A 72,089-nucleotide genomic window follows, 5' to 3' on the forward strand; every position below is an offset into this window, starting at 1 on the left:
AAATATCATGTGTGTCAGAGAGTAAGTAAAACATGAGAGCAGGAAAGCACATAGAAACAGATACATGGGTTCATGAAGGTATTTTTCAATGCAGAAACTCCTATAAGCAAAGCATTGGCAATAATTATGACAATATAATACAGTTACTGCAGCAAAGTAGAAATACTTCTATTGTCTGATGTCACCGTATGCAGCAAGCCTAAAGACCTTAAAGTGAGTAGAGTTCTACATGGACCTGGGAAACGGTAGAGATGAGCTGTCAATGTATGAAGAGTAAACAATCCTCTATAGTAATGTAGCTTACATATAATTTATACATATAATTTAAAACAATAATAATAATAATTTAAAACAATGAATTCACAAACAGACAAACTAAATGGATAATTCCTTGACCTGTTCTTATTACAGTGATAGATTTTCCGACATCTATACTAACCAATATAGATCTATTTTCATTCTCCTGATAACATCAAACAATACTATACTTTGTATCCTGCACTCATATTAGTTATTACATGAAAACGCTAAATCAATTGATTACATGTAAAGTATGCTGAATCCAAAATTTAGACCAACCATTTCTAATCCATGATGAACTGCTTAAACTAAGCTCCTCAATTGATTCTTATACTTTATTCTTTAAAAAAAAGTCTGCCATTTTTAAATTTAACTAGGCAAGTCAGTTAAGAACAAATTCTTATTTAAAATGACGGCAATGATTTTTGGGTAGACCACCAAAGAAAAATCCTGATTGGATATTTCTCTTCATTATTAACACTTCTCTTTAAATAATTGGGAAGCAGAGAAACTATTCCAAAATGACACTTATTTGTGCAGTCAATAATGGCAACTAAAAATGCTAAAAATAATAATAATCCATATTTCAAAAATAAACATTCAGGTTATGTTTTAGGGTTAAGGCCTAGCTCCTTCTTACAAGGCTGCCTAATTTTAATCATCCTAATGCCATACATAATAGGATTAAAAAGTGGTGGACGTATTTGAAAATAAAAAAGTGTGAAGTATAGGTGGAAGATGTGCAGTATTGTATCTACCTTGTAAAATCACAAATAACAGCCAAAGGAGAAGTTCAGCAAAGAGGCTATATGTTCAGAGCCTGGGGAACAGTGGGTTAACTGCCTTGCTCAGGGGCAGAACGACAGATTTTTACCTTGTCAGCTCTGGGATTCAAATCCAGCAACCTTCCGGTTACTGGCCCAATGCTCTAAACGCTACCTGCTGCCCCTGACATGACTGACATGACAAGAGGAAAACTACTGATTCACTACCCAATTTCTAAATTGCACCTTGTGCATTCTATTGTTACAACTTTCAAGAGCAAGTTAAAAGCCCGACAGAGTTCCTTAAAACGCCTCTGGAAAAAGCCCAGGTTGGGGCAAGGTGAGAACATGGTCAGAGTGACATTCCTAAATAAAAATTATAGTTTTGTAGGATAGTACAGCACATCAGAAGAATACACATCCTTAATGTTATGTTATTGAACAGGCTGTGTTAGTGGCCTATGATCCTTTAAAACAATGTACAGTATATGTAGGGCCCCTATAATCTGGTACTCTACAATATAGAAGAAGCATGTAACATCATCAATGGGCTGGGCAGGCAACAACATCTCTCATTAACCTTCCAGGAGTTTGGGTGCTATGTACAGTGCATTTGGAGTACTGAACTTTCCCCTTAACTTTCTCCACATTTTGTTACGTTGCAGCCTTATTTGAAAATGTATTAAATCATTTTTTCCCCACATCAATCTACATAGAATGCCCCATAACGTCAACGCAAAAACAGGTTTAGACATTTTTACAAATGTATAAAAAAACAAAACTGAAATATTACATTTGCATAAGTGTTTACATAAATATTCAGACAGTTGCATTATTTCCACAGTATTACTCTTCAAAGTGTTTAATACCATAGGCATCACCATGGAAAAACATTGTTACCTTGTGGCTGCGATGGACATTGAGTAGAACATTCAGCAAACATTATTCATCCCTACTGTAGTCCAATAATATTTATATTTTGAATAACAAATACAATTGACACACTGTCTCTGCTTACCAGTTTTTTTCTCTAATGTTACAGTTACATACACTCCAATCGTAGTGTGAGAATTAAACAGGATGCTTGTTATGCAGAGCTGTAGTGTGGTAACCCTCATCATCATAAGTCACATACAACTCCCTGCCAGAGACCAAGGTTCAATCCCTTTCTCCTCCTCTGATTTTCTTACTTACTTATTTCCTTAAAAAGTCACATAATAAGTTGCATGGACTGACTCTCTGTTCAATAATAGCATTTTTGATTGACTACCTTACCACTCTACCCCACACATACAATTACCTGTAAGTTCCTTTCGTCGAGCAGTGAATTTCAAACACAGATTCAAGTTTTCCAATGACTTGCACAAAGAAGGGAACCTATTAGTAAAAAAAAGCATTGAATATCCCTTTGAGCATGGGGAAGTTGGATGGTGTATCAATAAACACAGTCACTACAAAGATAAAGGCGTCAATCCTAACTCAGTTGCTGGAGAGGAAGGAAACCACTCAGGGATTTCACAATGAGGCCAATGGTGACTTTATACAAGGTTACAGAGTTTAATGGCTGTGATAGGAGATAACTGAAGATAGATCAACAAAATTGTAGTTACTCCACAATACTAACATAAATAGTGATAAACAGGAAGCCGGTACAGAATATAAATATACAAAACCATGCATCCTTTTTACAATAAATAAAAATGCAAAAATGCACAAAGAAAGAAACTTTATGTCCAGAATACAAAACATTATGTTTGGGCCAGATCCAACAGCACACATCACTGAATACCACTCTTCATATTTTCAAACATGGTGGTGGCTGCATCATGTTATGGGTATGCTTGTCAACGGCATGGACTAGGGAGTTTTTTTTAGAATAAAAATAAACAAAATAGATCTAAGCACAGGCAAAAACCTAGTTCAGTCTGCTTTCCAACAGACACTGGGTGTCACGTTCTGACCTTTATTTCTGTTGTTTTTGTCATTATTTAGTATGGTCAGGGTGTGAGTTGGGGTGGGCAGTCTGTTTGTTTTTCTATGATTTTGGGATTTCTATGTTTCGGCCTAGTATGGTTCTCAATCAGAGGCAGGTGTCATTAGTTGTCTCTGATTGAAAATCATACTTAGGTAGCCTGGGTTTCACTGTTTGTTTGTGGGTGATTGTCTATGTTGATTGCTTGTGTCAGCACAGTTCTCATTAGCTTCATGGTCGTTATTTCGTTTATTGTTTTTGTATAGTGTGTTTCAGTGTTCAGTGTTTTCTTTATTAAATTTCATCATGAACACATACCACGCCGCATTTTGGTCCTCCGATCCTTCTCGCCTCTCCTCTTCAGATGAAGAGGAGGACGCCCGTGACACTGGGAGACAAAATCACCTTCCAACAGGACAATAACCTAAAACACAAGACAAAATATACTCTGGAGTTGCTTAACAAGACGACATTGAATGTTCCTGAGAGGAATAGTTCGAGTTTTGACTTAAATCGCCTTAAAATTATATAGCAAGTCTTGAAAATGGCTGTTTAGCAATGATCAACAACCAACTTGACAGAGCTTGAAGAAGTAAAAAAAAAATGAAAATAATTGTACAATCCGGGTGTGCAAAGATCTTAGAGACTTACATAGAAAGACTCACAGCTGTAATCGCTGCCAAATGTGATTCTAACTAAGTGATAATGCCACAGAAGCTGGTGTTTGGAGGATATGTTGGCACGGGTGTTTGTCGAGGGCCGACAAACCATGCCAATATATCCTTCAAACACCGGCTTCAAGGGCATTATCATTTTTATACAACGGGTTACCAACATATTCAAATAATGATTGACATATTTTCATTAAACATTATTTTTAGGAATTTTTTCATACTATTTCATTCTTCCACAAGATATAGTAGAAATAGAAACAAATCTAGGTCCGCTACCCAAGCCGGCTGGTCGTTCATTCTATTGGTTCGGTTGCCAGAGACGTGACCCAGTTGTTCAGTCTTTTTGTTCTGTATCTTTCTAAATGTTCCATTGCCATACTGGCTGTTCTTATCCCTTGCTTGCTAGCTAGCCAAATACGGCTAATTTACAGTCACGTCAGAGAGTGCAGACAGAATAACAACGGTAGCTGCATTTATTTAAGCTGTTTTCTGTTGACATTTATTTGGATACAATGAGCTAATGAGGCAAGGTTTCGCATGGCATAGAAAATTTGCTCTCTTGTTAGGACACTGTTCTGTTGTTCAGAGTAGGCTGGACACATGGCATCTTTAACAACATTTTCTTTTGATAAAAACTAGTTAATTGCATCCGCCGTGGAGCCCAGTTTCATAATATGACCATATTTCCTAGCTGCTTGCCATCATTTTGAAGTAAACCCCCTCCAGGTGTCGCCCTTCTTCCCCACTTATCCTCTGAGTATTTATTCCTGTGTTTTCTGTCTGTCTGTGCCAGTTCGTCTTGTTTGTCAAGCTTACCAGTGTTTGTCCTGTCAGCTCCTGTCTTTTCCAATTCTCCTTTTTCTCATCCTCCTGGTTTTGGCCCTTGCCAGTCCTGACCCTGCACCTACCCGCCTGACCACTCTGCCGGTCCCTGACCCTGAGCCAGCCTGCCGTCCTGTACCTTTGCTCCTAGTCTGGATTGTCAACCCCTGCCTGCCTAGACCTGTCGTTTGCCTGCCCCTGTTGTTACAATAAACATTGTTACTTCACACAGTCTGCACATGGGTCTTACCTTGATACATGATAATTTTAGGGCATTTTTCACCCTGCCAGCTCCTATTAGTTCTATTGAGCACCGTGGCACCAACTCGCCTTCCAAACGTTCTATACCCAGCTTATTGTTATATGTCACAATGCCTGCTTTGCTATTGTTGGCAATGAGATCTGCTCACGTTGTTGGTAGTTAAAACGTAAACAACAACAACAAAAAATACTCATGGAACTCAGAGGTCATCCCATTGTTTCTTATATGGGAAATATAGTCATGTCTGTCTATTTCGCCAAATTTCTCGTTATGTGTATATTTTGATTTGTTCAAGTCGGACACCATTTTAATAATGTGAATCCCCTCTTTCTAATTTTGTACATCTGGGCAGAGAGTTCGGTTATCGTCAAATGCTAGCCCCGAAAAACCTTTTGCACTTGGAACGCTGAGCTCCCCTCATTGTTTTCCTATCGAGAGGCATGCCGGTTTATTTCACCAAATAATTCACAATGTGTATAGAATCTCCTCTTTGTAATTATGTAAGTCTGGGCAGCAAGCTCAGGTGTGATCGATCACTAGACCAGAAATAGTCAGAAGTTTTCATTTTTTCCTACTTTCTCATTATACACATGCACAGTTGACACCATCGAGGTGCGTAATGTTTACTTTTTACACAAGTTTTTTTTTTCCAGTTTCGTCCGACGAACAGATTGTACTGGTAATATAAAAAGGGATACATTTTTGTGCCATTTATGTGAAATGGAATTCTAAGCATCCCTCCAGTCAAAACAGGCTCTGCGAACATTCAATTCCATTCCAATTTGCTATGGGCTCACGCTAGTGTTCCAGTTTAGCCAACGTTCTTTTGCCCTTTTTCAGCCTTGGGTGAATTTTGACTCATTCTATTGTCCAGCCTATTCAGAGGGGTTAGCCAACAACACAGCTAACACCATAGTACCCTCCAAGCTCGTCATCAAGCTCGAGACCCTGGGTCTCGACCCCGCCCTGTGCAACTGGGTACTGGACTTCCTGACGGGCCGCCCCCAGGTGGTGAGGGTAGGCAACAACATCTCCTCCCCGCTGATCCTCAACACTGGGGCCCCACAAGGGTGCGTTCTGAGCCCTCTCCTGTACTCCCTGTTCACCCACGACTGCGTGGCCACGCACGCCTCCAACTCAATCATCAAGTTTGCGGACGACACAACAGTGGTAGGCTTGATTACCAACAACGACGAGACGGCCTACAGGGAGGAGGTGAGGGCCCTCGGAGTGTGGTGTCAGGAAAATAACCTCACACTCAACGTCAACAAAACTAAGGAGATGATTGTGGACTTCAGGAAACAGCAGAACACCCCCATCCACATCGATTTAAGTTCCTCGGCATACACATCACAGACAAACTGAATTGGTCCACTCACACAGACAGCATCGTGAGGAAGGCGCAGCAGCGCCTCTTCAACCTCAGGAGGCTGAAGAAATTCGGCTTGTCACCAAAAGCACTCAAAAACTTCTACAGATGCACAATCGAGAGCATCCTGGCGGGCTGTATCACCGCCTGGTATGGCAACTGCACCGCCCTCAACCATAAGGCTCTCCAGAGGGTAGTGAGGTCTGCACAACGCATCACCGGGGGCAAACTACCTGCCCTCCAGGACACCTACACCACCCGATGCTACAGGAAGGCCATAAAGATCATCAAGGACATCAACCACCCGTGCCACTGCCTGTTCACCCCGCTGTCATCCAGAAGGCGAGGTCAGTACAGGTGCATCAAAGCTGGGACCGAGAGACTGAAAAACAGCTTCTATCTCAAGGCCATCAGACTGTTAAACAGCCACCACTAACATTGAGTGGCTACTGCCAACACACTGTCAATGACACTGACTCTACTCCAGCCACTTTAATCATGGGAATTGATGGGAAATGATGTAAATATATCACTAGCCACTTTAAACAATGCTACCTTATATAATGTTACTTACCCTACATTATTCATCTCATATGCATACGTAGATACTGTACTCTATATCATCGACTGCATCCTTATGTAATACATGTATCACTAGCCACTTTAACTATGCCACTTGGTTTACATACTCATCTCATATGTATATACTGTACTCGATATCATCTACTGTATCTTGCCTATGCTGCTCTGTACCATCACTCATTCATATATCCTTATGTACATATTCTTTATCCCCTTACACTGTGTATAAGACAGTATTTTTTTTTGGAATTGTTAGTTAGATTACTTGGTCGTTATTACTGCATTGTCGGAACTAGAAGCACAAGCATTTCGCTACACTCGCATTAACATCTGCTAACCATGTGTATGTGACAAATAAAATTTGATTTGATTTGATTTGATTTGACAATCATTTAAACTGAAGCTGGAAAGACGGCAAACTAGATGCAATTCGTTACATTTCTTTGTATATTTCCATAAAATGATGCCAGCTGATTCATGATTTTGACTGGCTGAGAAACGCTGCCTGCTCTCTCTCTCTCGTCCCGACCCCTAAACGTTCATTACTATGGGACAGTTGGAAATCGAATTTGAATATTGAAACAATGCTGCAAATGTCGGAGGGACAGACAGCAAGGTTTAAACAAATCTCCACTGTTGAAAACTAAATGTTAGTCTAAAAGAAATGTGAGAATGTGTTGATGAGACAGTGAATTGCGCAGTCAGATGGAACAGAGTAAATAGGCATTTTAACATCATAGATTTAGCTGGTGGTAACTTGTGGAAGTAACACCTCCTGGAATATGCTTTTAACCAATCAGCATATTCCAGGATTAGACCCACCCGTTGTATAACATGTATTGACTAAGGGGTGTGAATACTTATGTACATTTGATATTTCTGTATTTCACTTTCAGTAAGTTAGCAATTATTTCTAAAAACATGTTTTTGCTTTGTCATTATGGGTTATTGTGTGAACATGTGTGAAAAATGTTGAATTCAGGCTGTAACACTGTTACATTACAGCCTTATTCTATAATTGATTAAATTATTTATTTTCCTCATCAATCTACACACAATAACCCATAACGACAAAGCGAAAACAGGTTTTAATTATTTTTGCAAATGTATTAAAAATAAAAACAGATACCTTATTTACATAAGTACTCAGACCCTTGCTGAGACTCGAAATTGAGATCAGGTGCATCCTGTTTCCATTGATCGTCCTTGAGATGTTTCTACAACTTGATTGGAGTCCACCTGTGGTAAATTCAATTGATTGGACATGATTTGGAAAGGCACACACCTGTCTATATAAGGTCCCACAGATGACAGTGCATGTCAGAGCAAAAACCAAGCCATGAGGTCAAAGTGGCAAGTGTCTTCACTGCCTGTCTGAGTCTGTAATACTAGATAAAAATACTTAAACCAGGTTATGTAGACACACAGTGCAATTAGTGTAACCAATGACAGTGGTGAGGGGGGTGTCATAATGATTAAGTTAATTAATATAAATTAGTGAAAAGGTTAAAAAAATAGTATATGGTATATTAAATATATTATGCTATTGTTATCATATAGAAACATAATGGAATATTTTACATCAAATTAGCGTCAACATACATTATTGTTTCAATCAATTTCACATAATTTCGTATTTCATTTTTGTTACATGTAATATTGGTTCAACCTTAATATATAATGAACATCATCAACAAGGGGAACATACGCTAATAAGCTATAAAAAATAATAACTAAAAATAATTTTTCAATTAATAAAACTTGTTCATAAAGGAAAAAGTGTTCATAAGAAGGGCCTGAGATCAAAGTCAATATTCAGACCACTAGGGGTCAATGCTTTTAGGTAGGATATCCAGTAAGCCTCTCTTTGTAGTAGTAGAATCTCAATGTTACCTCCTCTCATTGGTAGAGCAACATGCTCAATGCCTGTGTATTTGAGGGAGGAGATTGGATGGTTAGCTTCAACAAAGTGAGCTGCTACTGGATAGTCAATGTTCTTACACCTGATTGAGCTCCGGTGTTCAGCTATGCGTTGTTTTAATTGTCTTTTCTTTTATCCTACATAGGCTTTTCCACATGAACAGGTGATGAGATAGATTACTCCCTTGGTCTTGCATGAGATGATACCCCTCACAGGGATCTTTCGACCTGTATGTAAAAATGTTTTATGGTGCTATTCCACTGTGCGCATGAGCTACATTTGTAGTTCCCATTTGGGATAGGTGTCAAGAGTGTCTGAGTGGACTCAGGGGGCAGGTCAGATCTCACCAAACTATCTCCAATATTGCGACCACGCTTACAGGACCACCAGTGGGGGTTCCTTGAAGAGGTGTGCATTTCTTTTGTCTGATTGCAGAATATGCCAGTGCTTTTTCAGGATTGCTTTCATTTTCTCGGAACCCTTGGTGTACTTAGTACAAAAGATGGTTGCGTTGTTTTTCTTCTTTTGTTGAGTTTTTAGTAATTCCGCTCTTGGTTTTTGAGATATTTTCATCATTGCCACATCAAGAGTTTTGTCCTTGTAGCCTCTCATTTTCAATTTATCTGTCATTTTTGTAGCATTGCTGTCAAAATCAGACCGGTGGCTACAGATTAGTTTAATCCTGCATAACTGGCTATATGGTAGACCATTCTTGATGAGAAGGGGATGCATACTATCCTCACATAGCAAGGTATTGCGATCTGTGGGCTTTGTGTGTAATGTCTGTGTGTAATGCATCACTCTTTGATAATCCGTAAGTCCAGGTAGTTTATTTCTCTCATCGGTCTGCATGGTGAATTTGAGGTATTCAGAGCTCTCATTAAGTAGAGTTTGTAATTCATTTAGTTCGTGCTGACTTCCTTAACAGAGCACAAAGACATCATCTATGTATCTCTTCCATAGAAGTATTTTAGAAAGTAAGGGGTGTGTCTCTGTTTTAAAAAGGAATGCTTCTTCAAATTGTCCCAAATACAGGTTTGCATAGTTGGGGGAAAAAGGGCTACACCCTGAATTTGAAGAAAAACTCAAAGAGAAAGTAGTTATGGGATAATACCAGTTCAGTAAGTTGTAAGATGCAATCATTGGATGGAGCAAGGGTCGAATCTCTCTACTGAAGGAAGTGTTGTAGCGCCTGTAAGCCTCCAGTGTAGGATGTTAGTATACAAGCTCTCCACATCAAAAGTGGCCAGCAGGGTGCCCTCTGGTATCCTTCCTAAGCCCTCTATCAATGAGATCATGTGACTAGTGTCTTTGACGTAAGATTGGAGATTCTCAACCATCGGTTTAATGTGGTAATCCACAAATGTAGAAATGTTGGATGTCACAGAGTCGATTGCTGCTAAAATGGGTCTACCTGGAGGAGGAGACACTTGTTTGTGTAATTTAGCGACTGTATAGAAAGTTTATCTTGGGAAATTTCACACATAGAAATTAAACTTCTTGTTTTGTGATTTGTCCTGTGTAATGCGTCAGTGTGTAGCTGGTGTAGATGAGTCAGGCGCAGGACAGCAGATATGAGTAATGAACGCCATTTACTCAACAATAATAACAATACATGTCAAATAAATACAAGGCCACAAATAACGGACCACAATACAATAATCAATCACTCACAGACAAACATGGGGGAACAGAGGGTTAAATAATGAACAAGTAATTGGGGGATTGAAACCAGGTGTGTAAGACAAAGACAAAACAAATGGAAAATGAAAAGTGGATTGGCGATGGCTAGAAGGACGGTGACGCCGAACGTCGCCCGAACAAGGAGAGGGATCCACTTCGGCGGAAGTCGTGACATCCTGATTCCAAACAGCTTCCACTGTGGATGAGATATTATGCTGGAATTCCAGAGTAGGGTCACAATTCAGATTGCGATAGAAGTCACCTTTAGATAGTTGTTGGCAACATTCAGTCACATTTGTTTTGTATACAAATTCCTCCTGCTTTGTCGCATTTTTTTAATGATAACCGAAGGATCTGACTTTAAGTCCTTAATTAAGAGCCATTCTCTCATCTCTACTCAGGTTATCATAGGATTTGTGTTACATAATTTTCCACAATCCTACAGAAGGTTTCTATGGAGGCATTGCGTTTACAAATAAACTTTTTGCTCCAAATGTAGTTCTCTCAGAGTTCTCAGGTACCTCAACTGGGTTAATGGATCCATCTCCTCCTTGACTCTCGGTAGGACAGGCAAGTCTATTGATTAGCGTGGTAGACCTACTGTATGTATACATCTCACTGAGGATGTCATTTCAAGTGGAGTCATGTAAGTATCACTCTTATTAAAGAACTCACGCGATCTCAGATTACGGAAAAACTTGAATAGATCTATCTGGACATCAAAGTCATTAATGTATGCAGTGGGTACCTGGTTCAAGCATTTATGACATTACCCTGATGAAGGCACAGTGATGCAGAAACGTTGGTAAATACCCATTCAATTGCTGGGAGATTATACATGGAGTGTGCGACTTTCTTTATATTGATAGTTTTGAGTCTGTAATACAAACGTGTTTCAAGCAGACCACCATAGTCCCTGTGCCCAAGAACACTAAGGTTACATGCCTAAATGACTACCAACACGTAGGACTCACGTCTGTAGCCATAAAGTGCTTTGAAAGCCTGGGCATGGCCTACATCAACACCATTATCCCAGAAACACTAGACCCACTCCAATTTGCATACCGCCCCAACAGATCCACAGATGATACAATCTCTATTGCACTCCACACTGCCGTTTCCCACCTGGACTAAAGGAACACCTATGTGAGAATGCTATTCATTGACTACAGCTCAGTGTTCAACACTATAGTGCTCTCAAAGTTCATCACTAAACTAAGGACCCAGGGACTAAACACCTCCCTCTGCAACTGGATCCTGGACATCCTGACGGGATGCCACCAGGTGGTAAGGGTAGGTAACAACACATCCGCCACGCTGATCCTAAACACGGGGGCCCCTCAGGGGTGCGTGCTCAGTCCCCTCGTGTACTCTCTGTTCACTCATGACTGCATGGCCAAGCACGACTCACCATCATAAGGTTTGCTGATGACACAACAGTGATAGGCCTAATCCCGACAATGATGAGACAACCTATAGCGAGGAGGTCAGAGACATGGCCGTGTGGTACCAGGACAACAACCTCTCCCTCAACATGATCAAGACAAAGGAGATGATTGTGGACTACAGCAAAAGGAAGACCCGAGCACACCCCCATTCTATCAACTATCATGGTCCAAGCACAACAAGACAGTCGTGAAGAGGGCACAACAAAACCTGTTCCCCCTCAGGAGACTGAAAGATTTGACATGGGTCCTCAGATCCTCAAAAAGTTCTACAGCTGCACCATCGAGAGCATGACTGGTTGCATCACTGCCTGGTATGACAACTGCTCGGCCTCCGACCGCAAGGCACTACAGACTGTAGTGCGTACGGCCCAGTACATCACTGGGGCCAAGCTTCCTGCCATCCTGGACCTCTATGTTAGAGGAAGGCCCTAAAATTGTCAAAGACTCCAGCCACCCTAGTCATAGACTGTTCTCTCTGCTACCGCATGGTAAGCCTTACCGGAGCGCCAAGTCTAGGTCCAAAAAGCTTCTTAACAACTTCTTTCCCCAAGCCATAAGCTAATCACTTTACTATTCATATTTTTGACAACTTTTACTTTTACTTCACTACATTCCTAATGAAAATATTGTACTTTTTCCGTGACAACCAAAAGTACTCGTTACATTTTGAATGCTTAGCAGGACAGGAAAATGTTGAAATTCACGCACTTATCAAGAGAACACGTGGTAATCCCTATTGCCTCTCGTCTGGCAGACTCACTAAACACAAATTAATCTTTTGTCAATAATGTCTGAGTGTTGGAGTGTGCCCCTGGCTATCTGTACATTTTAATAACAAGAAAATGGAGCTGTCTGCTTTGCTTAATATAAGGAATGTAAGGGGTGCATAACTGGTGGCAGGGAAGTCAGACGCAGGAGAGCAGAACTAGGTAATAGCCAGAGAAGTTTAATTCCAAAACCAACGGCATCAAGAAAATATCAACATGGGAACAAAACCCGACGCATACCAGTCAACATGTGCACAAGCACTTGTGCACAAGCATGTGCACAAACAATACCACACAAAGACATGGGGGGAACAGATGGTTAATTACACAACACGTAATGAGGGAATGAAAGCCAGGTGTGTGGGAAAACAAGACAAAACAAATGGAAAATGAAAAATGGACATAAAATGACGTCAACTGCCGAACTCAGTCGGAACAAGGAGAGGAAACGACTTCGGTAGAAGTCGTGACAAGGAATTTGAAATGATTTATACTTTTACTTCTACTTTTGATACTTAAGTATATTTTAGTAATCACATTTACTTTTGATACTTAAGTATATTTAGACTTTTACTCAATTACTATTTTACTGGGTGACTTTCACTTTTTACTTGAGTAACTTTCTATTAAGGTATCTATACTTTTACTCAAGTTTGACAATTGGGTACTTTTTCCACCACTGCCTACATGCAACCATACTTTCTAGATACATGCGTATTCTTGTTATTGCACCAATAAAATAATTAATTGTCTTTCAAAGTTGTTGTGAATACCCATTTATTTTGAGAGATACACTGAAGAAGAGTCCTGGCTATAAGCACATAGATGCATTATTACAACTCAATAACCTAAAAAAATAATGATTTTTACTGTACTGTAACCTGAAGCATTATTTATTTTCTGAGAGTATTAAGAATAAAGCACCCAGCTGGGAAAATATATATTTAAACAACAGCTTTGCATATTGTTATTCTTCTTTAGAAATGTCTTAACTGCATAAGGAGCCACCGATTTGTTCTATCAATTGCTCTCCATTCACTTTCTAGTGCACTACTTTGGCTCTAGTTAAAAGTAGTGCACAACATAGGGAATAGAACGCCATTTGGGACACATTCAACCTTTTTCCTGGTTAGGAAGTGTGCTACAATTACTATTTATAAATCACTTGCCCAGAAGAGGGCGATGGGTATCAGGAAATGAGACATGCCATTTAACCGTGCAAAGGTTTTGGCAGATTTGACCTTTATTTTGTTGACTTCTGATATTAGGTAGTCTCCCTGTTGTGTAAAATCATGTAACTAACATCTTATATCAATGATTTTATGTGCATTACACTTTATAAGAACTGCCCGTCGAATCTGCTTGAGGTTAAGTCCATATATGACAGGGTTAAAGACAGGTGGTATAATAAGGAATTGTACGGCCATTGCATTACGCATATTTAGTGTAATATTTACATTATTCCACCCTTGCAAATTGTCAAACAGGGTCACTGTGATGAAAATAACAATTGTTAATAAATGTGGCACACATGTCTGTGTGAACTTAATCCTTCCCTTTGTTGACTTTACACAAGTCCTTACAATCTGACAGTAAGAAAATACAATGTAAAGTAACTGTAAAACATGAACCAATACGAGGCATTTGCTCCAAATCTGATTAACGGTAATGGAAAAACATGCATGTTTCAGTACAGACGGAATGTCACAGAAGATCTTATCAATGCGAGATCCACACAAAGGAATTCTGACAGCTAAACTAATTGCTATGAGTCCTGTAAATAAAGAATAACACCAAGACAATAAGAGTAACTTTCTAACAGTTAAAGATGTCACAATGGTATGATATAGTAGTGGTCTGCATATTGCCACATACCTGTCGTAAGACATCACTGTTAGAGTAGACATTTCACACAGGACAGATGTGTATATTACATAGGTTTGAGTGAAACATCCACCATAAGATATCACCTGAACATCTGACTGAAGGTCCAGTAAGAACTTGGGGTAGAAACCAGCAGTTCCATACAATCCATTGACACATAAACTACACAGAAAGATATACATGGGCTCATGGAGACCTTTCTGCTGAATGATTGTTATGATCAGAGTCAGATTCACAGTGATGATGAGAAGGTATGTGATAAGAGACAAGATGAAATAGACCGATTTGTTGTTAATTGTCTCTTGTAAGCCAAAAAGATAAAATAACTTGACTTGGGTTGTGTTCTCCATAGATTTTGTTACTTTTCTTCCATAGTTCAATGCAGCAATTCTTAGTCCTTAAATGGCATGAGAATGATGTGAATGAATTCAAGTGTGAATCATATGATTCTGTGTAGGCTTGGACTAAACTAATTCACATCCTCCCTCAAACTCTTATTCTTGAAAATAAAAATAAATACCCCGATAATATCTGTACATTATCAGACTTCTGAGGTGTGAAAGAAATAAAAATGTTGTGTCCATAAAATGTCTTCTTGCTTGACAGAGGAATACTGCTCCAATAACTTGTTCTACTAGGCTCTAAATATATCATAGTGTATGATCACATGGTATTGTAGTTTCAGGGTCAACAAGTAACCACTCCATAGAGATGGAACTATAGTTTATGACAAGCAACTCATTAGATTCTATTTACTCTTGGGCTCCCGAGTGGCACAGCGGTCTAAGGCACTGCATCTTAGTGCAAGAGGTGTCACTATAGTCCCTGGTTTGATTCCAGGCTGTATCACATCTGGCCGTGATTGGGAGTCCCATAGGGCGGAGCACAATTGGCCCAGCATCGTCCTGGTTTGGCCAGGCTGTCATTGTAAATAAGAATTTGTTCTTATTAACTGACTTACCTAGTTAAATAAAGGTTAAATAAAGGTTAAATAAAAAATTAACCCAGCAAACAGGGAACGTCCTAAGGACATTTGGCGACGTTCCCATTAGGTCCCTTTAAGGTAGCGTTTCCCAAACTCGATCCTGGGGACCCCAAGGGGTGCACATTAACTTTTTTTCTCCTAGTACTAGATAGCTTATTAAAATAATCAAAACTTGATGATTAGTTAATTATTTGAATCAGCTGTGTAATGCTAGGGCAAAAACCAAAACGTGCACCCCTTGGGTCCAAGTTTGGTAAATGCTGCTTTAAGGGTTTCAGCGAGATGTTATCCCACTGATGTTCTGAGAACATTGTAGGAACATTAAAACATGACATTAACCTCGGAACCATAAGAGGGAGTTCAGTACAGATACCGGTTTGGTTGCAGTATAATGTCAAAATTAGGAATTTTGATGTCTATTAGGGAACATTATGAAAAGATTACTATTTGTGTCGGACGTTATCCATGAGACATTCAATGACAACAAGGAGACGTTTCATGATGGTCAAGGGGATGTCACATACCAAAGCTAGCCCCTCAGAAAACTTGACATGAATCCAGATCTCAGACAGGATATAGTTTGTTTTCATGCTACAGTATTTCCGTAGATTTCTCTCTCACAATGTCAATCAATCCCCAAGCTTGTATTTACTGTATAGGGCCTATTTTTCAATTAGGGTGAATGCTATGGTGCCAGATGGGCTTACCTTTTACACATTTACATTAGGTTATTCACTGTTGTCAATCGATCCAGGCAGTTTTGCATTTCTTGATTTGTTAGATACTTAGATATAACAGCCTCTGGCAAAACTGTAAAATTCCAATCAAATGTATTTATATAGCCCTTCTTACCTCAGCTAATTTATCAGTGCTATAAAGAAACCCAGCCTAAAACTCCAAACAGCAAGCAATGCAGGTGTAGAAGCACGGTGGCTAGGAAAAACTCCCTAGAACGGCCAAAACTAAGGAAGAAACCTAGAGAGGAACCAGGCTACGAGGGGTGGCCAGTCCTCTTCTGGCTGTGCCGGGTGGAGATTGTAACAGAACATGGCTAAGATGTTCAAATGTTCATAAATGACCAGCATGGTCAAATAATAATAATCACAGTAGTTGTCGAGGGTGCAGCAAGTCAGTACCTCAGGAGTAAATGTCAGTTGGCTTTTCATAGCCGATCAATAAGAGTATCTCTACCGCTCCTGCTGTCTCTAGAGAGTTGAAAACAGCAGGTCTGGGACAGGTAGCACGTCCGGTGAACAGGTCAGGGTTCCATAGCCGCAAGCAGAACAGTTGAAACTGGAGCAGCAGCACGGCCAGGTGGACTGGGGACAGCAAGGAGTCATCATGCCAGGTAGTCCTGAGGCATGGTCCTAGGGCTCAGGTCCTCCGAGAGAGAGAAAGAAAGAAAGAGAGAATTAGAGAGAGCATACTTAATTTCACACAGGACACCGGATAAGACAGGAGAAATACTCCAGATATAACAGACTGACCATAGCCCCCCGACACATAAACTACTGCAACATAAATACTGGAGACAGGAGGGGTCAGGAGACACTGTGGCCCCATCCGATGATACCCCCCGGACAGGGCCAAACAGGCAGGATATAACCCCACCCACTTTGCCAAAGCACAGCCCCCACAAGAGGGATATCTTCAACCACCAACTTACCATCCTGAGACAAGGCCGAGTATCGCCCACAAAGATCTCCGCCACGGCACAACCCAAGGGTGGGCGCCAACCCAGACAGGAGGACCACGTCAGCGACTTAATCCACTCAAGTGACGCACCCCTCCTAGGGACGGCATGGAAGAGCACCAGTACGCCAGTGACTCACTGGCTTACGTAAGGAATTAAAAGTAACAAACTTCTGTTTTTTAAATTTAAATAATAATTTATTACATTGGTAAAGTGCTTTTCATTATAAAATAATAATCTCAAAGTGCATAAAATGAAAGATAATCTAAAAAAGGACTACAAAAATATATAACCAAATTACGAAAGCAACAATCAAAGTCTAGAAGGAAAGAAAGGCTTATAGAGATGAGTCTTAATGTCACACCCTGACCATAGAGAGCTTTTTATTCTCTATGTTGGGGTGTGACTAGAGGTGGGTCATCTAGGGGATTATGTTTCTATGTTGGCCAGGTATGGTTCCCAATCAGAGGCAGCTATTTGTCGTTGTCTCTGATTGGGGATCATATTTAGGCAGCCATTTGTGCTTGGTGGGATCTTGACTATGGATAGTTGCATGTTAGCACTATTGTTAGCTTCATGTTTCTTTTTGAGATGTATTGTTTTTGGTTTTGCTGTGAGTTTCACTTAGAAATAAAAAGATGTGGAACCCAGATCACGCTGCGCTTTGGTCCAGTAATGTGTGGTGTGTGGGAGCAAAAGAAACAGCCCTCCATTGTGTGTAGCCAGGTCATAGTGTCATGGAGTAGTTTGGCGCGGAATTAATTTAGGATGTGTGGAGGTTCATGGGGGATAGTAGGTCTGATGGATAGGCAGGTCCGATGCCATTTAAGGTTTGTAGACGAGGAGGAGAATTTTAAAGTCAATTTTGAGGGACAAGGAGCCAATGGATATCAGCCAGTGAATAAAAGTTAAATGACAACATTTCACAAATTAGCTAATTATTTACATGTCAGATTTTTCACCATCTTGTCCCCCATTTAAAACTGGACTTTTTCCACATTTTGTTGTGTTGCTGCCTGAATTTAAAAAGGATTCAATTGATATTTTGTGTCACTGGCCTATACATAATAACCAATAATGTCAAAGTAGAATTAGGTTTTTAGAAATGAAAATCTGAAATGTCTTGAGGCAATACATATTCAACCCCTTTGTTATCGTGTTATGGCTGCATCAACAACCGCTGAATAGCATAGCGCTACATACAATAAATATTACTATAAATATTTATATTCATGAAATCACAAGTGCAATATAGGAAAACACAGTTTAGCCTTTTGTTAATCAACCTGTCGTGTCAGATTTTGAAATTATGCTTTACAGCAAAAGCAATTCAAGCGTTTGTGTAAGTTTATCGATCGCATGAAAAAACATTAAGTACACTTAGCATCAGGTAGCTCGGTCACGAAAATCAGAAAAGCAATCAAATGAATCGTTTACCTTTGATGATCTTTGGATGTTTTCACTCACGAGACTCCCAGTTACACAACAAATGTTCCTTTTGTTCCATAAAGATGATTTTTATATCCAAAATACCGACGTTTGTTTGTCGTGTTATGTTCAGAAATCCACATGAAAGAGCAGTCACGACAACACAGACGAAAATTCCAAATAGTTTCCATAATGTCCACAGAAACATGTCAAACGTTTTTTTATAATCAATCCTCAGGTTGTTTTTAAAATATATAATCGATAATATTTCAACCGCAAATGTCTTTCACAGTAGTAGAGGGAAAATCAATACCTATCCAAATTCTGTTGCACGAGCAAAACTCATGTAACCACTTGACGCGATGTTATCGTTCTGGCTCATTTTTCTAAGTAATAGCCTGAAACTATGTTTGAAGACTGTTGACACCTTGAGGAAGCGATAGGAAAAGGAATCTGGTTCATATCCCTTTAAATGGAGCAAAGGGAGGCTATGGAACATGGAGTTTTCAAAATAGAAGCCACTTCCTGTTTTGATTTTCGCCTGCAATATCAGTTCTGTTATACTCACAGACAATATTTGGACAGTTTTGGAAACGTTAGAGTGTTTTCTATCCAATAATAATAATAATAATATGCAACTGAGACTGAGGAGCTGGCCGTTTACAATGGGCACCTTTTCATCCAAGCTACTCAATACTGCCCCTGCAGCCATAAAAAGTTATGGCAAGCCTAAATAAATTAAGGAGTAAACATCTGCTTAACAAATCACATAATAGGTTGCATGGTCTCACTCTGTGTGAAATAATACTTTCTGAATGACTGCCTCATCTCTGTACCCCACACATACAATTATCTGTAAGTTCCTTTAGTCAAGCAGTGAACTTCAAACAAAGATGTTAGAACACAGGGAGGTTTTGTGATGCCTCGCACAAAGAAGTAGATGGTGTAAATGAGTAAAAATAAACAAAAGCAGACATTGAATATCCCTTTGTTCATGGTGAAGTTATTAATTACACTTAATTAATTACACTTGGATGGTGTATTTTCAGTATTTTCACTTTTGGATGAATAGCGTGCCCAGAGTGAACGGCCTCCTACTCTGTCCCAGATGCTAATATATGCATATTATTAGTATTGGATAGAAAACACTCTGAAGTTTCTAAAACTAATTGAATGATGTCTGTGAGTATAACAGAACTCATATGGCAGGCGAAAACCTGAGAAAAATCCAACCAGGAAGTGGGACATCTGAGGTTTGTAGTTTTTCAAAGCTTGGCCTACCGAATACACATTGAGATATGGATAAAGTTGCACTTCCTACGGCTTCCACTAGATGTCAACCGTCTTTAGAAACTTGAATGAGGATTCTACTATAAAGGAGGGGCTCATGAGACCTCTTTGAGTCATCAGCTGATGTCACAAAGTGCTGTACAGAAACCCAGCCTAAAACCCCAAACGGCAAGCAATGCAGATGTAGAATGAGCTGATTTGGCTATAGGTGTATATAATCGAGCACACAGCCATTCAATCTCCATAGAAAAACATGGGCAGTAGAATTGTTTTCCTGAAGAGCATAGTGATTTTCAACGTGTCACCGTCATAGGATAACACCTTTCCAGCAAGTCAGTTCGTCAAATTTCAGCCTTGCTAGAGCTGCCCCGGTAAACTGTAAGTGCTGATATTGTGAAGTGGAAATGTCTAGGAGCAACATCGTCTCAGCCGCAAAGTGGTAGGACACACAAGCTCACAGAATGGGAACGCAGAGTGCTGAAGCACGTAAAAATCATCCGCCCTCGGTTGCAACACTCAATAACGACTTCCAAACTGCCTCTGGAAGCAACGTCAGCACAATAACTGTTCGTTGGGAGCTTCATGAAATGGGTTTCCATGGCCAAGCAGCCGCACACAAGCGTAAGATCACCATGCAAAATGCCAAGCATTGGCTGGAGTGGTGTAAAGCTCACCTCCATTGGACTCTGGCAGTGCGACGGACAAATCTTGGTTTGGCGGATGCCTGGAGAATGCTACCGGCCAACTGTAAAGTTTGGTGGAGGAGGAATAATGGTCTAGGGCTGTGTTTTATGGTTTGGGCTAAGCCCCTTAGTTCCAGTGAAGGGGAATCGTAACGCTACAGCTTGCAATGACACAATAGATGATCCTGTGCTCAACCATCCCGTGGAAGGGACTCTGATCCAGAAGAAGTTTAATCTCTTAACCTCTCTGCGCACCGAACCCGTTAGCGGGATTAAATTCGACAACATACGGTGATCACTACATAAATAGTCATATTAAACATTCATGACAATACAAGTGTCTCACATGGTTCGAAAGCCTAGAATCTTGCTAATTCAACTGCGTTGTCAGATTAAAAACATGATTTATTGCGAAAGAATACGCTGCGATTATCTGAGCACAGACCCCCATATCAAACAGCTTATTCAGCCAGCACTTGCGGAACAAAATCACAGATTGCATTGAAATAAATCGTTTACCTTTGAAGGTAAATCTTGCTCTGGTTGTAATCCCAAGGCTCATTGTTACACAATGAATGGTCTTTTGTTCGGTTAAATCAATTTTTTATAGCCTAACACAAAACATTTTGTGAACTCTTATCTCGTTGAATTTCGTGTCATTCAATTTTCTACGTAACATCCAACGTAAAATAGACTTTATCCAGTCATGTTTGGTTTCCTTGCAATCAACTGTTTGTTTGTATCACAACCTAACCTGATGGGTCATTTTGCGGGACGTATTGACCTGGAAAAACTGATTGGAAGACAACAAGTGACGAGCCCATTGTGCACCAATTATATGACCACTGTCTGGTTGATTGACTGTCTTTTAACCCAATGACCACTGATCGTCTTGAAATCTAGCTGGGTAGATAGCCAATGAGCAGAGGTAAACAATATCCCATGATTCTTTGTTGTAAGACAAACCTTTCCATTGAACGCTGGCGTAAGGACCGTTCTTTCGCCATTGCCAATTCAACCGTGAAGGAGCAAAGCTTATTACGCACAGCAGTATTTCGGTGACTTGCATCTTCAGCTGTTTATTTATCCAACATCATGGCGAATAAGTCAAGGAAAGCTAATTCTAAGACTAGATATACGAATGTAGAAACAATTTTAGAGGAAATTCATCATGAAAGTGAGACAGATCTGCTTTTTGAAGACTCCATTTTGAAGACTGAAACTGAGGCATATTTTTTGGACGGAGAGGACATTGTTTTGGACTGGTAAGTTGTTCTCATGCTTATGCCGTTGTTTGAAATGAATATAAAATATTATTTGTGATTGTTTTTACATTTTATTTGCAATATGTAAAGATGTAATGAAATGGGTAAAGTACACGTTAGCTAGTCATTGTGAGTGAGGGTCTGTTTGTTTGTATGAGAACGACCATAGCCTATGTCTGTGTGTGTGTATATATATATACAGTATATATATATATATATATATATATATATATATATATATATATATATATATATATATATATATATATATAAAATGGTATTGTGTAGAATGCAAACCCATACATCTCAACACAGCCAGCATGCTTCCTCCAATCAGTCTACATTAGAGGGAGCATCAAGGAGCTTGCTGGCTACAGCACCACTGCACCAAGCCCTGTCCCTTCTGCTCCTGCCACAAGTGTTCATCTGCCCAAATATATTTGTGCAGGCATGGATGTGCCTACGGGCCAAAAGGGCACAGCATGGAGGCGTTGCTGTGTTGTTTGCAAGATGAAGTCTCCCATCACATGCACCACATGCTCAGTGACCCTCTGCTTTACATCATTAAGAGACTGCTATGGCATCTGGCATCAGCAGCAGAATATTGTCTTGGCAAAGTTGGTGGGGTTATATGGCAAAGTGGGTGGGGGCTAGGGTCAGTATGTTATATCTGGAGTACTTTTCCTGTCTTATCCGGTGTCTTGTGTGAATTTAAGTCTGCTCTCTCTTTCTCTCCTTCTTTCTCTCGGAGGACCTGAGCCCTTGGACCATACTTCAGGACTACCTGCCATGATGACTCCTTGCTGTCCTCAGTCCACCCGGCCTTGCTGCTGTTCCAGTTTCAACTGTTCTGCCTGCGGCTATGGAACCCTAAACTGTTAATTTTTACTCTTGAGGTGCCGTCCTGTTGCACCCTCTACAACCACTGTGATCTCCACCCGGCACAGCCAGAAGAGGACTGGCCACCCCTCATAGCCTGGTTCCTCTCTAGGTTTCTTCCTAGGTTTTTGCCTTTCTAGGGAGTTTTTCCTAGCCACCATGCTTCTACACCTGCATTGCTTGCTGTTTGGGGTTTTAGGCTGGGGCTATATAAAACAATTTGATTTGATAGAGGACTGAGGGTCTTCCAAATATTGAAAGTGTAAATAGTTACCCATGTTATTTTGTAAATGTGTATATTGTTTTACATTACTCTCATACGGAGAGATATGTGTAAAACATGGGGGAGGATTCAGTTTTTTGAGGATTTGAATTGACGTTATACACCTTGAGTGATATGTGAAGGAGTGTATTGTATTGTTGAGTGTATTGTATTATTTTGTTCCATTCCCGAGGGGTATAGGTCTAACTTCTTGATCCTTGGCTCTATGATGGAGTTGACAGTGAGATGGGGAGTATAAACCAATTTGAAAGACTAGTTTCAATAGAATGTGTTGATATTCTCTGTGAAATATGTTTAGATATGTGTATTAAGAATAATTGGTAAAAGTAATAATTTATCATGTAGTTAATGAACTGAACTAAACTGTTGTTCTGATCTGTTCTTTCGAGGTTATCATGAAAAGGGACATCAGATGGTATCTTAATGCATGGAAGAGATAATTGGACCGAATAGTGTGTGTACCTCAAAACCCCCTCTAACTGGCTCAAGAAGAGTGACAAAGGCATTGAAGAAGGCCTTCCAAACCACTTCTACTGAGCGAAAGGACCCAAGCCAGAAATTGGTGTACAGTATCAGATCTAAGCTATCAACTGCTTTTCTTTCATGTTTCTCTCATACTGTGAGTCCACTTGGAGTGATCATGGAAAGAGATCTGTTCTAACATTTTCTTATGATGCTGGTGTATTGGTTGACGAATGAACAAGACATGAGTGGTAAAGATGAGACATTGAAATTTGGACATTATCATGGCCGTCCACTTTGAAATGTAAAGCTATCCGAAGAAGAATGAAAGAGACGCCAGAAGAATCAGTGCCTGAGAGGGGGGGTTGGTCAACTGTGCCAATAAAATTGTTTATACTTTTGTGGTATCAGGTTGATTGAAGAGGTCTACACCATGTAAATTGTAGTAATTTAGATTAAGAATGCATTGAGATACTGATCTGTATTATAATCATGATTAAAAATGTTAATAGTAGAATTATGGGATAATTATACTGAATTCATGTAAATCTGCTAATATTGATGTGTGTTAAATTGAGGTTTTTACTTTGAGTGATAAGACCAATTTGAATCACAGGAATGTCATTCTAAATTTTGGTTGGATAAATAGTTGGGTTGTTAATAATGATTTGGAATATGAATGATTTCCCTGACCTACAGTATTCTCTATTCCTGAGTATATTTCTGAGCATGAGGACTTAGAGGGATGTCTGTCCTGTATGTTGTGATGAGGCCTGTGTTTAGATACTGGTTCTCATGTAACTTAGGGAGCATTTCTATGTTATGTTTTTATTTTTTTCAAATGGATTATTCTGTGTTATTAAACATGTGCAAGTTTGTCTTGTAGAATAAAGGTTGTAAACTTAGTTTCAGATGGGAGAAAGCTTACATATAAGCTAAGGTATTTGACATTGAGGGGATTTTATTTTTTATTTTAAGAGCTAGGGCTGATTGCTGCCCCCTTTGGGGTGATTGCGTGCCCATAGTAAACAGAAAAAAAATCTGTCAAAAATTGCTAATATATGCATATAAAAATTATTATTGAATAGAAAACACTCTAAAGCTTCTAAAACCGTTTAAATTATGCCTCTATGTAAAGCAGAACTCTCAGGGCACTCATTCTCCCAAACTCTCTCTTGTCATCATAAAAGTTGGCCCAACTTTGACGTCATCCCCCCCACCCTTCCCAAGCACCTACAGTCCTGGGAACAGTTTCTATCTCTTCAGCGCGATGTCTGCTTTCAATGGGGCTTCTCATTGTGAGAATCGCGCGCTCACGAGAGTTTTGGCGGGCCGAAACCTTTCGGTCACGCGAGAAAACAGGTTACTCTCATGCGCGTTCTGCTCGGGTGATGTCTTTGTTCCAAGATTGATTAAACGACTCGTGTGTTTCTGATCGTCCTGAGAATTGCTGTGAAGCTATATAACATGCTAACGCTGTGTTCTGAACATAGTTTGACAAGTTTAGTCAACATATAATATGTAATTTCAACGTTTTGGTGAGCACACACTTGACTTTTTGGCTGCATTTCAACCGAAATATGTCGTGTTTGATCACCGAAAGACACAGACTTCCAAACTAAAGCTGTTTTTGGTAAGTATAAACCCTTCCAGGTCTTCTGATGGAAGAACAGCAAAGGTAAGGGAATATTTATGTGTTTATTATGGGTTTCTGTGGACTCCGAAGTAGAGGAGCCAAAATGCTAATTCCTGAGCGCCGACTCATATTATAGCCTAGTGAACGAAATCTGTAATGTTAAAAATAAATGTAACACAGCGATTGCATTTAGAAGAAGTGTATCTTTCTATATATATGTAGAACCTGCATATTTAGTCTAAGTTTATGTTGTGTATTCCATGTTAGCTGACGGCATATGCCGGAGCTATCGCATTTCTCCGGACATTCGAGTAGCATTTTTTTGAACATGGCGTCATTGTAAACAGAGATTTATGGATATATATAGCATATTATTGAAAAAAACATAAATGTACTGTGTAACATGTTATATGACTGTCATCTGATGAAGATTTCAAAAGGTTAGTGAAATTATTTTTCTTTTAATCCTGCGTTTGGTGATTGCATATTTTGTTGAATTTGGCTATGGAAATTAGCTTGGTCTTCGGTGTGTCTTCGGTGGTGGTTTGACATAAATATGTGCTATGTTTTCGCCGTAAAACATTTTAGAAATCTGACTTGCTGGCTAGATAAACAAGTTGTTTATCTTTCATTTGAGCTATTGGACTTGTTAATGTGTGGAGGTTAAATATTTTTAAGAATATTTTTTGCGTTCCATGCGCCACATTCCAGCTGACGGTGGGAGGGCTGATCCCCAATTGGGAACCAAGATCCTTAAGGCGATTTATGTTTTTATTTTTCTCAAATGGATTATTCTGTGTTATTAAACATGTGCAAGTTTGTCTTGTAGAATAAAGGTTGTAAACTTAGTTTCAGATGGGAGAAAGCTTACATATAAGCTAAGGTATCTGACATTGAGGGGTTTTTATTTTTTATTTTCTTTTAAATATTGAGTATGTAATTAATATTCTGATTCTTTAGAAGGGACAATGTCCCTGAGAGGGTAATGTCGTAGCAGAATCAGAATTCTTTAGGTAACATTTATAAATAAGATGTTCTATTCATTTTATAGCATGCTTATGTGGGCCCAGAGGGGGGAGAGGTCTGGTTAGTCTTATCTGTGAATGTGTCATGTGTAAACGTATCTTTTAAACCATGTGAAGGGATGATTGAGGGGGAACCAATTATCTCACAATGTTTGTTTTTGGTACTGAGTGGTACCAAGAGCGAGATAAGAACATAGTTCAGGAGACAAAGCTGAACGATAATTTATAGCCAATGCTGTCTGGCTATGTGTGTCTTTGCTATAAAGGATCTCAGTTGCAATGTGTAAGGGACTCTCAGAGAATTCATTTATAGACACTGAATTGATCTGAGAGTCACAGGGTTGTGATGGAGCTCATAATAATTAAAGATGGACTTTATGATAACTCTGACTTGTGTGGTGGTTTGCTCTAATGATTTGGTAATACAGGAAATTTCCACTACAACGTGTCAAATCTTTTCAGTCTCCTGAGGGGGAAAAGGCATTGTCGTGCCCTCTTCACAACTTTCTTGGTGTGTTTGGACCACAAGAGTCTGTTCGTGATGTGGACACCAAGAAACATGAAACTCTTGACCTGCTCCACTACAGGCCTGTCGATGTGAATGGGGGCGTGTTCAGCACTCCTTTTCCTGTAGTCCATGATCATCTCCTTTGTCTTGCTCAAGTTGAGGAAGAGGTTGTTGTCCTGGCACCACACGGCCATGTCTCTGACCTGCTCCCTGTACGCTGTCTTATCGTCGTCAGTGATCAGGCCTACCACAGTTGTGTCATCAGCAAACTTAATAATAGTGTAAACAGGGAGTACAGGAGGGGACTAAGTACGCACCCCTGAGGGGCCCCCGTGTTGAGGATCAGTGTGGCAGATGTGTTGTTGCCTACCCTTACCACCTGGGTCAGCCCGTCAGGAAGTCCAGGATCCAGTTGCAGAGGGAGGTGTTTAGTCCAAGGGTCCTTAGCTTAGTGATGAGATTTGTGGGCACAATGGTGATGAACGCTGAGCTATAGTCAATGAACAGCATTCTCACATAGGTGTTATTTTTGTCCAGGTGGGAAAGGGCGGTGTGGAGTGAGATTGAGATTGCGTCATCTGTGGATCTGTTGGGGCGGTATGCAAATTGGAATGGGTCTAGGGTATCTGGGATGATGGTGTTGATGTAACCCATGTCCAGCCTTTCAAAGCACTTCATGGCTACCGACGTGAGTGCTACGTAGCGGTAGTCATTTAGGCAGGTTACCTTCGCTTTATTGGCCACAGGCATTATGGTGGTCTGCTTGAAACATGTAGGTATTATAGACTCGGTCAGGGAGAGGTTGAAAATGTCAGTGAAGACACTTGCCAGCTGGCACTGAAATAAAATGTATAAATCTGTTAACGAACATGGCACTTTCGTTGACTGCAATACTGCAAAATGTAGTTATGTATAGAAGCTATTTTTCATCCTCTTAAAAATCATAACACTACCACTACTTAATCACAGAGGGAAGTGCCAGCAAAGCTACAATCAATGGTTGGCTAGTCAATATGTCTATCTAACTCAAGATGCAATGTTTGCCCAATAAATAATTTGATTTGCTTTCCCTCTGTGATGAAGTAGTGAGAGTGTTACGATTGATTCAAACTACACTTGATTCAACACTTAAGAGTTTTTACATTTAAATTATTATATACAATTTTTGCCACCAATAGATTACTATATATATGGGGCATAAAACAATCTCAGCTCTGTAGATTTTGCTGCGAAGAGACAGAATCAATAGATCCTTTATTCTGGTATTGCCCCTATGTAGCTTGTTTCTGGTCACAGGTCCAGGAATGGTTAAAAAAATCATGTGCAATTAAAATTAACCTTAAAAATAGCAGTGTTGGGCAATTTGGAAAGCCATAGTCAGTCAATAAATAATATAATAATACTCATAGGAAAGGTTTTCATCTTTAGCTCACAATCTGTGGATAAAATACGAGTAGAAAGGTTAAACATTTTGTAAAACATCACAGCACAATTGAAAAATGTTTGGCACATGGAAAACCAAACAAGGGTGGTCTATGGTGATAGGTGGGATGGGCTGAGAGTGGCTGAGGGTTTGGATTAAAGAACTTATATTTCGTGTATGAAATGGAACCAGCGGCCAAACAATTAAACACTGATATTCTGATGTTTTTTGACAGCGTAATGTGAGCTTTTATTTGTCAGTATAGCAATGTAACGTTATTGATCTGTCAGTTTCCCTATATAATTCCCTACGTTTCACACTATTGTATAAACAGCTCTACAGGCTTCACTGTCATGGTGCACAGTCAGTACACAACATTATGCTCATCATGTCTTAGAAGGATCAGATGGTGACTGGTGTCCCAGCAGGGTCAGACAGCCAGTAAAGACCAGTCTACAGAGCTCAGTTGAAATTTGCAGTGTATTATAACAGTCAGTGAATGGATACAAAGTTCCATCTTGAGTTGATGGGTAGGATACAGTCTGAGATCTGGGAATAATGGTCATTTCAATGATTGAACCATTGATTCCATTCTTGGGTAATGTAATGTATAAATGTACTTCAAGGCAATTCTTTGTCATGACTGAGCAGGATCAGATGGTGACAGGGGTCTCAGCAGGGTCAAGCAGCCAGGGAAGACCAGTCTGTGACTGCTGAGATGAACTTTTTCAGATGCAACACTTTATTCTCTCGGTGCAGCAAACATTGGACAAGCCAGAAGCTTCAAAGACTGAAACTATTTTAAGGCAGGCTGACAAACCTCTGAAGTTGATTTCCAAATTGTATCAAGGGTTGATAGAGGCTTTTTCTGATGAAACAAAACACGTCAAACAAAAATGTGAGGAAGACCTGGGAGACACTTCTGATGATGAATGGATACAGATATGTTTCAATGCCCGTTCATGGACTTCAACCAGACATAAATTACTTCAGTTTACGACCATCCATATAACATATTATATTCCAGTGAAACTGAATATCATGCACTCAGAAATATAATTCCTCTACTGGATATGGAACATCATTTGGCTCTTTGCATGTCAAAAAGATACACGTCAAATAACACTATATGACCTGTCAAATAACCCTATTTGACCGTCAAATTAGCTTCTTGACCAAACAAGACATGAATATGACTCCAAGTCACATAATAATTTAACACATTCATAAAAATTTTACGTGGTTATTAGACATTGATTACACTCTCACTCGTATTTCATATGTCACGACAATTCACGCTACATGTTTTTACAAACTTAACATTGTAAAAAAAGAATCATTTATCTGCTTATATGGTCCATTCAGAAAATATTTACACCTTGACTTTTTCCCCATTTTGTTTTGGTACAAACTGAATTTAAAATGGATTAAATTGAGACTTTGTCACTGGCCTACACATAATACCCCATCATATCAAAGTGGAATTATGTTTTTTATTTATTTACAAATTCATTTAAAAATGAAAAGCTAAAATGTCTTGAGTCAGTAAGTATTCAACCCCTTTGTTATGATCAGCCAAAATAAGTTCAGGAATAAAAATGTCACATAATAATTGCATGGAGTCACACTGTGTGCAATAAGTGTTTAATAGGATTTGGAGATAGGAGGATAGGAGATGACTACCTCATCTCAAGGCACTGTAATAATGTTATCAATAATAAAAACAGAATGGCGTCACTAGAAGAGAAAAGAAAGGTTTTGTATAACAAATGTATCTTGTTTTTTAGGTGGAGGATTGTTATCCATGGTGCTGTGGATGGTTACAGCAGACTTGTTGTGTTTCTGAAAGTTTCTGAAGGACAACAACAGGACTGCCACAGTCATGGAGTCATTTGAAGCAGCCATCACCAGCTACGGAGTACCATCCCGGGTGAGATGTGACCGGGGTGGTGAAAACAACTGTATCTGTGCCTTCATGGAGCAATTCAGGGGTGGTGAGAGGGGAAGTGCTCTCAGAGGAAGGAGCACTCACAACCAGGGGATAGAGCGGCTGTGGGGGGACATCTGGCATGGAGTCTCCAACGTTTACCTGACCTGTTCACCTTCTTAGAGACGGAGCAGATCATCGACATCAACAATGAGGTGGATCTGTGGGCACTGCACTTTGTGTTCCTGCCACGGGTGAACAGAGATCTTGCTGTGTTTGCCAGTCAGTGGAACCACCATGGGCTGAGGACTGAACAACGGCAGTCACCTCTGCAGTTGTTCGTCTCGGGCTCCCTGGAAATGCAGAGGGCCAATCTGACAGCAGCAAGGGATTTGTTCGCCCCAATTTCAACCACCGTCAGCTCTCAAGCCACCACCTCAGCGCCTCCTCCAACCACCACCTCAGCGCCTCCTCCAACCACCACCTCAGCGCCTCCTCCAACCACCACCTCAGCGCCTCCTCCAACAACCACCTCAGTGCCTCCTCCAACCACCACCTCAGCGCCTCCTCCAACCACCACCTCAGCGCCTCCTCCAACCACCACCTCAGCTCCTCCTCCAACCACCACCTCAGCTCCTCCTCCAACCACCACCTCAGCTCCTCCTCCAACCACCACCTCAGCTCCTCCTCCAACCACCACCACCACCACAGCTCCTCCTCCAACCACCACCTCAGCTCCTCCAACCACCACCACAGCTCTTCCAACCACTGGCACAGCTCTTTATTGGTCGGAAGGGGTGATTGTGGCACAAATCCAGTTCACCATCAGCAACACACAGATGGAACTGTTGCGGACAATAAATCCATTGGATGGCCCCAGAGGCAGCCTGGGAGTTAAAATTCTACAGATGGTTATGGCAGTAATATCTTCAGCGCCCCTCGTTCCTCCTCCAACCTGACTTACTACACCCCTGATACTCCCCTACTGGGATGAGGGATTGGATGCTATATCTTCAGCAGTGACCTGAGTATTGAATGGCACTCATTCCTTTGAATCAGTTAATTTTTATAATACTATTATAACTATTATACATTTTATAATAACATTCCCCCTCTTTCACACACTGTATGATTTGGTCTCTAGAAAAGTACGACAGACATCTTCAACTCTGAACGGATGGGGACCAGAGTTTAGACACAGGTGGCCTTAACAAAAGCTAAGTACTTCTCCATTCCATTACGATTTTGTTTGGTCATATTTGGAGAGTGGCAGGTACTGTTAAGATATACGGTCTATGGTTATTGTATTTTTCTCTATGGGGCTTTAACACAATATTCCATCTGCTGACACAATATTTGTCTTCCACTCAGTACAAAACGACACAGGAGAGGCCTACTGCAAGCACTGGATTGGAGCCTTCAGAGCGTGCCTGCTGTGGGAGGACAACAGAATATTGTGAAAGGACATTATTAAAACAGAACAACATTTTTTGGAATGCCCAATCGGGACTTTTGTAAATTGTTAAAATAAATAATTGTGTGGAGAACACCCTATGGTTAAAAAATTATAATTATGAAGATAGGGATTCGGTGGTCCGGCCCGTTACATTTTACATCATTGTGATTAACAGCAACCTATTACAGTTAGTAACATAACATTGTTGACACATTGTGTGATGTGATGTGGTTGAAGATGGACTAGTGCAGGGCTCTCAACCTTGTACCTGGAGAGCTACTGTCTTGTAGGTTCACTCAAACCCTAATCTAGTGCACCTGATTTTAATAATTACCTGCTTAATAAGTTAATCAGGTTAGTTACAATTGAGGTTGGATTGAAAACCTACAGGAGTGTAGCTCTCCAGGAACAGGGTTGGAGAGCCTTGGACTAATGGATCTAGTTCTTAGATCAATGCATTTGAAATTCGATAAGTCACTACAAAAGGTGCAGTTCCCAGAAGTGGAGCTGTCACTTAATGCAATGGATGGGAAGCCTTATTTAATGTAGTTGTAATTAAATGATGCTTGAAGTTAATTTGTTCTTAAGGTAGGACATCAAATTAAATTATCAGCAGTACTTCAGTCAATATCAGCAAAGAATATTGGTTATTAGTGAATTGTCAGTAGTGTTTCTAAAAAATCTAAACCTTAAAAACACCAAAACACCAAGTATAATTTAATATTAATGATCATTAAGTGAACAATAACAGCCAACATGGAAATACAGTGCGTTTGGAAAGTATTCAGACCCCTTGACTTTCTCCACATATTGTTACATTAGAGCCTTATTCTAAAATGGATTAAATAAATAAATGTAGCATCATACCCAAGAAGACTCGATGGTGTAATCGCTGCCAAAGGTGCTTCAGCAAAGTACTGAGTAAAGGGTCATAAATGTAATATATTTTTTAAAAATTACATGTGCAAAAATGTCAACCTGTTTTTGCTTTGTCATTATGGGGTATTGTGTGTAAATTGATGAGGGGGTGGGGAATTATTGTATCCATTTTTGAACAAGGCTGTAACGTAATAAAATGTGGAAAAAGTCAAGGGGTCTGAATATGTTCCGAATGCACTGTACAAACAATACAGATCTAGGTAGATAATGCTTAAATGTTGATGTGCAGTTACATTTTCAAACACTCTATTGCTACTGTAGTTTAGAGCTACTAGATACAATTATGTATCGTAAAAATATGTTTCTATGCAACACCGAAATGTGGGGAATTCACAATACCGGAGGTCATGAATTCCCTAAAGGCATTTTAGGTGCTATGAAGAGGGAGCCTTAGTGTCACAGCACACGCGTTTGCCTCTGTGTACTTTTTCTTCTGCTTCCCAGCGAGACGCTCTCGCGCTGTGTGAAGGAATTCGAACCCAAGGGGTGGCACCACTGTTGCCCCAGTAGCAAACTCCAACACCATCGCCATTTAAAATACACATTTAAATCACAAAATGGTATAATGGTATAATAATATACAGTTACCGATAAACTGGAACAATTTACTATTTTACCTTGCACTTCAGCCAGCCAGCTGAACCAGTGGCAGATGGTGTCACTCTCCAAACACTGCCGGTTGCCGCCAGGTATGGAATAGGTTACTTTAAACAGATTTCGCTGGTCCCTGGCAGTTTGAGGCTTTATGGAGTCCACAAAAAGTGCTCGGAAACTGTACGGGTGGTTCCCCAATGCAGCCCAAGAAAGTTGAGACCATATTTGAACTTGGTTTAGAGACAAGATGTATATTTAAAATAAGTATTAAGGACAATATATTGATGTGTATTGATTTAGGGGGGTAGACTGATTAAAAATACTTATGTTAGAGGAGGTAATGACAAGTACTTCACAGATTTATGACAGAGTTGACATACTGCTCCAAGGCCACCTGCATGCTCCCTTGGACAAATTGTTGTGCCACCAATTTAACCACACCATCTCTGTACTCCATTGTCTTGACAACAATCCATTTCAGCCCCAGTAGGCTCAGCCATTCTGCCCATTCCTCCAATTTGTTATTCACCTCTGATAGGTCCTCTGCTTTTTTGATCTAGAATTTGAAAAATGTATGACAGGCAATTGAGAATTTTAAACACAGCCAAAGAAACCATACATGTAAAAAATTATGATCTATTATTTCCTGTTGCTGTTAGCGAGGACATCAAACTTACATTTTCCATATGTGCTCTCAGAGTAGTGTGGCTCACCTCCTCCAAACTGAGTGGAGGTGCAGGCTTCCCACACACTGCTGCGAAGAGTCGCTCAGAGAAGAAGTGTGGCCCAACCCCTCCATGGACCACACACACACTGATAATTTCCCCAATGGTTCCATAAAGGCCCTCATGTGATGCTAAAAATACCATTTCAATTGTGTTCCAGCTTTGTTATCCCTATGATATATCGCCCTGGACAGAGCACCTGAAAAAGCCTCTTCAGTAATTGTTTAGCTTAAATTCTGTATTTTACATGAAAATCAGACCTTAATATGGGTAAAAACCTCAAGGGACAGCCGTTTCGCTTCTTCCGGACCCTCTAAGATGGCCGAGTCCCTGATGTCCCTCATGAGGAGCCTGTAATACTCCCTGGAGGGACCCCCTTGGTCAACTGCCCCGTCCACCTTGGACTCAACGTCCACAACGGCAACGTCCATCTTAGCCCCTGCATTAAAGTTTTTGCGTTGAAATGCATACAGGCTACTGTTTAGGACGTTGCCCCTGTGGACATTTATCATGTTGGCGATGGGGCAGTGGTCCACTCGGCTCCAGAGTGTATGTAAAATGCCACTTATGTCCATTCTAGGGGAGGGAGGGCTCATTCAAAATGTATGACAAATCGAATAAGGATTGATCCTAAGGAAAAATACACTGACATTAAGGTTTTGAAAACTACATTTTGTTTATAAACAAATGCTCTTAAAAAACAACATTCTCTGGGTCCGATGATGGAGATGGAGATTAGGGAGGGGAAGGTGAAGGCGAAGGTGAGTGAGAAGGAGAAAGTGGGGGGGCCGGTGAGAGGTGAGGTGATAGGATTGCCTGTAAATGGACAGAAACAACCACACAAAGGTTATAACTATCAAGTAGTTCAAATGTAGTCCAATACAAACATCAAATATATTATTTTTAGGTATTGTCATGCTAGTCACCTGCACATCCTCCACAGACAACCACAACACATACAGTGTTGTTGACTCCCGAATGCCATGGTCCTCCAATGACCCGTTAATCGTGCTCTTCAGGGTTGCGAAGCCCGCTGCTGCCCGGGGGGTAAAAACCTCACTCGAGGCATCATCCTCCCCCACAAAATCAAACAACATCTATATAACAAAAGACTAACATTAACAATTGTAATTCAACCTGAAATGTACATTTATAGTACTGACTTTATCAACAAGTAAATGAATGGCTTACCTGAATGGATTCAGAGAGCCGTAATCTCCTAATCCGCTCCCTCGCATCTGGGTATTTAAAAAAAGGGCACTCCATCAGGCTGCTCTGGATGAGAGTCCACCCTCTGTCTTCTCTCCTCTATTGACTACAATATGCATTACTGTTAGTGTTAAGTTACAAATATTTGTATACCACAGCATTGTTGAATCCTAGAATTGGCATTAAAACCAGTTCCGAAAGAAAAAGGCATGTAGAAATACATTTTTACCATGTATTAAGCAATGAATAATACAAGCCGTGGTGATATAGGCTCTGCTTATTCAGGGTAGCTCACTGCCCAAGCAAAGCGTCAATTTAAAATAGCCTACAGGCAGTGAGTATGATAAGCTATACCAATGCCCCCGGCAGGAACACATAACCTAACAGGTGAAGCCTGAGGTGCTGGTTGGAGCAAGAAGCCAGTACATAGTAGCAGTAGCAGCAGGTTTTCTGCCGATAAATGTGTGCTTTAGTATTATTTTCTTGGTAACTGTAATATAAGAAGGATAAACATCTCCTTTCTGTACATTACCTTGGAAAAATGAACTCCGCAAAGGGACTCGGCTCCACCTTGTCCCGCTGCGTCGTCCATTATTTCCAAGGTAATGTAAAAAGAACGTCTGCATTTATCCCTTACATAATGTACAGATGAAATCAACTTGGTGAAATGCCTTACCTTCCCCCGCCTGCTCTCCCACTCCTCAAAACGATGACATTTCATCTCCTGCGGCAAAAATAAGTATGGAATGAATCTGTTTTGTGTATGAAAATGTAAGTGTTTCCTGTTGGAATGCCGTTGATGTGTGATCTGAACAGATTTACTAAGCTATATCATATACATACTTTCTCCTGGTCTGCAGCCAGAGAGAGAAGGTTGGCCTTGTCTTGATCCTGCCTCACAGGATACTCTAAAGATACTGAGATATGGAAAAATGATCCTAATATAAAACAGGGAAACAGTCCATGATCTTCAAATCAGTAAAATAACATTCAATAAGTCTATTTTTAATCACAAGATAGATTCACACTTAGCTTACTTACAAAGCAAGCACTGTGCACCGCACCGTGTCCTCATGTACTACATGGATATAGGGAAAATGTACCTATCCTGTTCAGCTGCCGGATGGTAGAGTCAGCGATGAGGCAAACCCTCATAGTTATCAGCCTGCTTCTCTCGGTTTGCCATCTTTGGACTCCAGCATTATTCCGTCACCTGAATGATTGAAATGTGACATGTGCAAACGTTATAAAAAGTTACAATAATGACACTCAGCATAATCGACGCAGCCCAGAGTCGCGCACCCCGCGGTAACGTTAGCTGTTGCAATCATTAGCTAGCTAATGTTACTAGGTAGTTGTGCCGGTTAATGTTGACTTTTGCCTAACCTACCAGAATGAATCCTACCTTTGAACCACCCGATCCTCCTGGGGTGGTTGTAAAGGTGGTTGCACTTGGCTGGAACAACGTAAAAAGCGGTCTCATGTTTTCAAGGTTCGACATGACTTAGTCATTTGTTGGTGATGATGAATGAGAAGTTTTTCATATGGTGATTGGCCAACCTTTGCATATAGTTTACATAGTATTATTTGTCGTGTATCTTTTTGACACGCAAAAGACCCAAACGGCATTCCATAGCTGGAGGTGTAAAAAACAGAAGGGGACATATTTGCATATGTTATGATCTTGTGAATGCTGGCTACATTCTCTTTTTGTTTGCTTGGAAATGTTGATACTGGAGGCTGTTATAATAAGAAACTGTGTAGCCATAGCATTTATAGCAGTTAAGAAATGCTTTGCCATAAAATTGGAAGGTTGGTCATCCTCCCACAATGTCACAATGGAAGGAAGAAATGTCAAATAATGTATAACTAGATTTGATTTATTACTAGATTTGATTTATTACTAGATTAAGGGTATACTGTTAAACTTTGATAAGGTCTGGGTGCCTTATGGAATACTGTATGACAAAATGGCCTGTGTAGAAAACATTCGATTTTTTTGTTGTTAAGCATATGTATATTTTTTATGGCACACGAGACACCTATGTGATTTGCACCTGTTTTAGTGGACTAATCCATTGAGGAGGCCGCAGGGATCCCCCGGTCCAAGAATATGGGGATTGTGGCTCAGACGCACAAGGCATGTCTCTCTCCAGAATGAGCTGTCTCCTGCCATTTCATGGGTATTCATTGTTTCATAACTTCCTTGTGTGCATTGTTTACAATGTCTATCAATACCCCATGACAAATATCACCAGTAATAGCCTACATTTACCGTTCATTCCCATCATTTCTAATCTGCAATGTTTATTTGGTTAGGTAATTTCTGATAATTCATTTAATATATTATTATTACAGTTATTTTTCGTTCTCAATGTTGGAGTGAACATGTCTTTTGCAGAACTCACAACCTATGCTACACTCGTGAGAAACTCGTATTTGTTTATTTCATTCCATTTACAAGTTTTGTCAATAAAAAAATAAAAAATGTTTATACTCTCAATGTTGAGTAAGGCACCTGATAACCCATATAGAAGTATGACTAGTCTACCTGTCCTTTGTGCAAATTTAGGCCTATAAATGTGCCCATTTGGGGATGTCTGATAGTATTTCTGATTGCCTTAACTCACCACCATTAATGAACTGTGGAGCTTCTCAAAGTAATTTTTCTTCACCTCAAACAGCAAGGAAACAAAGTATGTTTCAAGAAACAATTGAGAATAACAATAGTTCATCAAAGTATTTGAACAACATTTCCATTTCTCTCCCTTTCCATAACCACTCAGCAAGAAGGGAAAAATGTAATGGTATGATCCAATGGAAACATCATAAAATACTTGACACAGTTGATAGTTGATACAATGTTTAGAGTTATTTGCAGACAGGTCATGCATAGCCAATGTGATTTTATCAGGATATTGTTTTTATGTGTTGGCTTTATGTAGGCTATGTTTACATAGTTGACAATTGCAGTAAACGTTACTTTTAGATTTGTATCTTCTTAATTTAGATTAAGATTGTAGATAAACCACAGACAATGATTTTGAGATACAAAGACTATTATATATTAAAAGAAAATGTTCCACAATAATGTGCACATGAAAATTATTACTGGTAAGCAGATTGGTAGAAATTGTAAAATAAGTTGGCACATAGGTTGGGTGTATATATGGAAAAATATATATTTTTAAATGTATACAAATCCATTAGATCGAAAGAAAAGACTACTCAATGGTTGACTAAGATTTTTTGGGGTCGGGTAGAGTGAAATTTAGGGAGGACCCCCTGCCAGGTGTTGTCCCCCCCTTCCTCTCCACTTCTAAAACAAAAGTTGCGCTCTTGGCGACAGGTATCAAGAAATGAGGCGCCATTTAATCTTGCAACAGTTTTGGCAGATTTTACCTTTGTATTTGTTGACTTATGATATCAGGAAGTCTCCCTGATGTGTAAGATTATGTAACTAACATTTCATATCAATGATTTTATGTGCATTACACTTTCTAAAAACTGCACTTCGAATCTGCTGGAGGTTAAGTCCATATATGAGAGGGTTAAATACAGGTGGAATAACAAGGAATTGTACGGCCATTGCGTTACGCATATTTAGCGTAATATTTACATTACTATTCCATCCTTGCAGATTGTCAAACAGGGTCACTGTGATGAAAATAACCATTGTTAATAAATGTGGCACACATGTCTGTGTGAACTTAATCCTTCCCTTAGCTGACTTTACACAATTTCTTACAATCTGACAGTAAGAAAATACAATGAAAAGTATTGGTAAAACATGAACCATAATTACAAATTTGTTCAAAATCTGATTGATGGGAATGGGTAAACATGCATGTTTCAGTATAGACGGAATGTCACAGAAGATCTTATCAATGCGAGATCCACACAAAGGAACTCTGATGGTTAAACTAACTACTATGAGTCCTATAAATAAAGGATAACACCAAGAAAATAAGAGTAACTTTCTAACAGTTAAAGATGTCACAATGGTATGATATAATAGTGGTCTGCATATTGCCACATACCTGTCGTAAGACATCACTGTTAAAGTAGACATTTCACACATGACAGATGTGTATATTACATAGGTTTGAGACAAACATCCACCATAAGATATCACCTGAACATCTGACTGAAGGTCCAGTAACAACTTGGGGTAGAAACCAGCAGTTCCATACAATCCATTGACACATAAACTACACAGAAAGATATACATGGGCTCATGGAGACCTTTCTGCTGAATGATTGTTATGATCAGAGTCAGATTCACAGTGATGATGAGAAGGTATGTGATAAGAGACAAGGTAAAATATACCGATTTGTTGTTAAATGTCTCTTGTAAGCCAAAGAGATAAAATAACTTGACTTGGGTTGAGTTCTCCATAGCTTTTCTTACTTTTCTTCCTCTGGTCAATGCAGCAATTCTTAGTCCTTGCAAGGCTTGAGTGTGTATGGATTCACATCCTCCCTCAAACTCTTATTAAAAAAAAGATCCCGATATTAGCTGTACATTATCAGACTTCGGAGGTGTGAAAGAAATGAAAAAACTTGTGTCCATAAAATGGCTTCTTGCTTGACAGGGGAGACTGCTCCAATATCTTGTCCTGGTAGCCTCTAAATATATCATAGTGTATGCTCACATGGGATTGTAGTTTCAGTGTCAACATGTAACTACTCCATAGAGATGGATCTATATTGAGTTTATGACAAGAAACTAATTGGATTATATTTACTTTATTTATGTTTTAACCCAGCAAACAGGGGATGTCCTAAGGACATTCGGCAAAGTTCCCATTAGGTCCCTTTAAGGCAGCGTTTCCCAAACTGTCCTGGGGACCCCAAGTGGTGCACATGCATTTTCTCGCCCAAGTACTACACAGCTGATTCAAATAATCAAATCTTAATGATTAGTTAATTATTTGAATCAGCTGTGTAGTGCTAAGGCAAAAAACAAAATGTGCACCCCTTTTGGGTCCCCAGGTCAAAGTTTGGGAAATGTTGCTTTAGGGGTTTCAGCGAGACGTCATCCCACTGATGACTTTGTTCAATAGTCAGAACATTGTAGGAACATTAAAACATGACATTTACCTCGGGACCATAAGAGGGCGTTCAGAACAAATACCGGTTTGGTCACAGTGTAACGTTATTTTAAGGTATACTGATTTTATTTATTTTAAGATTTTACTGAGTTACAGTTCCTATACGGAAGTCAGTCAATTGAAATAAATAAATTAGGCCATAATCTATGGATTTCACATGACTGGGAATAGACCCTTTAAAAAAAGGTACGGGTGTGGATCAGAAATCCAGTCAGTATCTGATGATCACCATTTGCCTCATACAGCGCAACACATCTCATTGGCATAGAGTTGATCATGCTGTTGATTGTGGAATGTTGTCCCACTCCTCTCCAATGGCCGTGCGAAGTTGCTGGATATTGGCGGGAACTGGAACACCCTGTTGTACATGTCGATCCAGATTCACCCGAAACACACTCAATGGGTGACATGTCTGGTGAGTATGCAGACCATGGAAGAATTGGGACATTTTCAGCTCCCAGAAATTGTGTACAGATCCTTGCGACATGGGGCTGTGTATTATCATGCTAAAACTTGAGGTGATGGCAGCTGATGAGCGGCACGACAATGGGCATCAGGATCTCTTCATGGTGAGTCTGTACATTCAAATTGCAATCGACAAAATGCAATTGTGTTCTTTGTCCATAGCTTATGCTTGCCTATACCATAACCCCAACACCCTGTTCACAACGTTGACATCAGAAAACCCACTCGCCCACACCACACCATAAACGTAGTCTGCAGATGTGAGGTTGGTTGAATTCACATCAAAATTCTCTAAAACAACGTTGGAGGCTGCTTATGGTAGAGAAATTAACATTCAATTATTTGGCAACAGCTCTGGTGGACATTCCTGCAGTCAGCATGCCAATTGCACCCTCCCTCAAAACTTGAGCCATCTGTGGTATTTTGTTGTGTGACAAAACTGTACATTTTAGAGTGGCATTTTATTGTCCCCAGCACAAGATGCACATGTATAATTATCATGCTCTTTAATCAGCTTCTTGATATGCCACACCTGTCAGGTGGATGGATTATCTTGGCAAATGAGAATTGCACATTAACAGGGATGTAACCAAATTTGTGGACCAAATTTGAGAAAATCTACTTTTTGTGGGTATGGAACATTTCCGGGATCTTTCATTTCCTCTCATGAAACATGGGACCAATATTTTACAATAATTTACATGTTGCTTCATTGTATTTTGATGTCCATTAGGGATCATTACGAAAAGGTTCCTATTTGTGTCGGACATTGTCCATGAGACATTCAATGTCCAAAAGGAGACATTTCATTATAGTCAAGGGGATGTCACATGATGGTAGTTTTTAGGCCGTTCTCAAGACTTCCCTTTACTAGTATTCAGGACCTCACGAGATGGTCCCAAGGGAACGTTCTTTGGGGAACCTTTGTCTAGTTCCCTGTAAGTTACTAGGATGTTACCGAGTACCATATGTCATGACGTGGCCCTCTTTGGGTACAGCGAGCACCATCCCCCTCTCTCTGCACCATCCCCCTCTCTCTCTGACCACCTCTCATACTTTCCCCTGCACCCAGGCTCTGTTAGGCAGGTCATAAATTCCTAGAGGAGTTCTCTCCTCATGGCTAGAGGAGCGAGGGTGTGAGGTTCACAGGAGAACAAAGGAACCTCTTCCACATCACAGAACATGAGAATTGAACAATGTCCATGTTTTGGAGAAGTTGTACACGGTCAGGGAAGAACCCAGCAATGAACTGGTCCATTTTGTACAATTTTGTGAAACTCATGAGAGACAATAGAGCCACTCTCTTTATACAGGAGTCTCAGTTGTGAGGCTTGCATCTAATTGTTGTATAAAATGAATGAGTAAAGATGAAACTATTTAACTTCTGATTTTAACTTCTTATGGCTGGGGTGCAGTTTTGAGTAGCTTGGATGAATCAGGTGCCCAGAGTAAACTGCCTACTACTCAGGCCCAGAAGCTAAGGTATGCATATTATTAGTATATTTGGAAGGAAAACACTCTGAAGATTCTAAAACTGTTTGAATGATGTCTATGAGTATAACAGAACTCATATGGCAGGCAAAACCTGAGAAAAAATCCAACCAGGAAGTGGGATATCTGAGGTTTTTAAGTCTTTGCCTATCCAATATACAGTGTAAAGTTTGGTCCGATTTCACTTCCTAAGGCTTCCACTAGATGTCAACAGTCTTTAGAAGCTTGTTTCAGACTTCTACTGTGAATGGGTAGAGAATAAGAGCTCTTTGAGTCAGGTGTCTGGCAGAATGTCAAGAGCTCAGTCAGGCGCGTCCCCGTGAGAGTTAGCTGCATTCCTTTTCCTTTCTAAAGACAAAGGAATTGTCCGGTTGGAATATTATTGAAGATGTATGTTAAAAACATCCTAAAGATTGATTCTATACATCGTTTGATATGTTTCTATGAACTGTAATATAACTCTTTTGACTTTTTGTCTGGACTAAGTGCCTGCGCCTCTTGAATTTGGATTTGTGACCTAAACACGCAAACAAAAAGGAGGTATTTGGACATAAATGATGAACTTCATCGAACAAAACAAACATTTATTGTGGAACTGGGATTCCTGGGGGTGCATTCTGACGAAGATCATCAAAGGTAAGTAAATATTTATAATGCTATTTCTGGCTTCTGTTGACTCCACAACATGGCGGGAATCTGTATGGCTTGAGCACTGTACTCAGATTACTGCATGATGTTCTTTTTCCGTAAAGCTTTGTTGAAATCTGACACAGCGGTTGCATTGACCTCTCTGGGTTATGTGGGACGCTACCCACCTGGCCAAAAGTCAGGGAAAATGCAGAGCGTCAAATTCAAATAAATTACTATAAAAATCAAACTTTCATTAAATCACACACGCAAGATAACAAATTAAAGCTACACTTGTTGTGAATCCAGCCAACATTTAAGATTTAAAAAAGGCTTTTCGGCGAAAGCAAACAATGCTATTATCTGAGGATAGCACCGCCGTAAAAAAAAGAAACCATATTTCAACCCTGCAGGCGTGACAGAAAACGCAGAAATAAAAATATAATTCATGCCTTACATTTGACGAGCTTCTTTTGTTGGCACTCCAATATGTCCCATAAACATCACAAAGGGTCCTTTTGTTTGATTAATTCCGTCGATATATATCCAAAATTTCCATTTATTTGGCACGTTTGATCCAGAAAAACACCAGTTCCAACTTGCGCAACGTGACTACAAAATATTTCAAAAGTTACCTGTAAACCTTGATGTTACGGATACAGTTATCCTGTGTGTGTGTGTATCCTGTGTGTGTGTTTCTTTTCTCTCCTTCTCCCCTCACAGGTGAAAATCATCACTCCCCAATCAGTCAACAATCAATCATCAATCAGAAGACACACCTCCTCCTATTTCCTACCCTATCACAGTTCCTTCCCCATGGTTTAAAAACCCCATCATTTGTTTGCTCTAGAGCTCAATCTCTCTGTAAATGCCATGTCTGTAGGTCTCTGTGTTTCACTCTCGCTTTGTGTCTTAACCTCTCTTTTGTTTGAGCACCTCCATAGCACTTTGTCATCACCTGTGAGTATTGTTTTTGGTTATGGTGTTTGTTTGTTGCTGGTGGGAAAAGGGGGAAACCAAGACAAGTCGCCCATGGGCATACACTACCCGTAGGTGAACTTTGTTAAATACACTAGTTAGAACTGGGTGGACCACCCACTGTATTTTTGGTTGGTTAGTTAGCTGTTGTTAAAGTAGGCTAGTCTAGCTTAGTTTTTTTTTTGTATATTTATTGTTTCTTTCCTTGGGTCCAGCTCAGCCCATTTTCCTGCTTCCCCCCCCATTACCGTGTGTTTATAAATAAACCTGGAGTTTGACGGTAGATTTATGTTGTCGTGGTTATTTCGTTCACACTTTTACTTTGTCACAATAATAATTTGCATGAGTTATGTTACGGGTCTCATTACCATCCCCACTGTCGGGCCAAAAGGGATTCGTAACACTTGACAAAACATTTCAAACTACTTTTGTAATACAACTTTAGGTATTGTTTTACGTAAATAATCAATAAAATTGAAGACTGGATGATCTGTGTTCAATACAGGAAGAAAACAAACTGTAGTTAGCTTTCTGGTCACATGCCTCTATCTAACAGTACACATCAAGTGACCCTCGTTCAAGATGGCCGTACTTTTTCATTACACAAAGGAATAACCTCAACCAATTTCTAAAGACTGTTGACATCCATTGGAAGCGGTAGGAACTGCAAGAAGGTCCCTTGGAAATCTGGATTCCCAATGAAATCCCATTGAAAAGAGTGAATAAAAAAAAATCTTTAAAAAAAAATCTGAATGGTTTGTCCTCAGGGTTTCGCCTGCTAAATAAGTTCTGTTATACTCAGACAATTGATGTATGGAGGATTCATATTGAAGACTGGGTTTGTGCAGATAACCAACAATTTACAACGTTTGGAATGAGACAAATGTGAGGTAAAGAATAATTCATTAATTAGAACACTAATTGATCAGATATTAAAATATGTGAAAGTTATATTAGGAAAATTATCACTTTGAAATCAAAGTATTTTCCTTGGTGCCCCGACTTCCTAGTTAATTACATTTACCTGATTAGTTAATCACGTAATAATTACAGAGAATTGATTTGATAAACTAACAGTCCTCAGTTTAATGATGCCAACGACACGATACATATCAGGACCATGTCAGGTACTTTTTAGGATGTTCTCAGTACTTAATTTGAGTAATCTTCAGTATGTTGCATGATGGTCCCAATGGAACTTTCTCTGGGGGACCTTTGTCTATTTCTTGCTAAGTTACTAGGACGTCACTGAGGATCATATCAGGACTTTCTTAGGACGTTCTCAGGACTTACATTTTAATAGTCATTGGGACATTGCGTGATGGTCCCAAGGGAACATCCCTGCAAAAAAAAATCATATCTAAGGACATTCCTGAAAGGTCACAAAATGGTGTTCTAAAGTAGTCAGGACATTGTCCCGTGGAGATTTTTTCTAGTTCCCGTTTTGTTCCAGGAACACCCTGAGAACATTTTTAGGACGTTCTTGGGAAGTTGTGGGAAATCTTGGGAAGTTGTGTCATTGACATGATGGTCCCAGATGGCCAAAACCATTATAAGTAAAATAATTAAATGGTATGGGGGTGTTAAGGTAAGTTGTACGCTGTTCAGCTAAAAGTGTACACATTTTTGATCAGTAACAATATGATTACATTTGACATGATTACTTAGTACTGACTTTTCATTATGACCCCACCTGGGATTTGAATGAACTATCTCTGAATTTGGGGTGTACTGATCTTTCTGCTGTGCCACAAAGTCTAGAGAATTTCAGAAGTCCCCCCTCTGCACATTCATTACTTATAATACATCTCTAATCAGCATAAGAGTGCCATCTGCTCTGCCATTTTAGTTATCAGTTAATCTGAATATTCTATTATTATTGATTTAATTGACTTATTTCAGCTATTTCAGTTTGGGTCTTCAGTATAGTTGTCTAATGTTGGTGGTTTATATTATTAGGTTTTAATCGTACTCCTAAATCACTATTATAGTATAATATTTTTTCTTGAGTGTATTTTTAACAGCGCTGAGATTTACTTTGAAGTGCGACGTGTAGAAATACATGTGATATCAGTCATTGACAGACACGGTGGTATGGCAGGAATATCGGAAAGCTATGAATGGTTGTGAGTTCAAATCCCATGTGAGGACATGTTTCTAATAATTACTGTATAAATGAACATGCACAATGTAATCATATACAGTATGTCAAATACCTAAGTTGAAAACATGGTAAAAGCACTGGTGGGTGTCCTCAACATTGTCAAAAGACAAAGAGCTGTGAATGGATCAGTGGTTCATAAATCAGGGACTTGATTTGATTGGCAACAGTAGTAAGGGGTGATGTGTAATGAAACTAGGGTATGCCCTGGCTATAATTTATTTTGGGGGGGGTGAGAACGTTTCTTTGCTACCATGAAGTGAAGTCCCCGGGAAAAAACGGGAACTAGACAAAAGATCCAGAGGACCATGACACAATGTCCCAAGAATTTCCTAAAAATACAGTGGCGAACCGTGACTATTGAACATAGTCCTTCAGAGGGAATAATAAGAGAAAAATAACAGACAACATAGCATCACTTAATGCGCTGAAATCCGAAGGGGATGGTCAGCAGAGATAGGTGGGATGGGATGAGGGAAACCGAGGGTTGGAATCTAGAACTGGAGATAAGTTAGAGTGAAGTTGCTGAGTGAGGGGTAAAATTACAATTAAAAAAAATAAACAACTACAAACCCCCCCCCCCCAAAAGGAAGGTTGTTACATCCAATGCCTGGACTGGTTGCTGTGGGTCGATCTGGATAGACGCATCTGCTAGATGACTAAAATGTAATGTAAATGTTGAGAAGCTTCACTGCAAGTGGATTGTACGTTTAAAAGTCAATAACAAAATGGAAAATTGCAGTCATCCACCTTGAAGTTGATAACAATTGCTGCTGCTGTAGCTGTTGTCGCCATTGTCACACTATTAAAACACACGCTAGCTACTAGCGTGGGAAGCCTACTGCTTGCTATTGCCACTGATTCTTTGCTCTTGCGCACTCAATAGTGACGTACCTAGATAAGTCACTTTTTTTCTTTATGGTTCCACCCATTACAGGTCAAAATGTGGTTGGTTCATTCCACTCTCAAACCACAATTCTGTTCTCATACCGTTGAGTGGCAGGGAAAGGGGATTGTGTCTAAACTGTGTCTTCCGCATTTAACCCAACCCCTCTGAATCTACGTCATAAAAATGATTGAAAAGATGAATTACAAATTAAAACGACATCTAAAAAGTAATCAGGGAAGCCTCCGGAATAAACTGGGAACTACACCAAACCTCCAGGGGACCACTTTAGGTGACCATTTTGTGACGTTCCAGGGACGTCCTAACGACAAATGTTTATTTGCAAGGAACCAATCCAAACATCTGCCAGTACAATATAATTTTTCACCCCAAATCTGAATACTGTATAAAACCAGAATGGTTCTAAAACAGAGCCTTGGGGAACACCATATTTAATCAGTGAATTATAAAGAATTATAAAGAATTATAAAGACCTAATATTACATCAAACATTTGCAGTGACAAAACTATGCCGAAATGCCACATTTTTGAATAGTCAATTGTAGCAACAAAACACAATTCAATATTAGAAAAATAAACAATCATGTTACGTTTTAGGGTGAAGTGAAGGCCTAGTACCTTTTTACAAACCTGCCTGGTTTTATTGATCCTAAAGCTATACATAATAGGATTGAAAAGTGTTGGACATATTGGAAAATAAACAAATAAAACTGTGAAGTATAGGTGGACTATGTGCAGTATCATGTCTGCCTTGTAGAATCAAAAATAAACAGTCAAAGGAGAATTTCAGCAAAGAGGCTATATGTATATGGTGTACAAGTGTTAAAAGCTTTTGGTTTCGTCTTTTTTGAAGACTGTAAACATATTTCTAGAATTCTTACATGTTAGGAAATATAGCACAAGCCAAAGAAAATACAGTTATAACAAGACCACATGTTATATTTTCGTGTAATATTGGACCAGGAAAGCTTGACCACCGAGTGGTTGTCACAATACACTCTGTCTATAACATTGTCACAAAACTGCAGTCACAAACTCAGGGAGATAGGGATGACATCCATTAAAAAATAATACAACCAGGACAGCAGAATTAAGCCACTAATTATTTTAGGTTTCATAATATTGTTATACAGTAGAGCGGTGGTTCCCCAACATTTTCACTCAGGCCCCCTTCATCATTGGGGAACATGTCTTATGCATGTTCATGTAATACCTGGTGACTCAAACATTACAACAAACTCAATGGGCTAAAATAAACGAATTCAAAAATGTTAGCTGACATGAGCTAGTTGATCTGGATATTTAAATACCTCTCTAAGGTCTGAAATGTCTGAAATGACAAGAGGAAAACAACTACCCAATTTCAAAATTGCACCTTGTGCAATCTACTATTACAACTTTGAAGAGCAAGTTGAACAGCTGTCTGTGTTTCTTAAAATATTACTGAATACATTCAAAGGCAAAATAACACAATAATTACATGTAAAGTACGCTAAACACAAAATGTAGACAGTTCATTTCAGTTGTCGATGTGTTCAGAGAGTCCCTGGTTAAAGCCCAGGTTGGGGGAAGGTGAGGGACGGAAGCAACACTGTTACACATGGCCAGAGTAACATTCCTAAATAAAAATAGTAGATTGGTATGATAGTTTGATTTGATTAGTACAGCACATCATAAGAATACACATCCTTAATGATATGTTATTGAACAGGCTGTGTTAGTGGCCTATGATCCTGTTTTAAAAAATGTATGTGTGGGGACCCTCTAGCCTTGCACTCTACACTGTAGAAGAGGTACAGTCCATTCAGAAAGTATTCAGACCCCTTGACTTATTAGTCTTATTCTAAAATGTAATTAATTGTTGTCCCCCCCGTCAATCTACACACAATACCCCGTAATGACAAAGCAAAAACAGCTTTTTAAAAACGTTATCAAATGTATAATTGTTTTTTAACGTAAATATTATATTTACATAAGTATTCAGACCGTTTACAGAGTACTTACAGAGTCCCCTTTGGCAGCGATTACAGCCTTGAGTCTTCTTGGGTATGACGCTACAAGCTTGGCACACCGGTATTTGGGGAGTTTCTCCCATTCTCTGCAGATCCTCTCAAGCTGTGTCAGGTCTGGATGGGGAGCATCGCTAAACAGCTATTTTCAGGTCTCTCCGGAGATGTTGGATCGGATTCAAGTCATGGCTCTGGCTGGGCCACTCAAGGACATTCAGAGACTTGTCCCAAAGCCATTCCTGTGTGCATAGGGTCATTGTCCTGTTGGAAGTTGAACCTCCACCCCAGTCTGAGGTCCTAAGCCCCCTGAGAAGGTTTTCATCAAGGATCTCTCTATACTTTGCTCCATTCATCTTTCCCTCGATCCTGACTAGTCTCCCAGTCCCTGCTGCTCAAAAACATCCACACAGCATGATGCTACCAGCACCGTGTTTCGCCGTAGGGATGGTGCCAGGTTTCCTCCAGACGTGACACCTGGCATTCAGGCCAAAGAGTTCAATCTTGGTTTCATCATACCAGAGAGTCTTGATTCTCATTGTCTTAGAGTTCTTTTGGTGCCTTTTGGTGAACTCCAAGTGGGCTTTCATGTGCCTTTTACTGAGAGGTGGCTTCCGTCTGGCCATTCTACCATAAAGGCCTGATTAGTGGAGTGCTGCAGAGATGGTTGTCCTTCTGAAAGGTTCTTCCATCTCCACGGAAGAACTCTGGAGCTCTGTCAGAGTGACCATTGGGATCTTGGTCACCTCCGTGACCAAGGCCCTTCTACCTTTATTGCTCAGTTTGGCCGTGCGACCAGCTCTAGGAAGAGTAGTATTGGTTCCAAAATTCTTTCATTTAAGAATGATGGAGGCCACTGTGTTCTTGGGGACCTTCAAAGCTGCAGAATTTGTTTGGTACCCTTCCCCATATCTGTGCCTCGACACAATCCTGTCTCTGAGCTCCATGGACAATTCCTTCCACCTCATGGCTTTATTTTTGCTCTGACATGCATTGTCAGCTGTGGGACCTTGTACAGTATAGACAGGTGTGTGCCTTTCCAAATAACGTCCAATCAAATGAATATACCACAGTTGGACTCCAATCAAGTTATAGAAACATCTCAAGGATGATCAATGGAAACAGGATGTACCTGAGCTAAATTTCGAGTCTCATAGCAAAAAGTCTGAATACTTCTGTAAATAAGGTATTCCTATGAAAACCTGTTTTTGCTTTTTATTATATGGTATTGTATGTAGATTGAGGATTTTATTTATTCAATCCATTTTTTAATAAGGCTGTAACGTAACAAAATGTAGAAAAAGGAAAGGGGTCTGAATACTTTCTGAATGCACTGTTTGTGGCAACACCAATGGGCTGGGCAGACAAAGCTATCAGATCTATCATTAAAGTTTTCGGAGGAGTTTGTGTGCTATGTATTGTGTGCCAAGTTTCAATAAATTGTCACGCCTGCTCCCCATCCCTTGAGCTTGAGGGCGCCAGGCAGCCAATCATACCCGCATCAGCGCTTCATTGGACTCACCTGTACTCCTTCACGTTTTGATTAACTTCCATATATCTGTCTGTTCCTCTGTTTCATCCCCGTGTCGGCATTAATGTCCAGATGCTGTCCTGTCCTGTTTCACATCTGTTTATTAATTAAATGTTCACTCCCTGTACTTCCATCTCGTCTCCAAGCGTCTGGCCTTACAGATGGCTGACACCAAAATTTGTAGCACCAGGCAGTTTTTGTTTTTTGTTTTTGTAGGTGACGTCGGGTCAGAGTGCCGCTGCCAATGTAGCCGGGGGTGCCTCAGCTGGCCCGTCGGGCTTCCCCCGTTATCCTCACCCAGCTCGTCAGGCTCCCATGCCTCAGCCAGCCTGTCAGAATCCCACGCCTAAGCGGGATCGTCAGGCTTTCACACCTCAGCCGGCTCTGTCCTTACAATAAATAAATGGTTCAGTGAAACCAATCCAAAGCCTTTGACAGAAACGGTTTCCCCGAACATATGACCTAACAAGAGAAAAGAGAGAATAACTCTGGACCCTAATTCATATATTAATATATTAATATATATTAAAACCTAGGCCCAGAGCTATTCCTGCTGAAGTAAAAGTGGGGACCCTTATTGTCACTCTAGGCGATCCTAGGCCTACAGTATACTTTCAGGGTCTACACTCCCAGAGGCAATGACAGATGGTGGGCATCCCAAATGGCACTCTATTCCCTATATAGTGCACCACCTTTGACCAAGTGGACTCTGGTCAATATAGGGAATAGGGTACCATTTGGTGTGCATTCGAAGCCAAGCTGTGCATCTCCTTGAGCCCCACAGGTCTCTACAGGTTAATAGATGCATTAATTGGGTCCCAGGGAGCGAGGTGATAGAGTGGACTAATGACCTCATACCTAATGACTCAATAAACATGTTTATTATGCTCTTGTTATTGTGTTATTAGCTTCTGCATTCCCCATGGTAAGGTATGCATGGAGTAAAAAAAATACTGGTGTTTCGGACATAATCTTAAGTGACAGAACTCCCAAACTTTTTACAGCTTTTTTACATGATGGATGGAGTACACAACCACTGTGCCTTATACATACAACACATCATCATTACCCTTACTGTATTGTTTTATTCTGTGGGTCAAACATATCTCACAGTGGCACTTGAAAAACAAGATGGATGTGTGGTTGTCCCACCACCTTAAAGGGCCTATTTCCCATTAGGGATGGACGTAATGGTGGCAGGTGGGCAATAAGGTGGGCGTAACTTAGTCTATAACATCATAACACAATATACTTTGTCTATAACGTTCCGACTCAATTGCAAACGAATTGTTAAAGTCAGTGTTTTGATGCTTTTTGCAAAAGAGTACACTATATTACACACATTAAAATACACACCCTGTTGGTTGTCATGATGCTGTAATACTGCAGTGGATAGCATATACAGTAGCAAGGTACCTGTCAAAGGACAATTGCTGAATTCAATGGTTCCATGTGTAAATGCAAAAGATCTGTAGGTAACAGCACACAGTGGAAACTGTATGGTCATCTGAAACCAAATTAGTCATGAGAGCAGGAAACAAACCAGTGGTACCATACAAGTCATTTACAAACAAACTGCACAGAAACAGATACATGGATTCATGAAGGCTTCTCTCCATACATATTACCACAATAAGCACTGTGTTCGCAAAAACTATGGAGACGTATAAGACAGTTATTATAATGAAATACAAGTACTTTAGTTGTCCACTGTCACTATATCCAGCTAGTATAAATTATGCAAATTGTGTTGAGTTCTCCATTTTCCTAATAGTACCGATAAAAGTATATAAAAATAAATACCGGATTTAAGTCTAGATCACCTGATATCTTTCTCCAGACTGCCGTTGTGTGGACATAGGTCTACTGTATGTTCTGTGTCAGTGGGCTATTCCACACTAAAGTACTGTCACATCCCTGACCTTTTATACCTTTTAAAGGAAGAAAAAACCCAGTATACAGTAGTGTGTTTACTTGAACTCCAATGACACGAAGAATTCAATTGTCATGGAGTTCATCAGGAAGAATCTGTGGATAGATTCAGCATTTGTACAGAGACAAAGTCGCAATTCAATGGCTCAATAGCTCAGATGTATGAGGCAGGGTCTACGTCGCGGACACCGACATCTTGCTCCCGGACAAGCTGAACACCTTCTTCACCCGCTTTGAGGATAACACAGTGCCACCGATGTGGCTCGCTCCCAAGGACTGTGGGCTCTCATTCTCCATGGCCGACATGAGTAAGACATTTAAGCGTGTTAATTCTCTCAAGGCTGCCCGGCCCAGGCACACAGACCAGCTGACTGGAGTGTTTACGGACATATTCAATCTCTCCCTATCCCAGTCTACTGTCCCCACTTGCTTCAAGATGTCCACCATTGTTCCTGTACCAAAGGAAGGTGACTGAACTAAATGACTATAGCCCCGTAGCACCCAATTCTGTCATCATGAAGTGCTTTGAGAGGCTAGTTAATGATAATATCACCTCTTCCTTACCTGACACCCTATACACATTTCAATTTGCATACCTCCCCAATAGATCCAGAAATGATGCAATCGCCATCACACTGCACACTGCCATATCCCATCTGGACAAGAGGAATACCTATGTAAGAATGCTGTTCATTGACAATAGCTCAGCCTTCAACACCATAGTTGTTGCCGGTCACAACTTGCAGACTTGTTTTCGAGTTGCTGTGCGTTTTGTTGCCAACCTATTTTGCTACCTGACAACTTTACGGTTTTTACTTTTTAATTACCGTTCATATTTTTTTTTTTTTTTCCTCAACTTTTTCACTCCGGACACTTTATCTGGACACGATTTGTCAGGACCTGCAACAGCCGAAGCTAAGTAATAACATTAACATGATGCCTTCTAATTGCAGTCGCTGTACTCGCCTTACGGCAAGGATAGCTGTGCTACAAGCCCAGCTTCAGACGCAATCGTTAGGCAAGGGTAATTTCAGTGTAGGAAAGGATGAAACAGCGTCTGTGCCACGAGTAAGTACAGATAGTAGTATAAATCCCCTGGCACAGTCCCCGCAGCCGGACAACTTTCTCACGGTTTCTGGAAGGAAATGCTGAAGGAACGCTCAACCGGTGTCGCTCATTCAGCCGACAGAAACTTTCAACCGGTTTTCCCCATTAAGCAGCGTGTCGGAGCCAGAGGCCGAGTCTTCTCTGGTCTCTACTCCTCTCGTTACGGGGTCTGAGACGCCGAAGCTTCCCACCATTAGCTCTGACAAATTGAAAACTCTAGTCATTGCCGACTCCATTACCCGCAGTATTACACTTAAAACGAATCATCCAGCGATCATACACTGTTTACCAGGGGGCAGGGCTACCGACGTTAAGGCTAATCTGAAGATGGTGCTGGCTAAAGCTAAAACTGGCGAGTGTAGAGAGTATAGAGATATTGTTATCCACGTCGGCACCAACGATGTTAGGATGAAACAGTCAGAGATCACCAAGCACAACATAGCTTCTGCTTGTAAATCAGCTAGAAAGATGTGTCGGCATCGAGTAATTGTCTCTGGCCCCCTCCCAGTTAGGGGGAGTGATAGGGTGCAGGCCAGGCAGCAGGCTGTTAGCCAGCCTGCCAGCATAGTGGAGTCTGCCACTAGCACAGTCAATGTAGTCAGCTCAGCTATCACCATTGAGACCGTGTCTGTGCCTCGACCTAGGTTGGGCAAAACTAAACATGGCGGTGTTCGCCTTAGCAATCTCACTAGGATAAAGACCACCTCCATTCCTTTCATTATTGAAAGAGATCATGATACCTCACATCTCAAAATAGGGCTACTTAATGTTAGATCCCTTACTTCAAAGGCAATTATAGTCAATGAACTAATCACTGATCATAATCTTGATGTGATTGGCCTGACTGAAACATGGCTTAAGCCTGATGAATTTACTGTGTTAAATGAGGCCTCACCTCCTGGCTACACTAGTGACCATATCCCCCGTGCATCCCGCAAAGGTGTTGCGTGCATCCCGCGGAGGTGTTGCTAACATTTACATTAGCAAATTTCAATTTACAAAAAAAAAATGACGTTTTCGTCTTTTGAGCTTCTAGTCATGAAATCTATGCAGCCTACTCAATCACTTTTTATAGCTACTGTTTACAGGCCTCCTGGGCCATGTACAGCGTTCCTCACTGAGTTCCCTGAATTCCTATCGGACCTTGTAGTCATAGCAGATAATATTCTAATCTTTGGTGACTTTAATATTCACATGGAAAAGTCCACAGACCCACTCCAAAAGGCTTTCGGAGCCATCATCGACTCAGTGGGTTTTGTCCAACATGTCTCTGGACCCACTCACTGTCACAGTCATACGCTGGACCTAGTTTTGTCCCATGGAATAAATGTTGTGGATCTTAATGTTTTTCCTCATAATCCTGGACTATCGGACCACCATTTTATTACGTTTGCAATTGCAACAAATAATCTGCTCAGCCCCCAACCAAGGAACATCAAAAGTCGTGCTATAAATTCACAGACAACACAAAGATTCCTTGATGTCCTTCCAGATTCCCTCTGTCTACCCAAGGACACGAGAGGACAAAAATCAGTTAACCACCTAACTGAGGAACTCAATTTAACCTTGCGCAATACCCTAGATGCAGTTGCACCCCTAAAAACTAAAAACATTTCTCATAAGAAACTAGCTCCCTGGTACACAGAAAATACCCGAGCTCTGAAGCAAGCGTCCAGAAAATTGGAACGGAAATGGCGCCACACCAAACTGGAAGTCTTCCGACTAGCTTGGAAAGACAGTACCGTGCAGTACCGAAGAGCCCTTACTGCTGCTCGATCATCCTATTTTTCTAACTTAATTGAGGAAAATAAGAACAATCCGAAATTCCTTTTTGATACTGTCGCAAAGCTAACTAAAAAGCAGCATTCCCCAAGAGAGGATGACTTTCACTTTAGCAGTGATAAATTCATGAACTTCTTTGAGGAAAAGATTATGATTATTAGAAAGCAAATTACGGACTCCTCTTTAAATCTGCGTATTCCTTCAAAGCTCAGTTGTCCTGAGTCTGCACAACTCTCCCAGGACCTAGGATCAAGAGAGACGCTCAAGTGTTTTAGTACTATATCTCTTGACACAATGAAGAAAATAATCATGGCCTCTAAACCTTCAAGCTGCATACTGGACCCTATTCCAACTAAACTACTGAAAGAGCTGCTTCCTGTGCTTGGCCCTCCTATGTTGAACATAATAAACGTCTCTCTATCCACCGGATGTGTACCAAACTCACTAAAAGTGGCAGTAATAAAGCCTCTCTTGAAAAAGCCAAACCTTGACCCAGAAAATATAAAAAACTATCAGCCTATATCGAATCTTCCATTCCTCTCAAAAATTTTAGAAAAGGCTGTTGCGCAGCAACTTACTGCCTTCCTGAAGACAAACAATGTATACAAAATGCTTCAGTCTGGTTTTAGACCCCATCATAGCACTGAGACGGCACTTGTGAAGGTGGTAAATTACATTTGAATGGCATCGGACCGAGGCTCTGCATCTGTCCTCGTGCTCCTAGACCTTAGTGCTGCTTTTGATACCATCGATCACCACATTCTTTTGGAGAGATTGGAAACCCAAATTGGTCTACACGGACAAGTTCTGGCCTGGTTTAGATCTTATCTGTCGGAAAGATATCAGTTTGTCTCTGAATGGTTTGTCCTCTGACAAATCAACTGTAAATTTCGGTGTTCCTCAAGGTTCCGTTTTAGGACCACTATTGTTTTCACTATATATTTTACCTCTTGGGGATGTTATTCGAAAACATAATGTTAACTTTCACTGCTATGCGGATGACACAGCTGTACATTTCAATGAAACATGGCGAATCCCCAAAATTGCCCTTGCTAGAAGCATGTGTTTCAGACATAAGGAAGTGGATGGCTGCAAACTTTCTACTTTTAAACTCAGACAAACCAGAGATGCTTGTTCTAGGTCCCAAGAAACAAAGAGATCTTCTGTTGAATCTGACAATTAATCTTAATGGTTGTACAGTCGTCTCAAATAAAACTGTGAAGGACCTCGGCGTTACTCTGGACCCTGATCTCTCTTTTGAAGAACATATCAAGACCATTTCAAGGACCGCTTTTTTCCATCTATGTAACATTGCAAAAATCAGAAACTTTCTGTCCAAAAATGATGCAGAAAAATTAATCCATGCTTTTGTCACTTCTAGGTTAGACTACTGCAATGCTCTACTCTCCGGCTACCTGGATAAAGCACTAAATAAACTTCAGTTAGTGCTAAATACGGCTGCTAGAATCCTGACTAGAACCAAAAAATTTGATCATATTACTCCAGTGCTAACCTCCCTACACTGGCTTCCTGTCAAAGCAAGGGCTGATTTCAAGGTTTTACTGCTAACCTACAAAGCATTACATGGGCTTGCTCCTACCTATCTCTCTGATTTGGTCCTGCCGTACATACCTACACGTACGCTACGGTCAAAAGACGCAGGCCTCCTAATTGTCCCTAGAATTTCTAAGCAAACAGCTGGAGGCAGGGCTTTCTCCTATAGAGCTCGATTTTTATGGAACGGTCTGCCTACCCATGTCAGAGACGCAAACTCGGTCTCAACCTTTAAGTCCTTACTGAAGTGTATCAAATACTTGTTCTGCCCACTGTATATAAAAACAAGATTCGTCTTAAAGAGCATGTACGTCTAGATCACCTTGTTTCTTTCTCCAGACTGCTGTGGTATAGACATATGCCAACACCTGTATGTTTTTTTGTCAGTGGGCTATTCCACACTAAACTACTGTCACATCACTGACCTTTTTATACCTTTTAAAGGAAGAAAAAAACTGTGTACAGCAGTGAGTTTACTTGAACTCCAATGACACCACTAATAGTCAGCAAGATGGCGCCGACAGAGAGGATCACCTCGCTTCTCGTCCTTGTTGTTTTATGTATTATTTCTTACATTGTTAGTTCAGAAAAGTGTTATTAAATACAGCCGGGAAAAACTATTGGATATCAGAGTGACGTCAGCTTACAAGCACTATGACCAGAAAACGACTTTCCCGAAGCAGATGCTTTGTTCGAACCACCCAAGGCATTCAAACTGATTAAAGAGGCTAACCCAAAACAACGTCGCCACAGGAGAGGTAGATGGAGCGGGCTTCTGGTGAGACTTCAGAGGCACGCACCCCACCCACCGCTTTCAAGTATTTTACTCGCTAATGTCCAGTCTCTAGATAACAAGGTAGACGAAATTAGGGCTAGGGTTGCTTTCCAGAGAGACATCTGGGATTGTAACATACTCTGTCTCACGGAAACATGGCTCTCTGGGGACATGCTGTAGGAGTCGGTACAGCCACCTGGATTCTTTGAGCGTTGCGCCGATGGTTATAAACGTCTCTCCTGGAAGAAGAAAGGCGGGGGTGTATGTTTCATGATTAACGACTCGTGGCTTGTTACAATTACACCATAAGATGTATGTGGCAGGGTCTACAGACAATCACGGACTACAAAAAGAAAATCAAACACGTCACGGACACCGACGTCTTGCGTCCAGACAAACAAAACTTCTTCGTGCCCGCTTTGAGGATAACACAGTGCTACCGACGCAGCCCGCTACTAAGGGCTGTGGCCTCTCCTTCTCCTTGGCCGACGTAAGTAAGACATTTAAAAGTGCTAACCCTCGCAATGCTACCGGCCCAGACGGCTTCCCTAGCCGCTTCCTCAGAGCATGCGCAGAACCGGCTAGCTGGTGTGTTTACGGACATATTCAATTACAGGCTCAAAACGTGCAGAAAAAATAGTGAGAAATTGCCAATAAACTGAATATCTTGTACAACGCTGTTAACTACTCCCTTCACAGAACAGCGCAAACTGATTCTAACCAGAATAGAAAGAGGATTAGGTCTTCCCGGTGCACAACTGAGCAAGAGGACAAGTACATTTGAGTGTCTAGTTTGAGAAGCAGACACCTCACAAGTCCTCAGCTGTCAACTTGATGAAATATTACCCGCAAAACACCAGTGAAGAGTCGACTCTGGGATGCTGGCCTTCAAATTATGATTATGATACAGGAAACCAAGCCTAGATTTAACCTTAGCTTGCAGCTTTGAAATGTGCTGAGAGAAGGACAGTGTACCGTCTTGTCATACTCCCAGGTACTTGTATAAGGTGACTATGTCATCTAAGAGGTAGTAATCACACTGGTATGGAGAGGAGCGTTCTTCTTACCAAACCACATTAACTTTGTTTTGGAGGTGTTCAGAACAAGGTTAAGGGCAGAGAAAGCTTGTTGGACACTAAGAAAGCTTTGTTGTGGAGCTTTTTAACACAAAATCTGAGGAGGGGCCAGCTGAGTATAAGACTGTATCATCTGCATATAAATGGATGAGAGAGCTTCCTACTGCCTGAGCTATGTTGTTGATGTAAATTGAGAAGAGAGTGGAGCCTAGGATCGAACCTTGGGGTACTCCCTTGGTGACAGGCAATGGCTGAGACAGCAGTTGTTCTGACTTTATACACTGCACTCTTTGAGAGATGGAGTTAGCAAACCAGGCCAAAGACCCCTCATAGACACCAATACTCCTTAGCCAGCCCGCAAGAATGGAATGGTTTACCGTATCAAAATCTTTGGCCAAGTTAATAAAAATAACAGCACAACATTGCTTAGAATCAAGAGCAATGGTGACATCATTGAGGACCGTTAAGGTTGCAGTGACACATCCATAACCTTAGCGGACACCAGATTGCATACCAGGGAGAATTCTATAGACATCAAGAAGGCCAGTCAGATGATTATTCACAAATTTTTCCAACACTTTTGATTAACAGGGCGAAATAGAAATTGGCCTATAACAGCTAGGATCAGCTTGATCTCCCCATTTAAATAAAGGACGCACTGTGGCTGCCTTCCAAGCAATGGGAACCTCCCCAAAGAGGAGAGACAAGTTAAAAAAGGTCAGAGATAGGCTTGGCGATGATAGCGACAGCAACCTTAACATGTGTAAATATTTGTATGATCATAAGATTCAACAACTGAGGCATAAACTGAACAGGTTCCACAGACATGTGACTAACAGAAATTTAATAATGTGTCCCTGAACAATGGGGGGGTCAAACTCAAAAGTAATAATCAGTATCTGGTGTGGCCACCAGCTGCATTAAGTACTGCAGTGCATCTCCTCCTCGTGGACTGCACTGGGTCTCAATACAGTATATACATGTGATATATGTAATGTAAGATATGTAAACATTATTAAAGTCACATTATTTTAAGTGGAATTGTTTAAAGTGACAAGTGATCCATTTATTAAAGTGTCCAGTGATGGGTCTCAATGTAGGCAGAAGCCTCTAAGTTAGTGATGGCTATTTAACAGTCTGATGGCCTTGAGATAGAAGCTGTTCTTCAATTTCTCGGTCCCAGCTTTGTTGCACATGTACTAACCTCGCCTTCTGGTTGATAGCGGGGTGAACAGGCAGTGGCTCGGGTGGTTGTTGTCCTTGATGATCTTTTTGGCGTTCCTGTGACATTGGGTGCTGTAGGTGTCCTGGAGGGAAGTTAGTTTGCCCCTGGTGATGCTTTGTGCAGACCTCACAAAGCATCACCAGGGTGGTTAAATTGCCATACCAAGTGGTGATACAGCCTGACAGAATGCCCTATATTGTGCATCTGTAGAGGTTTGTGAGTGTTTTAGATGACAAGCCAAATTTCTTCATCCTCCTGAGGTTGAAGAGGCGCTGTTACGCTGTCTTTGTGGGTGGACCATTTCAGTTTGTCCATGATGTGTACGCCGAGGATCTTAAAACCTTCCACCTTCTCCACTACTGTTCCGTCAATGTGGATGGGGAGGTGCTTCCTCTGCTGTTTCCTGTAGTCCACAATCATCTCCTTTGTTTTGTTAAGTAAGATGTTATTTACCTGAGACCACCCCTCGAGGGCCTCACCTCCTCCCTGTAGGCCATCTCGTCGTTGTTGGTAATCAGGCCTACCACTGTAGTGTCGTCTGCAAACTTGATGATTGAGTTGTAAGCGTACATGGCCACGCAGTCATGGGTGAACAGGGAGTACATGAGAGGGCTGAGAACGCACCCTTGTGGGGCCCAGTGTTGAGAATCAGTGGGGTGGAGATGTTGTTTCCTACCTTCACCAACTGGGCGCGGCCCGTCAGAAAGTCCAGGACCCAGTAGCACAGGGCGGGGTTGAGACCCAGGGTCTCGAGCTTAATGGCGAGTTTGGAGGGTACTATGGTGTGAAATACTGAGCTGTAGTCAATAAACAGCATTCTTACAAAGGTATTCCTCTTGTCCAGATGTGATAGGGCAGTGTGCAGTGTGATGGCGATTGCATCGTCAGTGGACCTATTGGGGCAGTAAGCAAATTGGAGTGGGTCTAGGGTATCAGGTAGGGTGGAGGTGATTTGATCCTTGACTAGTCTCTCAAAGCACTTCATGATGACAGAAGTGAGTGCAATGGTGCAATAGCATTCTTGGGAACAGGAACAGTGGTGGCCATCTTGAAGCATGTGGGGACAACAGACTGGGATAGGGATTGGTTGAATATGTCCGTAAACACACCAGCCAGCTGGTCTGCGCATGCTCTGAGGACAAGGCTAGGGATGCCGTCTGGACCGGCAGACTTCCAAGGGTTAACAAGTTTTTAAAAAAATTCTCACATTTGCCAGGGAGAAGGAAAGCCCACAGGCTTTGGTAGTGGGCCGTGTCAGTGGCATTGTATTGTCCTCAAAGCGAGCAAGGAAGTTGTTTAATTTGTCTGGGAGCAAAACGTCGATGTCCGCGACGGGGCTGGTTTTCTTTTTGGAATCCGCGATTGACTGTAGACCCAGTCAAATACGTCTCGTGTTTGAGACGTTGAATTGCGACTCTACTTGGTCTCTATACTGACGCTTTGCTTGTTTGATTGCCTTGCAGAGGGAATATCTGCACTGTTTGCATTTGGTCATGTTTCCGCACTTGCAATGATTAAAAGTGATGGTTCGCACTTTCAGTTTTGTGTGAATGTTGCCATTAATCCACGGTTTCTGGTTAGGGAAGGTTTTAATTGTCACAGCGGGTACGACATCTCCGATGCACTTGCTAATAAACTCGCTGACCGAGTCAGGGTATACATCAATGTTGTTGTCTGAGCCTATCCAGAACATATCCCAGTCCATGTGATCGAAGCAATCTTGAAGCATGGAATCTGATTGGTCAGACCAGCATTGTATTGACCTGAGCATGGGCATTTCCTGTCTTAGTTTCTGTCTATAGGCTGGGAGCAACAAAATGGATTCATAGTCAGATTTGCCAGAGGCATAGCGTGGGAGTATGCATCGCAGAAGTTTGAGTAGCAATGATCCAGATTTCTGCCATCTCATGTAATGTATTCCATATGCTGATAGAATTTGGTGAGTATTGATCTTAGGTTAGCTTTGTTAAAATCCCCAGCTACAGTAAATGCAGCCTCAGGATGTATGGTTTCCAGTTTACATAGAGTCCAGTGGAGTTCTTTCAGGGCCGACAAGGTATCTGCTTTGGGGGGATATACACGGCTGTGACTATAATCGGAAGAGAATTCTCTTGGAAGATAATACGGTCTGCATTTGATTGTAAGGAATTCTAGGTCAGGTGAACAAAAGGACTTTAGTTCCTGTATGTTGTTGTGATTATACCATGAGTCGTTATTCATAAGGCATACATCCCTGCCCTTCTTCTTACCAGAGAGATGTTTGTTTCTGTGATGCGTGAAAAAAATGGGTGGCTGTACCGACTCTGACAACATTTTCCGAGTGAGCCATGTTTCCGTGAAACAAAGAATGTTACAATCTCTGATGTCTCTCTGGGAGGCAACCTGTGCCTTAATTTCGTCCACCTTTTTATTTTTTTTACCTTTATTTTAACCTTGCAAGTCAGTTAAGAACACATTCTTATTTTCAATGACGGCCTGGGAACAGTGGGTTAACTGCCTGTTCAGGGGCAGAACGACAGATTGTCTTGTCAGCTCGGGGGTTTGAACTCGCAACCTTCCGGTTACTAGTCCAACAGCTCTAACCACTAGGCTACGCTGCCGCACCATGCACCTTGTTATCTATAGATTGGACATTGGTGGGTAATATGCTCAGAAGCGGTGGATGGTGTGCTCCCCTTCTGAGTCTGACCGCGGCGACCGCGTTGTTTTGTGTCGGCCTCTGGGATAAGATTGCATATCTTGGGGGGAGGTCCAAACAAAGGATCCTTTTCGAAGAACGACGTGTTCCTGGTCGTAATGATGGTAAATTGACATCACTTTTATATCCAATAGTTATTCCCGATTGTATGTAATAACAGTTGAGATTTTCTGGGCTAACAAAGTAAGAAATAGTACATAAAAAAACAAATAACTGCATAGTTTTCTAAGGACCTGAAGCGAGGCGACCATCTCTGTAGGCACCATCATCTTCTTGATTAATTTAAAATGTACACAAACTTTCCTTTCAGATGGTGTGAAGAATATGCATATCCGTGCTTCAGGTCCTGAACTAGGCAGTTAGATTTGGATATGTCATTTTAGGCGAAAAGGGAAAAAAGGGTTAGATCCTTAAAACCTCTTACAGCTCCCCCCTACTTTGTGCAATTTCCGCCTGAAGACATACCCAAATCTAACAGCCTGTAGCTCAGGCACAGAACCAAGGATATGCATAATCTTGGTACCATTTGTAAGAAAACACTCTGAAGTTTGTGTACATGTGAATTGAATGTAGGAGAATATAACACAATAGATCTGGTTTAAAACAAACATTCAGATAGGGTGATGGGGACAATTTCAGTGAAAAATATAAGAGGGCAACAGTACTTGTGCAAAGTTTCAGAATGATAACTTCCAAAATGAGTGTGCTACATGACATTTATCATGAAGTCACCCAGGTGTCCCACACAAGTAGTCCAAATGTACCCAAGTGGCCAAATTGGTGAAGGTATACATTTTGAAACAAATAACTATATACAAAATACCAAAATGGTATCCTAACACAGCCCCCCCAAAAAAAATATTTAAAAAAAATATTTAAAAAAAATATATGAAAAAAGAATAATTATTGATTAAAAAATATGAAAAAATATATATATATACATTTACAAAATAACATGGGTAACTATTTACACACTTTCAATATTTGGAAGACCCTCAGTCCTCTATCAAATCAAATCTATTTATATAGCCCCAGCCAAAAACCCCAAACAGCACGCAATGCAGGTGTAGAAGCACTGTGGCTAGGAAAAACTCCCTAGAAAGGCAAAAACCTAGGAAAAACCTAGAGAGGAACCAGGCTATGAGGGGTGGCCAGTCCTCTTCTGGCTGTGCCGGGTGGAGATCACAGAGGTTGTAGGTGCAACAGGACAGCACCTCAAGAGTAAAAATGAACAGTTTAGGGTTCCATAGCCGCAGGCAGAACAGTTGAAACTGGAACAGCGGCAAGGCCAGGTGGACTGGGGACAGCAAGGAGTCATCATGCCAGGTAGTCCTGACGCATGGTCCTAGGGCTCAGGTCCTCCGAGAGAGAGAAAGAGAGAATTAGAGAGAGCATACTTAAATTCACACAGGACACCGGATAAGACTCCCATTCGGAGTCAGTGTCACTGTGAAAGAAAATGTTCAGTTAGAATAGTTTCACGTATAATAAACAGATATATATATAGAGAGAGTACAGGGAACATAAGGTTGAATATATTATTATGACCTGCTAGATCTACTGTCTCTTTTATATTATGACAATTCAGCTAGATCTAGTGTCTCTATTATACACTGCTACAAAAAATAAAGGGAACACTAAAATAACACATCCTAGATCTGAATGAATTAAATATTCTTATTAAATACTTTTTCTTTACATAGTTGAATGTGCTGACAACAAAATCACACAAAAATTATCAATGGAATTTCAGCCCGCTAGCAGGCTCCGTGTGCAGAGAGGTTAACTTCCCCTTGCTTACCTGTGCTGAAATGATTGGACTGTTCTTCCTGTGTAACACATTAAACAATGCCCACGTTAATTTCTACTCCCGTCTCATGTCCTGTCCTTATATTAGTTGTATAAGTAATACAGTGTGCTATACAACACAAACAATGTAGCTATTCCCTCAGCAAGGCAATCAAACAAGCTTAGCGTCAGTATAGAGACAAAGTAGAGTCGCAATTCAACAGCTCAGACACAAGAGGTATGTGGCAGGGTCTACAGTCAATCACGGATTACAAAAAGAAAACCAGCCCCGTCACAGACGCCGACGTCTTGCTCCCAGACAAATTAAACAACTTCTTTGCTCGCTTTGAGGTCAATACATTGCCACTGACACTGCCCACTACCAAAACCTGTGGGCTCTCCTTCACCGTAGCCAACATAAGTAAAACATTTAAATGTGTTAACCCTCGCAAGTCTGCCGGCCCAGACGGCAACCCTATCCGCGTCCTCAGAGCATGCGAGGACCAGCTGGCTGGTGTGTTTACGGACATATTCAATCAATCCATATCCCAGTCTGCTGTTCCCACATGCTTCAAGAGGGCCACCATTGTTCCCTTTCCCAAGAAAAGGACGGCAGGGTAGCCTAGTGGTTAGAGCGTTGGACTAGCAAGTTAGCAGTTAACCCACTGTTCCTAGGCCGTCATTGAAAATAAGAATTTGTTCTTAACTGACTTGCCTAGTAAAATGAAGGTAAAAATTTTTTTTTTAAAGAAATAAAGAAAGCTAAGATAACTGAACTAAACAACTATCGCCCCGTACCACTAACTTCCGTCATCATGAAGTGCTTCGAGAGACTAATCAAGGATCATATCAACTCCACCCTACCTGACACCCGAGACCCACTCCAATTTGCTTATCGCCCCAATAAGTCCACAGACGACGCAACCGCAATCACACTGCAAAATGCCCTAACCCTTCTGGACAAGAGGAATACCTATGTAATAATGCGGACACACTGGGTCTCAACCCCGCCCTGTGCAACTGGATCCTGGACTTTCCGCCCCCAGTTGGTGGGGGTAGGAAACAACATCTCCACCCCGCTGATCCTCAACACTGGGGCCCCACAAGGGTGCTTTATCAGCCCTCTCCTGTACTCCCTGTTCACCCATGACTGCGGGGCCATGCACGCCTCCAACACAATCATCAAGTTTACACTACAGCGGTAGGCTTGATTACCAACAATGACGAGACGTTTCATGCTGAAACATGAGATGATGGCAGCGGATGAATGGCATGACAATGAGTATCGTCATGGTATCTCTGTGCATTCAAATTGGCATCAATAAAGTGCAATTGTGTTCATTGTCCGTAGCTGATGTCACCCATACCATAACCCTGCACCATGGGGAACTTTGTTCACAACGTTGACATCTGCAAACCACTTACCCAACAGACGCAAAACATGCTGTCTGCCATCTGCCCGGTGCAGTTGAATCCGGGATTCATCCGTGAAGAGCACACTTCTTCAGCGTGAAAGTGGCCATCGAAGGTGAGCATTTGTACACTGAAGTCAGTTACGATGCCGAACTGCAGCCAGGTCTAGACCCTGGTGAGCACAACGAGCACGCAGATGAGCTTCACTGCTGTACTGAGACGGTTTCTGACAGTTGATTTGGTTGTGCAAACCCACAGTTTCATCAGCTGTCTAGTGTCAGACGATCCCGCAGGTGAAGAAGCCTGATGTGGAGGTCATGGCCTGGCAAGGTTACACGTGATGTGCTGTTGTGAGGTTGGTTGGACATACTGCTAAATTCTATAAAACAACGTTGGCGGCGGCTTATGTTATAGATATTAACATTCAGTTATCTGGAACCAGCTCTGGTGGACATTACTGCAGTCAGCATGCTAATTCCATGTTCCCTCAAAACTTGAAACACTGCACATTTTAGAGTGGCCTTTTATTGTTCCCAGTACAAGGTGCACCTGTGTAATGAAAATGCTGTTTAACCTCTCTGGCACAAGTGGGACGGTAGCGTCCCACCTCGACAACATCCAGTGAAATTGCCGGGCGCCAAATTCAAAACAACAGAAATCCTTTTTTCCTCAAACATACAAGTATTATTCATCATTTTAAGATAAACTTCTTGTAAATCCAACCACAGTGTCCGATTTCAATAAGGCTTTACTGTGAAATCAAACCATGCGATTATGTTAGGTCAGCGCCTATTCACGGAAAACGATACAGCCATTTTCCAGCCAAGGAGAGGGCTCACAAAAGTTAGAAATAGCGATTAAAGTAATCACTAACCTTTGATGATCTTCATCAGATGGCACTCATAGGACTTCATGTTACACAATACATGTATGTTTTGTTCGATAAAGTTCATATTTATATCCGAAAATGTCAGTTTACATTGGCGCGTTATGTTCAGAAATGCATTGTCTCAAACAAACATCCGGTGGAATTGCAGAGCCACATCAAATTACAGAAATACTCATCATAAACATTGATCAAAGATACAAGTGTTTAACCAGTTGGATTTAGGGGCTATTTAGGGGCTATTTTAATTTTTGGATGAAAAACGTTCCCGTTTTAAACAAGATATTTTGTCACGAAAAAATGCTCGACTATGCATATAATTGACAGCTTTGGAAAGAAGACACTCTGACGTTTCCAAAACTGCAAAGATATTGTCTGTGAGTGCCACAGAACTGATGTTACAGGCGAAACCCAGATAAAAATTCCAACCAGGAAGTGGCGCATTTTTTAAAACCGCCTCATGCCAATGACTCCTTATATGGCTGTGAATGAGCTAAGAATGAGCTCACGTTTTCCACGTTTTTTCCAAGGTGTCTACAGCATTGTGACGTCTTTTTAGGCATTTCCCTTGAAGAATGGCTATAAGGGACCATATATGGCATGTGGTCACATGGTGTCTCCCGCAGAAAACCTTGTCTCCCGCAGAAAAAATGAGGTAGCCATTTTTCCAATCGCTTCTTATGAGAAACCAACTGCCTCAACGGATATATTAACGAATATATTTGTTAAAACCCCTTGAGGATGGATCCTAAACAACGTTTGCCGTGTTTCTGTCGATATTATGTAGCTAATTTTGAAAAATGTTTGGCGTTATAGTTTTTCGGTCGATTTCTCAGCCAAGCATGGTGAAGAAACGGGAGCTTTTTCGCCTACAAAAATAATATTTTTGGAAAAAAGGAACGTTTGCTATCTAACTGGGAGTCTCCTGAGTGAAAGCTTCCGAAGTTCTTCAAAGGTAAATGATTTAATTTGGTTGCTTTTCTTATTTTTGTGAAAATGTTGCCTGCTGCCAGCAGAGCCTAGCATAGCATTATGCCATGATAAACTTACACAAATGCTTGTCTAGCGTTGGCTGTAACGCATATTTTGAAAATCTGAGATGACAGTGTTGTTATCAAAAATTGTGTCAGATTTCAAAAAGGCTTTACGGCAAAAGCACACTTTGCGATTATGCTAGGTCAGAGCCTAGCCACAGAAAACCAAAGCCATTTTCCATCATTTATGTCCAAATGAATCCTCCTTTTATGATTTTTGTTAGTCTCCACAAATGTTTGTTTTGTTCGATAAAGTCCCAGTAATCAAAATGCACAAGGCGTGAGCACAAAGTCTAGAAGAAAAGTCAAAAAAGTTATATTACAGTGTGTAGAAACATGTCAAACGATGTATAGAATCAATCTTTAGGATGTTTTTATCAGAAATCTTCAATAATATTCCAACCGGACAATTCCTTTGTCTTTAGAAATGAAAAGGAATGTGACTAAACTAATGGCATTCAGCCAGACCCCTGATTCAAACAGCTCTTATTCGTTCTCCCTTCCTAGTAGAAGCCTGAAACAAAGTTCTAAAGACTGTTGACATCTAGTGGAAGCCTTAGGAAGTGCAATCAGACCTCATAGACAGAGTATATTGGATAGGCAATCACTTGAAAAACTACAAACCTCAGATTTCCCACTTCCTGGTTGGATTTTTCTCAGGTTTTTGCCTGCCATATGAGTTCTGTTATACTCATAGACATCATTCAAACAGTTTTAGAAACTTCAGAGTGTTTTCTATCCAAATCTACTAATAATATGCATATATTAGCAACTGGGACCGAGTAGCAGGCAGTTTACTTAGGGCACGCTTTTCATTCAAATGTGAAAATGCTGCCCCCTAGCCCAAACAGGTTAAAGGTCCTCAATGATGTCACTATTTCCCTTGATTCTAAGCAATGTTGTGCTGCTATTTTCATTGACTTAGCCAAAGCTTTTGATACGGTAGACCATTCAATTCTTGTGGGCCAGCTAAGGAGTATTGGTGTCGTGGTGGGGTCTTTGGCCTGGTTTGCTAACTACCTCTCTCAAAGAGTGCAGTGTATAAAGTCAGAAAATGTTATGTCTCAGCCACTGCCTGTCACTAAGGGAGTACCCCAAGGCTAAATCTAGGCCTTGGTTTCCTCTATCATAATCGCGCCTCTTTCACCCCAGCTGCCAAACTAACCCTGGTTCAGATGACAATGCTACCATTGCTAGATTACGGAGACATCATTTATAGATCGACAGGTAAGGGTGCTCTCGAGCAGCTAGATATTCTTTACTATTTGGCCATCAGATTTGCCACCAATGCTCCTTATAGGACACATCACTGCGCTCTATACTCCTCTGTAAACTGGTCATCTCTGGATACCCGTTGCAAGACCCACTGTTTGATGCTTGTTTATAAATCCCTCTTATGCCTCACTCCCTTATCTGAGATATCTACTTCAGTCCTCATCCTCCACATACAACACCCGTTCTGCCAGTCACATTCTGTTAAAGGTCCCCAAAGCAGACACATCCCTTAGTCGCTCGTCTTTTCAGTTCGCTGCAGCTAGCGACTGAAACGAGCTGCAACAATCACTCAAACTGGACAGTTTTATCTCAATCTCTTAATTCAAGGACTCAATCATGGACACTCTTACTGACAGTTGTGGTTGATATGCGTGATGTATTGTTGCCTCTACCTTTTTGCCCTTTGTGCTGTTGTCTGTGCCCAGTAATGTTTGTACCATGTTTGGTGCTGCTACCATGTTGTGTTGCTACCATGTTGTTGTCATGTTGTGTTGCTACAATGGTGTGTTGTCATGTGTTGCTGCCTTGCTATGTTGTTGTCTTAGGTCTCTCTTTATGTAGTGTTGTGTTGTCTCTCTTGTCGTGATGTGCCTTTTGTCCTATATTTATATTTTTTACATTTTTAATCCCAGCCCCCATCCCCACAGGAGGCCTTTTGCCTTTTGATAAACCGTCATTGTAAATAAGAATTTGTGTACCTTGTTTAAAGGTTAATTTGTGGAATTTATTTCCTTCTTAAACCTCTCTGGGGTAGGGGGCAGTATTTTGACATCCAGATGAAAAGCGTGCCCAAAGTAAACTGCCCGTTTCTCAGGCCCAGAAGCTAGGATATGCATATAATTGGTAGATTTGGATAGGAAACACTCTACAGTTTCTAAAACCGTTAAAATAATTATTGTGAGTATAACAGAACTGATATGGCAGGTGAAACCCAGAGGACATACCCCCCCCAAAAAAATGTTCAGCTTACAACTTTTGTCAATGGGTATTACTTTAATTATAAGGCCAAGTCCTCCCAGATTGCAGTTCCTATGGCTTCCACTAGATGTCAAAAGTCGTTAGAAAGAGTTTCAGGCTGGTTTTTGGAAAAATGACCCAGAAATTGTAGTTTTTCTAGGTGGATCCCATTTTGGCTGCAGTATTTCCAAGCTTGTGGAAGAAAGCGGTTTCTTTGGTATTTTTCTCCAGTAAAAACAATAACGATTCTCTGTCTTAAATTTGATCGTTTATTTGCGTATTAGGAAACCTAAGGTTTGATTATAAACGTTGTTTGACTTGTTCGGAAAAGTTTATTAGTAACGTTTGGGATTCGTTTTGTATGCATTTTGATGGAGGGAAACTGGGTGGATTATTGACTGAAGCACGCCAGCTAAACTGAGTTTTTATGGATATAAAGAAGGACATTATCGAACAAAAGGACCATTTGTGATATAACTGGGACTTTTTGTTGTTCCAACAGAAGAAGATCATCAAAACTAAGGCATTTTTTATATCGATATTTTTTACTTTTGTGTCGCACCTGCCTAGTTGAAATATGTTTTTCATGTGCTTGTAAGCGGGCGCTGTCCTCAGAAAATCACATGGTTTACTTTCGCCGTAAAGCCTTTTTGAAATCTGACACGGTGGCTGGATTAACAAGAAGTTAAGCTTTATTTTGATATACAACGCATATATTTTCAAGAATGTTAAATATTTGAATTGAGTATTTTTGAATTTCACGCTCTGCAATTTCACTGGATGTTGGCCAGGTGGGATCCTACCCTATTAATGCATTTGAGCCAGTCAGTTGTGTTGTGACCGGGTAGGGGTGGTATACAGAATATAGCCCTATTTGGTAAAAGACCAAGTCCATATGATGGCAAGAACAGCTCAAATAAGCAAAGAGAAATGACAGGCCATTATTAATTTCAGCCAATCCGGAAAATTTTAAGAACTTTTAAAGTTTCTTCAAGTACAGTCACAAAAACCATCAAGCGCTATGATGAAACTGGCTCTCATGAGGATCACCACAGGAAAGGAAGACCCGGAGTTAACTCTGCAGCAGAGGAAAAGTTCATTGGAGTTAACTGCACCTCAGATTGCAGCCCTCAAAAAATGCTTCACAGAGTTCAAGTAACAGACACATCTCAAAATCAACTGTTCAGAGGAGATGGCGTGAATCAGGCCTTCATGGTCAAATTTCTGCAAAGAAACCATTACTAAAGGACACCAATAAGAAGAAGAGATTTGCTTGGGCCAAGAAACACGTGATGGAATTTAGACTGGTAGAAAATTGTCCTTTGGTCTGATGAGTCCAAATTTGAGATTTTTGGTTTCAAACGCTTTGTCTTTGTGAGATGCCTTTTGTCCTATATTTATATTTTTACATTTTTAATCCCAGCCCCCATCCCCGCAGGAGGCCTTTTGCCTTTTGATAAACCGTCATTGTAAATAAGAATTTGTGTACCTTGTTAAAAGTTAATTTGTGGAATTTCTTTCCTTCTTAAACCTCTCTGGGGTAGGGGCAGTATTTTGACATCCAGATGAAAAGCGTGCCCAAAGTAAACTGCCCGTTTCTCAGGCCCAGAAGCTAGGATATGCATAGAATTGGTAGATTTGGATAGGAAACACTCTGCAGTTTCTAAAACCGTTAAAATAATTATTGTGAGTATAACAGAACTGATATGGCAGGTGAAACCCAGAGGACAAACCACCCCCCCCCAAAAAAAAATGTTCAGCTTACAACTTTTGTCAATGGGTATTACTTTAATTATAAGGCCAAGTCCTCCCAGATTGCAGTTCCTATGGCTTCCACTAGATGTCAAAAGTCGTTAGAAAGAGTTTCAGGCTGGTTTTTGGAAAAATGACCCAGAAATTGTAGTTTTTCTAGGTGGATCCCATTTTGGCTGCAGTATTTCCAAGCTTGTGGAAGAAAGCGGTTTCTTTGGTATTTTTCTCCAGTAAAAACAATAACGATTCTCTGTCTTAAATTTGATCGTTTATTTGCGTATTAGGAAACCTAAGGTTTGATTATAAACGTTGTTTGACTTGTTCGGAAAAGTTTATTAGTAACGTTTGGGATTCGTTTTGTATGCATTTTGATGGAGGGAAACTGGGTGGATTATTGACTGAAGCACGCCAGCTAAACTGAGTTTTTATGGATATAAAGAAGGACATTATCGAACAAAAGGACCATTTGTGATATAACTGGGACTTTTTGTTGTTCCAACAGAAGAAGATCATCAAAACTAAGGCATTTTTTATATCGATATTTTTTACTTTTGTGTCGCACCTGCCTAGTTGAAATATGTTTTTCATGTGCTTGTAAGCGGGGCGCTGTTTGAAATCTGACACGGTGGCTGGATTAACAAGAAGTTAAGCTTTATTTTGATGTACAACGCATATATTTTCAAGAATGTTAAATATT

At 40.7% G+C, this 72,089-nt stretch overlaps 2 protein-coding genes and 1 pseudogene across 2 annotated transcripts; all 3 read right to left on the bottom strand.

The window, feature by feature from the left end:
* Nucleotides 1–13,862: 13,862 nt before the first annotated feature.
* On the bottom strand, nucleotides 13,863–14,798 carry LOC112266115 (olfactory receptor 1D2-like). Its single transcript, XM_024443590.2, has one exon. It carries the CDS (start codon nucleotides 14,796–14,798, stop codon nucleotides 13,863–13,865), a length of 936 nt encoding a protein of 311 aa, XP_024299358.2.
* Nucleotides 14,799–33,903: 19,105 nt separating this feature from the next.
* On the bottom strand, nucleotides 33,904–39,439 carry LOC112266114 (olfactory receptor 1D2-like). Its single transcript, XM_042294936.1, has 3 exons — nucleotides 38,372–39,439; nucleotides 34,355–34,465; nucleotides 33,904–34,088 (listed from the first exon to the last, which is right to left on the bottom strand). Exons 1-3 carry the CDS (start codon nucleotides 39,255–39,257, stop codon nucleotides 33,904–33,906), a joined length of 1,182 nt encoding a protein of 393 aa, XP_042150870.1. The 5' UTR covers nucleotides 39,258–39,439.
* A 2,095-nt stretch (nucleotides 39,440–41,534) lies between these two features.
* Nucleotides 41,535–52,265, bottom strand: LOC112266113 (annotated as a pseudogene).
* Nucleotides 52,266–72,089: the final 19,824 nt, after the last annotated feature.

Source organism: Oncorhynchus tshawytscha, linkage group LG13 (assembly GCF_018296145.1).
Source record: "Oncorhynchus tshawytscha isolate Ot180627B linkage group LG13, Otsh_v2.0, whole genome shotgun sequence".
Classification (NCBI taxonomy): Eukaryota; Metazoa; Chordata; class Actinopteri; order Salmoniformes; family Salmonidae; genus Oncorhynchus; species Oncorhynchus tshawytscha.

Excerpts from the sequence above, each read along its gene's own strand:
- LOC112266115 (XM_024443590.2), bottom strand. The coding sequence starts at position 14,798 with ATGGAGAACACAACCCAAGTCAAGTTATTTTATCTTTTTGGCTTACAA.
- LOC112266114 (XM_042294936.1), bottom strand. The coding sequence starts at position 39,257 with ATGGAGAACTCAACCCAAGTCAAGTTATTTTATCTCTTTGGCTTACAA. Across the intron at positions 34,466-38,371 it reads TAACCTCCAGCAGATTCGAA|GCAATCCTATCACCTCACCT; the intron begins GTGCAGTTTTTA and ends GTCCATTTACAG. Across the intron at positions 34,089-34,354 it reads CATCATCGGACCCAGAGAAT|GGGCTAAGATGGACGTTGCC; the intron begins GTTGTTTTTTAA and ends ACTTTAATGCAG.